Genomic DNA, 65,366 nt, shown 5'->3' with positions numbered 1-65,366 from the left:
ATGTATGAAATCTAGGTCTAAATCAGACCTACATGGAGGTTTTTGTTTCATGTCTCTACGACATTTCTACCGAAAGTTACAAGCAGTGTTGTCTGTGTTTTTTCCTAGGGGGCGCTAGAGCGCAATTTTGAGTTTTGGGGTTTGGTTTTTTGATTAGATGGCAATTTTCGCCTGTCCTGATGTGTGTGTCAAATATGGTGAGTTTTGAAGCATGTTAAGGGGGTCAAATAACAGCTCAAAGAGGTGGCGGAATAATAACAATACAACCTTACAAATACAATAGGGTCCTCTGTCCCAAAGGGACATTGCGGTCCCTAAAAACATTAAAACAAGATTTTACAGTATAAAGAAACAAACCGGCAGCTATTTTGCTTGAATTTTACCGCTAAAAACCGTGGTATTGTTTTTCCATTCTATATGCTGTAAAAAAAACAAAAAAAAACACTGCTTTTACAGTAAAATTAAAATATTTTTTTTGCAGCTTATGTAAAAAAATATATATATTGTTGATGTACCGTATTTTTCGGACTATATGTCGCAGTTTTTTTCATAGTTTGGCCGGGGGTGCGACTCTCCTCAGGAGCGACTTATGTGTGAAATGATTAACACATTACCGTAAAATATCAAATAATATTATTTATCTCATTGACGTAAGAGACTAGACGTATAAGATTTCATGGGATTTAGCGATTAGGAGTGACAGATTGTTTGGTAAACGTATAGCATGTTCTATATGTTATAGTTATTTGAATGACTCTTACCATAATATGTTACGTTAACATACCAGTTGGTTATTTATGCCTCATATAACGTACACTTATTCAGCCTGTTGTTCACTATTCTTTATTTATTTTAAATTGCCTTTCAAATGTCTATTCTTGGTGTTGGCTTTTATCAAATACATTACCCCAAAAAATGAGACTTATACTCCAGTGCGACTTATACTCCGAAAAATACGATATTATATATATACATGTATATTTATATATTACTCATTGTTAGGGCAACCATAAGTGCGATGTGGCCCTCAAAGAAAACGAGTTTGACACGCCTGGTCTAGTATGTTCACTATTTTATTAGGGACCGCAGTGTCCCTTTGGGACAGAGGACCCTATTGTATTTTGTGCGTTTTATTATTATTATTATTATTCCGCCGCCTTTTTGAGCTGTAATTTCACCCCCTTAACATGCTTCAAAACTCACCATATTTGACACACGCATCAGGATTGGCAAAAATTGCCATCTAATCAAAAACCAAACTCCAAAACTCAAAATTGCGCTCTAGCGCCCCCTAGGAAGAACACAGACAAAACTGCTTGTAACTTCCGGTAGGAATGTCGTAGAGACATGAAACAAAAACCTCTATGTAGTTTTGACTTAGACCTAGATTTCATACATTGACATCCTTCAGCAAAAATCAACAGGAAGTTGGCAAATCCCCCTTCAAAACAAAAGTTTACTAAAAACAGTCACTTTTGCCTCTTTGAGCTGTAATTTGACCCCTTTAACATGCTTCAAAACTCACTAAACTGGACACACACATCAGGACTGGCAAAAATTGCGATCTAATAAAAAAAAGCCAACCCCAAAACTCAAAATTGCGTTCTAGCGCCCCCTATGAAGAAAACACAGACACAACGGCTCCTAGGAAGAAAACTCAGACAAAACTGCCTGTAACTTCCAGTAGGAATGTCTTAGAGACATGAAACAAAAACCTCTATGTAGGTCTCACTTAGACCTACATTTCATGTATTGACAATCTCCAGCAAAAATCAATAGGAAGTTTGCAATTCCCCCTTCAAAACAAAAGTTTTGTAAAAACCGGTCACCTTTTTTCAAACATTAACTCCTCTGAGCGCGTTTGTCGTGTTGGCTTCAAACTAGCACAGGAGACAGATTGAACCCTTCTGATTAAAAGTTGACCAAAGAGTTTTAATTACTGTTTCGGTTTGGATTTTATGTGCCGTCAAAGTCGGTCCCGTCCATCGCTGCTTGCAGCTTTAATTTAAAATTGTTCTTCGATTGCGATAAGAAACATATGTTCAATGTACCGTAAGACTTTTTGTTAAAATAACGCCATTTTTGTATTCCCCCTAATTTAGAAAAGTATCAAAATGCATTTTGGTGGAATGGGGGTGACCCTAATCCAGTGGTTCTTAACCTGGGTTCGATCGAACCCTAAGGGTTCGGTGAGTCGGGTTTCAGGGGTTCGGCGGAGGTCGAGACACACCCGACTCATCGTGTAAATAAAACTTATTACGGATACGGCAACAACAGAAGTCAGACTGATTTGCAGGTGTGTAATTTGTTGTGAGTTTATGCACTGTGTTGGTTTTGTTCTTTGAACAAGGTGATGTTCATGCACGGTTCATTTTGTGCACCAGTAAAACAAACATGGTAACACTTTAGTATGGGGAACATATTCACCATTAATTAGTTGCTTATTAACATGCAAATTAGTAACATATTGGCTCTTAACTAGTCATTATTAAGTACTTACTAATGCCTTATTCGGCATGGCCTTATTATAACCCTAACCCTAACCAAATAACTCTAAATTAAGTCTTTTGTTACTTAGAATATGTTCCCCCTACTAAAGTGTTACCAAAAACATATAACTTTGTCTTGAATTTGAAAAAAAAACATTTTATTTTTCACTAAAAGAAGGGTTCGGTGAATGCGCATATGAAACTGGTGGGGTTCGGTACCTCCAACAAGGTTAAGAACCACTGCCCTAATCTATACACGTCATATCAATAAAATGGATATAAATTTCATAAAAAGTTTTGTAAACTGAAATATCAAGCAGCTAAAAAGTGTAAGGTGTTTTGCATATTTACCATCATGAATTGCAGGGGATTTAAATGGGTGTATTTTTTAATTATGTGTTGTGCTTGGACATTTTTTTTAATAATATCAACAAAGTTCAATGGTTGTGTTATGTGTGACTACTAAATTAATTGGATTGGGTCATATATATATATATATAAATGCTGTTCTATTTGGTGGCCTGTATACAGTGTATTGACATGGATGGTCATTGATCTAAATTACTCGTGTTGACCACAAGATGGCAGCAAAGATGAAGCAGTTATGCTATGTTGTCAGTTATTTAAAATGACGTCAGACCCCCATAAGGGCCATACTCCTTTATTCAACTAATGACACGCCACAGTTTGGACACCCTTGGTATAAAATCTTAATTTTTGAGTAAACAGCTGCAAATTTAAAGTACATTTGGATAAAGTTAATGTTAAGTAACCTGATAGCATACTTGCCAACCTTGAGACCTCCGATTTCGGGAGGGGGTGGGTGGAGGAAGGTGGGGGGGCGTAGTCGGGGGGCGTGGTTAAGAGGGGAGGAGTATATTGACAGCTAGAATTCACCAAGTCAAGCATTTCATACACACACACATATATATATATATATATATATATATATATATATATATATATATATATATATATATATATATATATATATATATATATATATATATATGTATGTATATATATATATATGTCTTAATAAGGTTATCCAAAAAATAGTGCTCGATACCGTAGTAGAGCGCAATATATGTATGTGTGGGGAAAAAAATCACAAGACTATTTCATCTCTACAGGCCTGTTTCATGAGGGGGTTCCCTCAATCATCAGGAGAAAATCTCCTAATGAGGGGGTTCCCTCAATCATCAGGAGAAAATCTCCTAATGATTGAGGGAACCCCCTCATGAAACAGGCCTGTAGAGATGAAATAGTCTTGTGATTTTTTTTCCCACACATACATATATATATATACATATACATATATATATACATATATATATATATACATATACATATATACATACATATACATATACATATATACATATATACATATATATATATATATATACATATATATAACCCTAACCCTAACCCTGAAAATATGCAAACAAAACTGTTTGGATAATTGATACTTCAAACTTGCATAAATAAATATTAAGGAATATAACATAACTTGGCTTCTGAGAGCTTCAAAATGTAATGAATAAAATGCTAAAGTTGTTGATGAACAAGCAATTATTTTAATAATTAAATATGGTCATTTTAAATGAATTATTACGATAATTTAAAATTATTTCAAATATGTTTATTTTAATTCTATGGCTGGATGTAATAAGGAGTCAGAAAAAATACAAATAAAAATACAATTAATTTTGATGTTTTTAGCAAAATATAGTACATTTTAATTTTTAATTAATAAATATATATATTTTTAGGAAAGATAAACATAATAATACAATTTGTCTCTAGTCTGGATGATTTAGTTCTTGTCACCCTGTTGTCCTCCCGTTGTGAAAAAAGGCTGTCCTCACTCAGGTCCGCATGGAGCTGGAGGGGGCGTGGCCTCCAGCTCCGGCTGAAAATCGGGAGATTTTCGGGAGAATATTTGTGCCGGGAGGTTTTCGGGAGAGGCGCTGAATTTCGGGAGTCTCCCAGAAAATTCGGGAGGGTTGGCAAGTATGCCTGATAGTCCCACACACACTAGGTGTGGTAAAATTACTATCTGCATTTGACCCATCCCCTGGGAGGTGAGGGGAGCAGTGAGCAGCGGTGGCCTCGCTCGGGAATCATTTGGTGATTCAACCCCCAATTCCAACCCTTGAAGCGGAGTGCCGAGCAAGGTCCCATTTTTATAGTCTTTGGTATGATGACGACAGACACTCTACCACAGTGGTTCTTAACCTTGTTGGAGGTACCGAACCCCACCAATTTCATATGCGCCAGAAATCGTAATCATAAAATGATATTATATATAAAGAAATACTAATAAAGATACATTTTACAAACGGAAAGTTACAGGAATGTACACATGATCCCATGTTTACATCTCATTGTGCAACATGTGAAGGTTTTAGTGGGAACTAAATGAGATATCTGAAAGGGGTACACATTATTTCCAGGGGCGGCGTGGAAGATGGAAGTGGACCTGGGTAGGCAGCTCCAGTTCCCACAGGAGATATGCAGCAGCACCTTAAGACCAGATGTGGTGCTGTGGTCTGCAGCTCTGAAGTCAGTAGTACTGATTGAGCTGACAGTGCCATGGGAGGAGGGACTGGAAGCTGCCTACGAGAGAAAGAAGGCAAAGTATGCAGACCTGGTCGCGGAGTGCAGAGAAAGTGGATGGAGGGTGAGACTGTATCCGGTGGAGGTGGGAGCCAGAGGCTTTGTGGGCAGATCAACACCACGTCTGGTCAAGGACCTGGGACTACGTGGAGCCACCCTGAGCAGATCCACCAAGGAGCTCTCAGACTGGCTCTGGCTCAAACGACGCGACAAGGCTTGGGGAGCAACATCCAAGTAGGTTTTGCTGCAGGGGGGTGTCAGGGAGACGTCCCTGTTCACTGCCCCGCCACCGGGAGATGTTCTGGGCTAAGGGGCGAAACATCAATGAGAGGTGGTCCCCAGCTGAAGACCCTGCAGCAAAACCTTTTCTGGTGTGCGGTCAGGTTTAGGCCTGCCTCAGGGAAGAGGACGTCCCTGCCATGCACAGTCCACCACAGGCACCGGCGGAGGTGCGACAGGCCTAAGGCCCAGCGGCAAGACCACTTTGCTGTAATTACAATCCATGAAAAACAATGTTATAGTCATTGTAAGTGGGCCAAAACACTTATATTAGAAAATAATCTCATGGAAATGACTGCTGTCATTTGATTACAATAATAAAACATTGAACTTATTTAGTCAGGTTTGGGACAGGTGTGACCACGGTGCATGTGCTCCACATGAATGCTCAAGGAGTTTTTGCGTTTGCTCACACATATGGGAAATTAGAGGGAACATTGTTTGATACATTGATATTTTTATCGTCACAAAATCGTTTTCCCTTTTAAAAAAATATATATTTTATTTATTAACTCAGGAAATACGTCCATGGACACGAGGACTTTAAATAAGACCAATGTATGATCCTGTAACTACTTGGTATCGGATTGATACCCAAATGTGGCATCATCCAAACAACAGAAAAAAATGTGTGTATTACATTGTAACAGTGTAGATGGAACATGTTAGAACAGAAAATAACCAGATATGAACAAGTAGATTAATAAACAATTTCCTACCGCTTGTCCCTCATAATTTGGACAAAATAATAGAATGAGAAATGACAATATGTTACTGCATACGTCAGCAGACAAATTATGAGCCTTTGTTTGCTTACTACTAAAAGACAAGTTGTCTTTTAGTACACAGGTGCCAAACTCTAGGGCCGGGGGCCCGCCACATTATTTTATGTGGCCCGCGAAAGCCTGGAAATGATATGCGTTAATAAAATGCTTAATCTTTTCTTACTAACCATATTTGTTCTTTCCCTTTTGACATTAAAAATCACGCACTGCATGCAATTGCGTATCTTTTAAAATTCAATATTATCAAAATCTAAATATTATATAATGTATTGCAAAAATACTTTTTGTTCAAATAAAGATAAATACTGGACTTAAATATCTGCTTGACTTATGATTTCAAATCAAATGATCAACCAAATTGTAGACTGTAAAATTGACAATAGATTCATGGTTAAATTTTTACCGTAAAATCAACTTTGGTACTGTTTTTTTTCCATATTCAGTAAAACACTAAACATTAAAAAACAAACAAAAAATTAAAGCTGCAAGCAGCGATGGACGGGACCGACTTTGACGGCACATAAAATCCAAACCGGAGCAGTAATTAAAACTCTTTGGTCAACTTTTAATCAGAGGGGTTCAATCTCTCTCCTGTGCTAGTTTGAAGCCGACATGACAAACGCGCTCAGAGGAGATAATGTTTGAAAATAGGTGACCGGTTTTTACAAAACTTTTGTTTTGAAGGGAGAATTGCAAACTTCCTGTTGATTTTTGCTGGGGGTTGTCAATATATGAAATGTAGGTCTAAGTGAGACCTACATAGAGATTTTCGTTTCATGTCTCTAAGACATTCCTACTGGAAGTTACAGGCAGTTTTGTCTGTGTTTTCTTCCTAGAAACAGTTGTGTCTGTGTTTTCTTCCCAGTAGGCGCTAGAGCGCAATTTTGAGTTTTGGGGTTGGGTTTTTTATTAGATCGCAATTTTTGCCAGTCCTGATGTGTGTGTCCAGTTTGGTGAGTTTTGAAGCATGTTAAGGGGGTCAAATTACAGCTCAAAGAGGCAAAAAAAGACTGTTTTTACTAACTTTTTGTTTTGAAGGGGGAATTGCCAACTTCCTGTTGATTTTTGCTGAAGGACGTCAATGTATGAAATCTAGGTCTAAGGCAGACCTACATAGAGATTTTTGTTTCATGTCTCCCATATGGAAAATTAAAAGGGAACATTGTTTGGGGTTATCCATAACACGCCGACAGGGAGAAGTTTTTATTTACACGATGAGTTGGGCGGAGGCTCTGCCGAACCCCTTGGGTTCGATCGAACCCAGGTTAAGAACCACTGCTCTACCACAAGGCCACTGAGCAGGTTTTATAAGAATGATTTCCTAAGCACAAAAGACACAAACACGTTATCTTTCTCTCTCTCTCTTTTAATTCTGTACATATTCCACAAAGTCTGGAGATGACTGATGCCAAAACATCCCTTAGGAAAGTGCCATTAGAAGTTATACCTTTCCGGGGCAGCAGGTAAAAATCCAACTCGTAGCAACACGTCAGATTTGATTTTATGGCACTGAATACACAATTCTCGGAAATTGATCACAAGACATCTTACACATGTTCTTATTCCAACAGCTTTTAGTGTACACAGCATTTTTTTTTTTAAACTTTTTTGTTACCTAGATTACTTCTAAATACCGTACGATGACAATTGGTGATTACATCTTTAATGACGAAAGCACAAGGCAAATAATAGCAAGGTGTTGGAAGCCAACAGCCTTTGTTTGCAGTCAATATGCATTCATGTAGTTTTTAGTAGTTAATGAAGACAAAAGTTAGCCAAAATGAAAATCTATTAGTGATGGAAAAAAAATTGTAGTATTGAAGTCTAAAAAGGAGACATTTTACAACTTTCTGAAGCTGTCCTAGTGTTCTACGGTCAACAGGCGATGCCAACAATCATAGAATGAGGGGAATCGACACCCTCGTACATCGACGACTGGTCCAAGCGGGGTGGAGTGTTGGGGCGAGGAGTGATCGACAACCAATTTTGACAAATCGCAGGAGCTGGGGCTGACAAAGATGAGATGCCACGGAGGTGGAATGCCAACTGTGGCTCCAGAATGTGTTGAAGTATCAAGACAACACTCAAAACGACAAATCAACACGACATCTTCAAGACCATATTCAGGTACAACAGCAAAGAGCTTGTGATGGTAAAAACAAGGCGAGTGGAAAATCGGTACACAAATGCAGGACCTTGTCAGCTTGTTTATTTTAGTTGGAGGCTGGGAGGACTACGATGAAGCAGAGATGCATGCAACTTTTCAACGCAGACATGCTGATAAATGGGGCCGAGCCTTTTAAAATGACATATTAGCAAAGCAGATTTTATACAAGGCAGATTCAAATCTTTATTTCACTTAGTGGTCTTTTTTTTCCCTCTTTCTTTTGGACGCTCCTTTGGTGGATGAACATTTAAACAATTTTATTGAACATGCCATTACTGTAGTGTCAAAATAAAGTCAAGTACAACATTGGTGTGGAGGAAGGAGGTCGTGGGCTGTGTATAAAACGGAGCGGGGTAGGAAGAAATGTTGTTTGTCCTTTAAATCCTGGAAGTAGTGTCAACACAATGTGAGTTGGAGTGAGCGGTTAAGTTGATGGATGGTGAGGTTGCTTAATACCCAGCCCTCCTCAGGAACTCCGCCATATTATGTGCTTTCTTGTTAAGATTTCCACCATGGACCGCCTCCTTTCCCATGACTATAACCAATGCTGCGGCACATAAGGAAAAAAAAAATAAGAGAGAAAATGAACAAAACTGAAGAGTCCCCGCCCCGATAAGATGGAGGGCGAGGACCAGTTGTCAGGATCTTACCACTCGTCAATGCTATTAAAAAAAGGTTTCCATGACATTTGACCGCTTGCAGGGGAAATCTTAACAGCAAATATTTCTTTTTCTCTTCTTTTTGTCCCTCAATTTTTACCTAAATGAGCCTGGAAACATTAAAAGCCCGAATCCCTCAAGTATTTTGCCATTGAGTAAGCCTTCTTATTCAAGCCGCCTCCGTGGACCCCTTCTTTGCCCATTACAAGAACCAAAACTGGAAGAGAAGAGATGGAAAAGAGGGCATAGTTAAGAAAAAAGGTGAGAAATTAAAGTAAGCATCCCAAGATTTTCACCAGCAGTGTGAGGAAGGACAAGCTAAACCAGGAGTGTCCAAACTTGTTGACTCGGGGCAAAAAAAAATGTTTGCCCAAAGCCTACTGCATGTAAAGTAACTTGCATATACAATAAAGGCCAAAGGTTTGGACACACCTTCTCCTCATTCAATGAGTTTTCATGACTATTTACATCGTAGATTGTCACTGAAGGCATCAAAACTATGAATGAACTCATGTGGAGTTATGTACCGTATTTTTCGGAGTATAAGTCGCACCGGAGTATAAGTCGCACCTGCCGAAAATGCATAATAAAGAAGGAAAAAAAAACATATGTCGCACTGGAGCCCGGCCAAACTATGAAAAAAACTGCAACTTATAGTCCGAAAAATACGGTACTAAACAAAAAAAAGGTAATAATCACTGAAAACATGCACACTCTCGGCATTCTCTTGATGAGCTTCAAGCACACCTGTGAAGTGAAAACCATTTCAGGTGACTACCTCTCGAAGCCCATGGAGAGAATGCCAAGCGTGTGCAGAGCAGTAATCAAGAGCAAAGGGTGGCTATTTCGAAGAAACTAGAATATAAAACATGTTTTCAGTTATTTCACCTTTTTTTTTGTTAAGTACATAACTCCACATGTGTTCATAATTTTGATGCCTGGCAATCTACAATGTAAATAGTCATGAAAATAAAGAAAACGCATTAAATGAGAAGGTGTGTCCAAACTTTTGGACTGTACTGTATATACAAACGTATTTGTGAGTGTATACATGTATACTAAGGGTGAAACGGTACGCAAAAATGTCGGTTCGGTACGTACCTCGGTTTAGAGGTCACGGTTCGGTTCATTTTCGGTACAGTAAGAAAACAACAAAATATACATTTTTGGGTTATTTATTTACCAAATTTGCAAAATCTTTCACCAAAAATATTTTTCTTAGTGGAATATTTGATGTGAAGTAATCGGTACCTTGGATAGGTCAATAATTCATAATAACATTGATTTTGATTCAATATTATGTTTAGAGCAATGACAGTTTGAAAGAAAAAAAAAAACAGCTTTGTTTTATTAGTCAACTTGCAACTTTTTCTAAATTACATTTAACCTTTAAGCTTTTGTATTTCACTTTTGTTATGTTTTTGTTTATTTTAATAGTATTTTTAGAATGTGCCGTGGGCCTTTAAAACATTAGCTGTGGGCCGCAAATGGCCTCCGGGGCACACTTTTGACACCCCTGCTATAGATAATAAAAAATTAAATCTGATAAATCTATGGATAAAAAGCAGAGCCTGGCGACGCATGCGCATTTATCATAACTCTCTCTCTCTCTCTGTCTCTGCCCCTCCCTCACCAATGCTGCTGCGGACACCTCCACAATGTTTTGTTTTTAACCCCTTCTTAACCCTGAACGTACATTGAAAATACCCGCAACCCTAACTCAAAATGCCGGACATTTGAGGCATTTAAGAAACTCCGCCCGGACAGCCCCGCAAAAGAGGACCTGTCCGGTGAAAAGAGGACGTATGGTCAGTCTATCGTAGCCCGTTAGCTGCTAGCATGCCGTGTGTTGTGCCTCGTTTACACAACGTGCGGTACGCTACTTAATATGTCCGTGTGGAAACTCGTTCGGTACACCTCCGACCCCGTACCGAAACGGTTCAATACAAATACACGTACCGTTACACCCTTAATGTATACACACATTATATATACGGATTAATATAACTGGATATTAAGAGTATGTGAAAGTTTGACCCCAACCTTGTTTGCTTCCGTGACAACATCCTTAAAATTTTGTAATCAATCAGAAATATCAAGCCGCTAAAATGCACCAACATGGATAAGTGTGGAGCAAGTATTCTGTATTTTCCCCCATCATACAGGATTTAAATGGGTATAAATTCAAATTGTGTGTCTATTTGACGTGTTTTATAATACCCACCAAGTTCAACGAACAGGTTGTGTTATGTGTGACCATGTGTCAACACTAGGGGTGTAACGGTACACAAAAATGTCGGTTCGGTACGTACCTCGGTTTAGAGGTCACGGTTCAGTTCATTTCAGTAAGAAAACAACAAAATATAAATTTTTTGGATATTTATTTACCAAATTTGTAAACAATGGCATAACATACATATACACACAGGGTCCATGGCCAGGGTTAATGTGGTCAACATATATAAAATAAAAACTAAATAAGATAAGGCTCAGAATGGTTTCTGAACAAAACCTTTTTCTACATAAAGTGCTTTTTTTGATTGATTGATTGATTGAGACTTTTATTAGTAGATTGCACAGTACAGTACATATTCCGTACAATTGACCACTAAATGGTAACACCCCATTAAGTTTTTCAACTTGTTTAAGTCGGGGTCCACGTTAATCAACATTAAACTGCCTCAAGTTGTTGCTCAGATTAAATAAAATGACAAAACTTTTCTTCTACATACAAAAAGTGCAACATTAAAGGGGAACATTATCACCAGACCTATGTAGGCGTCAATATATACCTTGATGTTGCAGAAAAAAAGACCACATATTTTTTTAACCGATTTCCGAACTCTAAATGGGTGAATTTTGGCGAATTAAACGTTGTGACGTCACATCGAGAAGCAATCCGCCATTTTCTCACTTTCGTCGGTGTGTTGTCGGAGGGTGTAACAACACGAACAGGGACGGATTCAAGTTGCACCAGTGGCCCAAAGATACGAAAGTGGAAAGAAATTGGACGAAATTTGTTCAAAATACGAGGGTGTGGGGAAAGCCGACGAAATGGTCGGTTGTTTGTTCCGCACACTTTACCGACCAAAGCTATGCTACGACAGAGATGGCAAGAATGTGTGGATATCCTGCGACACTCAAAGCAGATGCATTTCCAACGATAAAGTCAAAGAAATCTGCCGCCAGACCCCCATTGAATCTGCCGGAGTGTGTGAGCAATTCAGGGACAAAGGACCTCGGTAGCACGGCAAGCAATGGCGGCAGTTTGTTCCCGCAGACGAGCGAGCTAAACCCCCTGGATGTCTTGGCTCACACCGCTTCTACCGTCCCTTATGCCAACGAAGATGATGAAGAGAAGAATATAGACCCTAGCTTCCCTGGCCTGCTGACATCAACTCCAAAACTGGACAGATCAGCTTTCAGGAAAAGAGAGCGGATGAGGGTATGTCTACAGAATATATTAATTGATGAAAACTTTATTCATTACTCGCGGTTTTACGTAAATTATTATACATAAACTGTGTTTACCAATAATTTAGCTTAAAAACATTTATTTTTTTCAATCATTCGAGTACATTCGGGTAGTCTTGTGTAATGCAGTATTTTGTGTCTATTTAGTGCTGAAATCGTGGAAAAATATATGTTCTTAGCGCGCCTGAAATGGGCTGTCTGCACTCTCAAAGTGCATGTTGTTGCCAAATGTATTTCATATGCTGTAAACCTAGTTCATAGTTGTTAGTTTCCTTTAATGCCAAACAAACACATACCAATCGTTGGTTAGAAGGCGATCGCCGAATTCGTCCTCGCTTTCTCCCGTGTCGCTGGCTGTCGTGTCGTTTTCCTCGGTTTCGCTTGCATACGGTTCAAACCGATATGGCTCAATAGCTTCAGTTTCTTCTTCAATTTCGTTTTCGCTACCTGCCTCCACACTACAACCATCCGTTTCAATACATGCGTAATCTGCTGAATCACTTAAGCCGCTGAAATCCGAGTCTGAATCCGAGCTAATGTCGCTATAAACGTGCTGTTCTATCCACCATGTTTGTTTGTATCGGCATCACTATGTGACGTCACAGGAAAATGGACGGGTGTATATAACGATGGTTAAAATCAGGCACTTTGAAGCTTTTTTTTTTTTTAGGGATATTGCGTGATGGGTAAAATTTTGAAAAAAAACTTCGAAAAATAAAATAAGCCACTGGGAACTGATTTTTAATGGTTTTAACCCTTCTGAAATTGTGATAATGTTCCCCTTTAAAGCCTGATCACAGTTGAAATCTTGAAATGAAGGGCCTTTAATGGCCAAAACATTTAACCCTTCTGAAATTGTGATAATGTTCCCCTTTAAACAGTTTCAAGTCAACTCAGCCTCAGATTAACTTTTCTTCCGCCCCGCCCCAGCCTGGCTAACTTGGCAGTGAGAGGTGGGAGCTGTTTGCTCGTTTTTACCTTTGTTGAAGCGATGTTTACTTGGGGGTGGTGCCGCTTCAAATGGGTTAGCATGTTTGACGTGTTGGCAGAAGCAGCTGCTGAATAATGTCGGCAAACCTCCGTCCTCCATTGTTGTATCGCACCGCGCAGCCGAAGTGTTCCCAAACGGGAGATCTTAACGAGGCAGGAGGGTCTTCCAGCTCTGGCTTTTACATGTTGTCGTTGCTAGAAATGCCGTGTGTTGTGCCTCGGTGTGCATTGTTTACACAACATGCTGTACGCTACCTAATATGTCCGTGTGGAAACTCGTTTGGTACACCTCCGGACCGGACCAAAGCACCCGTACCGAAACGGTTCGATACAAATCACATACTGTTACACCCCTAGTCAACACACATGGTCTTTTTGTGTTGGCTGCAGTTCACAACATGAGCGGGAAAGGTTGTTTGGATTGGGTCATAAGTAATTGCTGTGCTGTGCACACTATGGGAAATCCATTGTAATTGACCTGATATACTCAAAATGTCCACATGAAGGGCGGCGAAATTGCAAATAATTAGACTATTAGTAGTTGCCCCCGCAGGCCAGATTCCTTATAAAATAGGAAAGTCTTGCGGGAATAAGTTTGGACACCCCTGTTTGTTTTTCAAAAAACTGCAACTGTATTACAAGATGACAAAAAAGTGATTTCCGGATAGAAAAATAGAGATGAAAAGGGCCTAAAAACTTTTGCTTTTTATGTTAGGCATAAACAATAGCTGCAAAGACAACGAACATACCTGATAAGTCTGCAGAGCTTAGTGCAGCTTTACTACTTAAAACAATACAATACACAAAAGCCTTCTTATGTACCGTATTTTTCGGAGTATAAGTCGCACTGGAGCATACTTGCCAACCTTGAGACCTCCAATTTCGGGAGGTGGGGGGTGGGGGGTGGGTGCGGGGGGCGTGGTTGGGGCGGGGGCGTGGTTAAGAGGGGAGGAGTATATTTACAGCTAGAATTCACCAAGTCAAGTATTTCATATATATATATATATATATATATATATATATCCCCACGACCCCGAAGGGAATACGCGGTAGAAAATGTATATATATATATATATATATACATATATAAGAAATAATTGACTTTCAGTGAATTCTAGCTATATATATATATATATATATATATATATATATATATATATATATATACATACATACATGAAATAATTGACTTTCAGTGAATTCTAGTTATAATATATATATATATATATATATATATATATATATATATATATATATATATACACATATATATATATATATACACACACACACGCACACACACACATATATATATATAAATAAATAAAAGAAATACTTGAATTTCAGTGTTTATTTATTTACACATATACACACATAACACTCATCTACTCATTGTTGAGTTAAGGGTTGAATTGTCCATCCTTGTTCTATTCTCTGTCACTATTTTTCTAACCATGCTGAACACCCTCTCTGATTATGCATTGCTGTGTGGCACGCACAAAAGTGCTTTCATCAAATGCACTAGATGGCAGTATTGTCCTGTTTAAGAGTGTCACAACATTGGTGTTTACGGCAGACGGACTGCTTTACTGTAGACGTTCTTTATATTGTGGGAAAGCGGACTCAGGTCCGCATGGAGCTGGAGGGGGCGTGGCCTCCAGCTCCGCCTGAATTTCGGGAGGTTTTCGGGAGAAAATTTGTCCCGGGAGGTTTTCGGGAGAGGCGCTGAATTTCGGGAGTCTCCCGGAAAATCCGGGAGGGTTGGCAAGTATGCACTGGAGTATACGTCGCACCTGCCGAAAATGCATAATAAAGGAAAACTATGAAAAAAACTGCGACTTATAGTCCGAAAAATACGGTACTAAGACTTTTCTACACTTGGCCTTCAACGAAAACAAAAATTTGCCAACTGAGTGACTGGCTTTACCCATGAAAGATTTGGAAGGTAATGGAAAATAGATTAGAGGGAAAAGGTTGAAACGCATCAGATCATGGGAGACCAAAAAGAGAAAGGGGAGAAAAAAAAAAAGATTGATGTGAGGCGAATCGTGGCTTACAGGAGGCAAAATAATAATTAAGCCCAATTTGCAACAGTTTATCAGTCAAAGGGAATTACCAAGAGTAGAATGCTGTTGCTTTTTGCAAACCCGGAGTACAACATTAGAATACATAAACATGTTAGAAGGTACTCTTAGTCTTTATATTGCTCCAAACCTAAGCTAAAGCGCAGATGTACCCATATCTTACAATAAAATTTGCTGATATACCTTTCCCGGCTCGTCCCACAGAGATATTGTATGTAGGCTCTCCTCCTTGGCTCTTCGTCCTGATGTCCATTGTCCAGTCACCGTCATCCTGGAGGCTGTCTCTGAGGACTGAACACTTCTTTGAGCCCAAAGTGAGACCATAGGTGTAAAAGGTCTCTCTATCTTTCCCGATGAGCATATCAATTTCCTGGGACTGAAACACACAAGTAAATAAAACTCAGCATTTTTTTTTTAGACATGGACAGGATATGTATGTAGGGCTGCCACAACTAATTGATCATAAAAATAGTTGGCGATTCATTTAGTCGTCAATTCGTTGGATCTATGCTATACGCATGAGCTGCGGCTACGTCTGATGAGGTGGCAGTAAGCCAGCCAATGATGTGTCATGTGCAGCTCACGCGACGACGCCGTCTCCTTTGCCTGGAAACATTCAAAAAGGCGGAGGAAAACAGTACCGATAGTTCAACGGAGAAACATCTGGAGGTTAATGCTTCAATGGAGAAGAGTACGACCTAAGTCGTCAAAAGTGTCGGAATACTTTACTTTAAAGACTTCAAAGAAGACAGTTTCCTGAAAAATGTGCAGCATGGACCTCGCATGGCACGGAAGGACATTACTTCGGGAGCCCCTGAAGAAGAAACATGTGCGAGCCATGGATGAAGGGAAGAACTCACGGTACGTAACTTTTTAAAGGCCTACTGAAATGCGATTTTCTTATTTAAACGGGGATAGCAGGTGTGTCATACTTGATCATTTCGCGATATTGCCATATTTTTGCTGAAAGGATTTAGTAGAGAACATCGACGATAAAGTTCGCAACTTTTGGTCGCTGATAAAAAAGCCTTGCCTGTACCGAAAGTAGCAGACGATATATGCGCGTGACGTCACCGGTTGTGGAGCTCCTCACATCTGCACATTGTTTACAATCATGGCCACCAGCAGCGAGAGCGATTCGGACCGAGAAAGCGACGATTTCCCCATTAATTTGAGCGAGGATGAAAGATTCGTGGATGAGGAAAGTGAGAGTGAAGGACTAGAGGGCAGTGGGAGCGATTCAGATAGGGAAGATGCTGTGAGAGGCGGGTGGGACCTGATATTCAGCTGGGAATGACTAAAACAGTAAATAAACACAAGACATACCGTATTTTCCGCACTATTAGCCGCACCTAAAAACCACAAATTTACTCAAAAGCTGACAGTGCGCCTTATAACCCGGTGCGCTTTATATATGGATTAATATTAAGATTCATTTTCATAAAGTTTCGGTCTCGCAACTACGGTAAACAGCCGCCATATTTTTTCCCCGTAGAAGAGGAAGTGCTTCTTCTTCTACGCAAACAACCGCCAAGGTAAGCACCCGCCCCCATAGAAGAGGAAGCGCTTCTTCTTCTACTGTAAGCAACCACCCGCCCGCGTAGAAGAAGAAGAAGCGCGCGGATATTACGTTTCATTTCCTTTGTGTGTTTACATCTGTAAAGACCACAAAATGGCTCCTACTAAGCGACAGGTTTCCGGTTCATGAAAAGACGCAATCTCTCCATCCGCACACGGACTACTATTTCACAGCAACTGCCTAAAGACTTTCAAGAAAAGCTGGCTACTTTCCGTGCATATTGTAAAAACAAGATAGCTGAAAAAAAGATCCGGCCAGAGAACATTATCAACATGGACGAGGTTCCACTGACTTTTGATATTCCTGTGAACCGCACTGTGGATACAACGGGAGCACGTACGGTGAATATTCGCACCACAGGGAATGAGAAGTCATCCTTCACTGTGGTTCTAGCTTGCCATGCTAATGGCCAGAAACTTCCACCCATGGTGATATTCAAAAGGAAGACCTTGCCAAAAGAGACCTTTCCAGCCGGCGTCATCATAAAAGCTAACTCGAAGGGATGGATGGATGAAGAAAAGATGAGCGAGTGGTTAAGGTAAGTTTACGCGAAGAGGCCGGGTGGCTTTTTTCACGCAGCTCCGTCCATGTTGATATATGACTCCATGCGCGCCCACATCACGCTGGTTTTTAATATATTATTAAAGTTTGACTGACCTATCTGACTGTTTTTTTGACATTCCTTTAGCGCAGTTAGATGCGGCTTATAACACGGGGCGGCTTATAGGTGGACAAAGTTTTGAAATATGCCGTTCATTGAAGGCGCGGCTTATAACCCAGGGCGGCTTATGGTGCGGAAAATACGGTATATATATATATATACTCTATTAGCCACAACACAACCAGGCTTATATTTAATATGCCACAAATTAATCCCGCATAACAAACACCTCCCCCCTCCCGTCCATATAACCCGCCAATACAACTCAAACACCTGCACAACACAGTCAATCCCACAGCCCAAAGTACCGTTCACCTCCCCAAAGTTCATACAGCACATATCTTTCCCCAAAGTGCCCAAAGTTACGTACGTGACATGCACATAGCGGCACGCACGTACGGGCGAGCGATCAAATGTTTGGAAGCCGCAGCTGCATGCGTACTCACGGTACCGCGTCTGCGTATCCAACTCAAAGTCCTCCTGGTAAGAGTCTCTGTTGTCCCAGTTCTCCACCGGCCAATGGTAAAGATTGACTGTCATCTTTCGGGAATGTAAACAATGAAACACCGGCCGTGTTTGTGTTGCTGAAGTCGGCCGCAATACACCGCTTCCCACCTACAGCTTTCTTCTTTGCTGTCTCCATTGTTCATTGAACAAATTGCAAAAGATTCACTAACACAGATGTCCAGAATACTGTGGAATTTTGCGATGAAACAGACGACTTAATAGCTGGCCACCATGCTGTCCCAAAATGTCCTCTACAATCCGGGACGTCACGCGCAGGCGTCATCATACCGAGACGTTTTCAGCAGGATATTTAAAATTGCACTTTAGTGGCATGTGTTGCAATGTTAAGATTTCATCATTGATACATAAACTATCAGACTGCGTGGTCGGTATTAGTGGGTTTCAGTAGGCCTTTAAGTTACATGTAAATGATGCTACTATGTACGTTCATTATATGGTTTCTCTCATTTCAGAAAGAAACAACCCAGCATTAGCGACTTGGTACAAAGGATGGGTTGCACACCACAGCAAGCGGCTGCATTGACTGATGCTATTCTGAATTGGTAACCGACATAAGGCCACTATCAATGTTGGAGGATGAATGTTTTAGACAAATGATTCACATCCTCAACTAGGGATGATGCTCGAAACTGGTTTCCCCGGTTGTTCGATAAGAAAAGAACCGAGTCCTCGGACTCGAATCCCTTTTTGAGAACCGGTACCCGTTATCGAGACCACTATAGTAAAGAAAAAGAGTTGGTTCTGGGAACGACTCCTGTCCCGACAAGAAATGCCCCGTGTGACATCACAAGAAATGACGTCACGTAGCTCAGTCATTTGTCACGGTGGGGTGCTGCGGTTAGTTCCCGGGACGCAAAACTGACGGCTCCGGACGAAAGCGTGCAGGTAGGAGATGATTTATTTCTCATAAATCATAAACATTACAACAGACAAGAACGAAACAAAAGGAAAGCGTGCCGTTCGCACAAGAAGCTAAAGCAAAAACTTACTTAGCACAGGAATAGGGCTGCAATTAACAATTATTTTGATAATCGATTAATCTGTCGACTATTACTTCGATTAATCGATTAATAATCGGATAAAAGAGACAAACTACATTTCTATCCGTTCCAGTATTCTATTGGGAAAAAACCAGCATACTGGCGCCACATATGTTCTTTCAACTTGCCAAATAAAACAAGGAAAATGTTACAAAAATGCACACTTTTGACACCCCTGCTATAGCTAATAAAAAATTATATCTGATAAATGTATCGATAAAAAGTATGCGCTTTTATCACAACTTTCTCGCTCTCTCTCTGTCTCTGCCCCTCCCTCACCAATGCTGCTGCACGCACAATTTGTTGTGTTTTTAACCTTCTTAACCCTGAATGTACATTGAAAATACACACAACCCTAACTCAAAATGCCGGACATTTGAGGCATTTAAGAAACACCGCCCGACAGCGCCGCAAAAGAGGACATGTCCGGTGAAAAGAGGACGCATGGTCAGGACCTAGGTGAGCAGCAATCGGTTTCACGTCCGGTGAAACCGATCGCTGCTAGTCCTCTTTTGCTAGCATGCTAGCAGCTAATGGGCTAGGATAGACTGACCATACGTCCTCTTTTCACCGGACATGTCCTCTTTTGCAGAGCTGTCAGTGCGGAGTTTCTTAAATGCCTCAAATGTCCGGCATTTTGAGTATTGTTTACACAACATGCAGTACGCTATTTAATATGTCCGTGTGGAAACTCGTTCGGTACACTTCCGCACCGAAACGAAACCCCCGTACCGAAACGGTTCGATACAAATACACATACCGTTACACCCCTATTATTTTGATTATTGTTTCTCAGCTGTTTGTAAATGTTGCAGTTTATAAAGTTAAAAAAAAAAAATTAATTAAAAAAAAAAGTAGCCTCTGCGCATGCGCATAGCATAGATCAAACGAATCGATGACTAAATTAATCGCCAACTATTTTTATAATTGATTTTAATCGATTAGTTGCTGCAGCCTTACACAGGAATACTAGAAGCTAAGGTAACTTTAGCACAGGAATCATGAGCTTGAAAACCAGAATGCCAACGTAACTGTTGGACTCTCACAATATTGTCAGACCCACTCGACATCCATTGCATTCGGTCTCCCCTAGAGGGGGGGGGGGGGGGGGGGGGGGGGGTTACCCACATATGCGGTCCTCTCCAAGGTTTCTCATAGTCAATAACATCGACGTCCCACTGGGGTGAGTTTTTCCTTGCCCTTATGTGGGCTTTGTACCGAGGATGTCGTTGTGGCTTGTGCAGCCCTTTGAGACACTTGTGATTTAGGGCTATATAAATAAACATTGATTGATTGATTGATTGAACTGTTGCAAATGCAAACAATAAAGCCTCGACGAGTGACCGGAAAAGGCAGGCTTAAATAGAGTCTCTGATGAGCAACAGGTGCGCGTACAAGGCAAGTGAAAATCATAAGTAACTAGGGATGTCCGATAATGGCTTTTTGCCGATATCCGATATTCCGATATTGTCCAACTCTTTAATTACCGATACCAATATCAACCGATATATACAGTCGTGGAATTAACACATTATTATGCCTAATTTGGACAACCAGGTATGGTGAAGATAAGGTACTTTTTAAAAAAAATTAGTAAAATAAAATAAGATAAATAAATTAAAAACATTTTCTTGAATTAAAAAAAAAAGTAAAACAATGTAAAAACAGTTTCATAGAAACTAGTAATTAATGAAAAATTTTCAAATTAACTGTTAAAGGTTAGTACTATTAGTGGACCAGCAGCAGGCACAATCATGTGTGCTTACGGACTGTATCCCTGCAGACTGTATTGATATATATTGATATATAATGTAGGAACCAGAATATTAATAACAGAAAGAAACAACCTTTTTGTGTGAATGAGTGTGAATGGGGGAGGGAGGTTTTTTGGGTTGGTGCACTAATTGTAAGTGTATCTTGTGTTTTTTATGTTGATTTAATAAAAAAAAATTTTTTAAAAACGATACCGATAATTTCCGATATTACATTTTAACGCATTTCTCGGCCGATATTATCGGACATCTCTATAAGTAACCATGGTAACTAAAACAAACCCCCGAAGTGCACAAAACAACTAAGGAAGTCCAAAACTAACAGAACATAACTAAACAAAACATGATCCGACCACATCATAATACATCAGTTTCATATCCTTTCACTTTACAGAAGTAGAAAGAAGTAAAGCTTATTTAATCCTACCCATTTCCCACTTCATACAAATATATACATCATTTACTGACCTTTTTATAATAAAATATCTGTGAATTAGTATACACAACAGTTTTGTAATATGTAATTAATTAATTCAGTCATTATTAATATAAATGAAGAATATCTTATTTTCAATAAGGTTGAAAGTATTTCTCATAATTTCTTCTTTGTACTTTGTAAGGATCATATCAGTACAATGTCTAACTTCTTTACTTAATCCATTCCATCATTTAATCTGTTTGCAATTTTACCAAATCATCGAACTTTAATATTTTTGACTCAATAAATAAAGTGTTTGTATGTTCTCTATATCCAACATTATGTATCAGTCTAATTGATATTTTTTGTAACACGGTTAACGAATGTAGCGCACATTTGTAGTCATTTCCCTACATTTCTGCACAATAACTCAGATATGGTAATACTATAGTAGCGAGCAGTAGAGAATGTGAAGTGATTTGTTAAACCAAATATTGTGTGTTTTTTTCCATATACAACAATCTATCTGGACTCGATAAGAGACTCGATAAGGAATCGGTCCGATAAGAGGATTCGATAATAGGCTCGAACTCGATAATTTCTTATCAAACATCATCCCTATCCTCAACCCTGGTTACACTCATCCATTTTACCAAACTGATGCAGAAGAAGTACGAGCAGACATTCCAAGCAGTGTAGACTGACATAAAAGCCACCCGTATATGCGCATTCACCGAACCCTTCTTTAATGAAAAATTAAATGGTTTTTTTCTTAATTTAATCTTAATTTATAAATATTAATCATGGAATGTTATTATATTAAATAAATACTAATACAGATATATGTTACAAACAGAACGTTACAGGAATGTACACATGATCCCATGTTTACATCTCATTGTGCAACATGTGAATGTTTTAGTGGGAACTAAATGCGATATCGGAAAGGGGTACAAATTATTTTCAAAGCAGGACCGCCACCCAGACATACAATACTAGTACACAGCTCATGAAAAACTATATTTTTTGTCATTGTAAGTGGGCCAAAACACTTATTTTAGAAAATAATCCCATGGAAATGACTGCTTTCATTTGATTATATCAATCAATCAATCAATGTTTATTTATATAGCCCTAAATCACAAGTATCTCAAAGGGCTGTAATAATATAATAATACAACATCCATCCATCCATCCATTTTCTATTGATTGTCCCTTTTGGGGTCATTAACTTGGTATTTACCGTATTTTTCGGACTACAAGTCGCAGTTTGGCCGGGCTCCAGTGCGACTTATATGTTTTTTTCCTTCTTTATTATGCATTTTCGGCAGGTGCGACTTATACTCCGGTGCGACTTATACTCCGAAAAATACGGTAGTCAGGTTTGGGACAGGTGTGCTGCTGGTGTGGCCACAGTGTGCACATCTAAGTTAAAGTACCAATGATTGTCCCACACTAGGTGTGGTGAAATTTGTCCTATGCATTTGACCCATCACCCTTGTTCACCCTCTGTGAAGTGAGGGGAGCAGTGGGCAGCAGCGGTGCCACGCCCGGGAATCATTTTAGGGGAGTGCCAAGCAGGGAGGTAATGGGTCCCATTTTTATAGTCTTTGGTATGACTCGGCCGGGGTTTGAACGCACAACCTACCGATCTCAGGGCGGACACTCTAACCACTAGGCCAGTGATTTTCAACCACTGTGCCGTGAGATATTGTCTGGTGTGCCGTGGGAAATTATGCAACTTGACCTAATTGGTCCAAAAAATATTTTTTGCAAATCAATATTCATAATAATGTGCCGTTGTCTAGTGCCTGTGCTGTGTAGAGCTTGGCAGGGTAATCTTGTAATACTCCATACCAGTAGGTGGCAGCGGGTAGTTCATTGCTTTGTAGAAGTCGGAACGCGTCGAGCGCGGTTTGTCGTGATCCCAATATGCAGAGCACAGCGGGAGACAGCGTGCAGGTAAAAAGGTATGTAACGCTTCAACCAAAAAATAACAAGGCAAGTCCCGCTAGGAAAAGGCACTGAAGCATAGGGATGGCTATGTAAAACAAAAGTCAAACTGAACTGGCTACAAAGTCAACAAACACAGTATGCTGGACGACAGCAAAAACTTACAGCGTGTGGAGCAAAGAGGACGCCCACAAAGCACATCCCGTACATGACATGACAATCAACAATGTCCCCACAAAGAAGGATATAGCGTACGCACAACTTAAAGAGTCTCGATTGCGAAAACAAAGCAGGTGCGGGCAATATAGCACTCAAAGGAAGGCGTGAAGCTGCTACAGGAGAACACCAACAAAACAGGAAGGGTCACCAAAATAACAGCGCAAGACAAGAACTAAAGCACAACACACGGGAAACAACAACAAACTCAAAATAAGGCACGACAACCTGGTGGAGTTTCATTGTTTGACTATTAGGGCTGGGCCTATAAAACAATATCAATATAAAATCACAATAGACACGTAATAGATATCAATAAAAAATGCGTTCGATATATGTATGTATATTTTTTGGTCCGAGGAAACCTGTAACCTAGCAAAACAGGAAGCGATCACAGAGCAAAGGGAGGGACATGCTAAACAGTATCAACTATCAAGTTTGGTTGCGCCATCTTGCTGTCGCACTGCTGATTCTCTGCATGGAGTGAGAAGAGCAAGTGAAAATGAGTGCTGAAGAAAGCGAATAAATTGTCGATAAAACAGGAAAAGTCACCCCGACAGTACGGCAGATTTTGGATATTACAAACGGACCGTAGTTCTTCGCTACGCTCATATTTCAAACCCTGGTCTGTTCCCGATTCAAATGTACGGAAACAGTATAACAATATTAAAATTACTGCAAAACACAAATTAATGTTTATATTTGAATACGAATAACATATCAAAATAAATGTTAGAGACACAGTACTTCCTGGCAGTAAACCTGCAAAAACATTTTCTCAGGTTTCTCAAACAGTGGTAAACGTAACACTATTGGTATGCGGGCTCCATCTAGGGGTACGCCACAGAATCACTTGGATTAAAGTACAGTGTTTTATTTTCCTATATTCAGACAGTGTTACTGTTCAAACTGTGTGTAATGTTACAGTAGCCAAAAAAAAAATTGAAATATTTGTTAAATAAAACCTCTCTCTTGTTATAAATGAATACTTAAACCTACTATGCTCCTGTATTTTAATGTTGGATCATTATGGTGGTACTTGGAGAACCAAGTGTTTTCTGAGGTGGTACTTGGTAAAAAATATATAAAAATAAAATAGTTTGAAAACCACTGCTCTACGTTTACATTTTCACACTATTATGTTACACTTTATTAGGAATTCTTTACATAGTCCTTATTTCTGCGTTTTAAAAGAGATTATTAAGTGTTTACCGTATTTTTCGGACTATAAGTTGCAGTTTTTTTCATAGTTTGGCCGGGGGTGCGACTTATACTCAGGAGCGACTTATGTGTGAAATTATTAACACATTACTGTAAAATATCAAATAATATTATTTAGCTCATTCACGTAAGAGACTAGACGTATAAGATTTCATCGGATTTAGCGATTAGGAGTGACAGATTGTTTGGTAAACGTATATGTTAGTTATTTGAATGACTCTTACCATAATATGTTACGTTAACATACCAGTTGGTTATTTATGCCTCATATAACGTACACTTATTCAGCCTGTTGTTCACTATTCTTTCTTTATTTTAAATTGCCTTTCAAATGTCTAGTCTTGGTGTTGGCTTTTATCAAATACATTTCCCCAAAAAATGCGTCTTATACTCCAGTGCGACTTATATATGTTTTTTCCCTTCTTTAGTATGCATTTTCGGCCGGTGCGACTTATAGTCTGACTCCTCTTCCTCCTATCCAGGAGATCGCAAAAAGCCGCTGCCTGACCAGGGCTCGGAAAATCTGCAAAGACTCCTCCCACCCCCACCAAGGACTGTTTTCACTGCTGGACTCTAGAACGAGGTTTCGCAGCCTCCGAAGCAGAACCTCCAGGTTCTGTAACAGCTTCTTCCCTCAGGCCGTAAGACTCTTGAACGCATCATAATTAAATTATCCCCTCAACTCCCCCCAAAATGGATTAACTCGCTGGAATAAAAAAGACAATATAACATACATCCATAAATGTGGACGCATGTGAAAAAGTGCAATATATTTATCTGTCCAGTAATCTATTTATTTATATATATTTATTTATTTTATATATATATTATTTATATATATTTTATTTCTATATGCACCTTATTGCTTTTTTATCCTGCACTACCATGAGCTTATGTAACGAAATTCCGTTCTTATCTGTGCTGTAAAGTTCAAATTTGAATGACAATAAAAAGGAAGTCTAAGTCCAAGTCTAGTGGTTAGAGTGTCCGCCCTGAGATCGGTAGGTCGTGAGTTCAAACCCCGGCCGAGTCATGCCAAAGACTATGAAAATGGGACCCATTTCCTCCTCACTCAGCATCACGGGTTGGAATTGAGGGTTAAATCACCAAAATGATTCCCGGGCGTGGCCCCCGCATGCTGCTCACTGCTCTCCTCACCTCCCAGGGGGCGAACAAGGGGATGGGTCAAATGCAGAGGTTAATTTCACCACACCGAGTGTGTGTGTGAGACAATCGTTGGTACTTTATAATGTTACAGTGGCCCAAAAATGTAAATACACTTTATAAATAAAATTAAATACTTAGGGCTACTATGCTACTGTATTTTAAATGTTGGTCACTATGGTGGTACTTGGGGAACCAATTGTTGTCTGAGGTGGAACTTGGTGATGAAAAAATATCAATTTTGAGTTAACTAAGAACAAAGTGAGATTAATCGCAATTAAATATAATCGTTTGACAGCCCTAAGAAAACACATTTTAATATTAATAAAAGGAGCACATACTTATTATATACTATTACTGATGGTGACAAAAGCAAAACATGGATGTAGGGCTGGGCGATATAGCGATATACTCGATATATCGCGGGTTTGTCTCTGTGCGATATAGAAAATGACTATAATAATAATAATAATAATAACTGGGATTTATATAGCGCTTTTCTAAGTACCCAAAGTCGTTTTACATGTAGAACCCATCATTCGTTCACACCTAGTGGTGGTAAGCTACTTTCATAGCCACAGCTATATCGTGATATTTGAGTATACGTTCTCACGCAGTTGCTTTTAGCTGTGGGCATTACACTACAGGCTCTTCTCACTCTTTCTAGTCTCTCCTTCTCACAGAGACATAAAACAAGCACACCTTCTTACATACGTCACATACGTATATGCCCTCGCGGAGCAGAGAGGTAGCAGCATGGCTAAAGTTAGCTGTGGTGCGAGTGGTAATACGAGAGAAAGAAGGTGCGAATCTGGTAACAAAGGAAGGAAGAATTAATTCCCAAGAAAAACAGCAGGGGGTCCATCGTCTGGCGGTGGTTTGGCTTCAAGTGGGAATATGTCGAACAGACAGCCGTAATTTGTCAAGTGTGGGGCGAAAACTTTGCTACAAAAAGTAGCATTACTGCTAATTTGTAGCATCGTTTGAAAAGTCACCCGCTAGAGAATGAAGAGTGCTTGAAACTCCGCATGTCAACATCTCCGTTCTGTGCCACACCAACAAAATGCAGAGGCAACCATTTCTACATCAACACATCAACACCGTATGAAAGAAATAGTCCACGACATAAGGAGATAGCGTCCGCCGGAATCTACCACATAGCGAAGGACAAACACTATTTGATTTCCTATTATGTAGCTCATTTTTATTTGACACTTATTGAAATATCTTGTGTGACATCATCTTTATTTGTTTTAAACTATTGTAGTGGCGTTCTGTACAAAAAGTACACTTTAATTTAGTGTTTGGACATCATGCACAAAAGTGCACTCATAGCTTGTTTTAAAATGTCTGACAATCTTGCACTTTCTGTTTTGAAATGACATGAATGTTTGTGCCACTGCTTAATAACTGTTTAATAAATACACTTTTGGTCAATTGACTTAGTTGTGATTTCCCTCTCTGCATGAAAGTTTAAAAGTAGCATATATTAATGAAGTATGAACAAGAATGTTTTAATGTAGACACATAGAATCATCATAATGCATACCTGCCAACTTTTGAAATCAGAAAAACCTAGTAGCCAGGGTCCAGGGGCCGCAGGCCCCGGTAGGTCCAGGACAAAGTCCTGGTGGGGGGTTCAGGCTTCGCCCCCCCGACGCAAAATGATTATTAGCATTCAGACAGGTTAAAATGTTGCTAAAACCATCACTTTTCTATCAGTCACAGTGACTTTTCAAAACAAAAATATTACAGCAAAAATCATATGGGTTGATTGACATGTTTATTCTGTAAGCTAACTTCAATAGTTTGAAATTATTTTGACAGTTAATGCCAGTTATCCTGTCAACCTTTCACAAGACTTCAATTTGTTAATTGAAAGTATAAACAGTATAAACACTTTTTACAGTAAACAAATGGTAAAACGGTACTAAACAATTCCATAAAAAAAAAAATTGGTGTCATTATTAACTTTCTGTCCAAGCTTGTAAAATCTACTGCCTTGTTCAATTGTATAAAATATTCTGTGCCTAAAATTCACATTTCTATCACAATTATCATACTGTAAACATGGTAAGCTAACTTCATTAAAATTAATAGTCCTGTCAATAGCATGGAATTACAATTCAAATGTAGTTTTTTTGGAAGCCTTTCAAAAGAATTCTAAATATGAAAAATTAATGAAAATTAATTTAAGCCATCAGACACTTGAAAAGTGGCACATCACATCTCTAATGTAATCATTTTAACTTTTCAACAGAAATAGCACTGCAAAAATATTAAGGACATACTTCTGTATTTTAGTAGTTATGCTGTCAACATTTAACAAGATTTCTTCAACTTGGACTTGAAAGCATAAATAGTATAAACACTTTTAACGGTATAACAGTACTAAACAATTCCAATAGATAACATTGGTGTCATTACCTTTTTGTGGCTAAAATCCGAAAAACGTTGAACGTTTTCCACTTGTATCGCTAGCAACGGCATTAGACTTGTGTTTTTTTGTCCCAACGTGGTCTTTTACATCGCTAATTCCTCCGTGTCCGATCGAAAAATCTTGTCTGCACAAGGTGCAATTCGCGTAGTTTTCACCCTTTTTGGAACGGATGATTATTCCCGGATAGGCTTTTGAATATTCTTCACGGAATGACTGCAGTTTTCTTTTCGGTTTAAGACTCGTTTGCGATTTTTCTCCGGCTGATTCCATGATCGTTCGCTCGTTTGGAAACAATGGCAACAGGTGCCTCGTGCTTGGCAGCGGTGCTATAAATAGCCTCGCGCATTTTAAAAAAATATTTTTTTTAAATTAATGAAAAACCGTATTTTTTTTATCACTGCAACCGTAACCCGGAATAGGTTGATGAAAACCGTACTAATTACGGGAAAACCGGAGTAGTTGGCAGGTATGATAATGCTGTGATTATATGTATCAATTGTTCATTCAAGGCTAAGGCAAAATATTGAGATATATATCTGGATATATTTCACTCTATCCTGGTCAAAACATATCAGTGATATAGTCACAAAGATGGGAAGGGCTGTTGGTATTTCCAGGAAATGTGCTGCTTTTGTTGATCCACCTCTTCTTTGTCAGATTGTTAAGAGTTTAGTCTTGTGTCATCTTGACTATTGTTCTACAGTCTGGGCGTCTGCTGCAAGTGGTGAGATCAGTAAGCTCCAGATTGTCCAGAATAGGGCAGCAAGGCTGGTTCTTGGTTGTTCACCAAGAACCAATGTGAACCAAATGCATGCTTCACTTTCCTGGCTAACAGTGCAGAACAGGTTGTCAGCTAATACTCTTATATTGTTCAAATCAGTAACCGGTAGTAAAACTCCTGTTTTTGTCATGGCCCAAATAGTTCACAGTAGCACTAACCAGGGGTCTACAACCTGCAGCTCTGGAGCCGCATGCGACTCGTCCATGCCTCTGCCGTGGCTCCCTTTGGCTTTGAAACCGAATGTCAACAAATAATGATTACTTGATTTATTATTTTTCATTTTCCATCCATCCATTTTCTACCGTTTATTCCCTTAGGGGTCACGGGGGGGCGCTGGAGCCTATCCCAGCTACAATCAGGCGGAAGGCGGTGTACACCCTGGACAAGTCGCCACATCATCACAGGGCCAACACAGATAGACAGACAACATTCACACACTACGGCCAATTTAGTGTTGCCAATCAACCTATCCCCAGGTGCATGTCTTTGGAGGTGGGAGGAAGCCGGAGTACTCGGAAGGAACCCACGCAGTCACGGGGAGAACATGCAAACTCCACACAGAAAGATCCCGAAGCCGGGATTGAACTCACGACTACTCAGGACCTTCGTATTGTGAGGCAGACGCACTAACCCCTCTTCCACCGTTTCGTTTTATTTAGTTTATTTTAATTTCCATCCATCCATCCATCCATCTTCTTCCGCTTATCCGAGGTCGGGTCGCGGGGGCAGCAGCCTAAGCAGGGAAGCCCAGACTTCCCTCTCCCCAGCCACTTCGTCCAGCTCCTCCCGGGGGATCCCGAGGCGTTCCCAGGCCAGCCGGGAGACATAGTCTTCCCAACGCGTCCTCCTGCCGGTCGGACGTGCCCGAAACACCTCCCGAGGGAGGCGTTCGGGTGGCATCCTGACCAGATGCCCGAACCACCTCATCTGGCTCCTCTCGATGTGGAGGAGCAGCGGCTTTACTTTGAGCTCCCCCCGGATGACAGAGCTTCTCACCCTATCTCTAAGGGAGAGCCCCGCCACCCGGCGGAGGAAACTCATTTCGGCCGCTTGTACCCGTGATCTTGTCCTTTTGGTCATGACCCAAAGCTCATGACCATAGGTGAGGATGGGAACGTAGATCGACCGGTAAATCGAGAGCTTTGCCTTCTGGCTCAGCTCCTTCACCACAACGGATCGATACAGCGTCCGCATTACTGAAGACGCCGCACCGATCCGCCTGTCGATCTCACAATCCACTCTTCCCTCACTCGTGAACAAGACTCCGAGGTACTTGAACTCCTCCACTTGGGGCAAGATCTCCTCCCCAACCCGGAGATGGCACTCCACTCTTTTCCGGGCGAGAACCATGGACTCGGATTTGGAGGTGCTGATTCCCATCCCAGTCGCTTCACACTCGGCTGCGAACCGATCCAGTGAGAGCTGAAGATCTTGGCCAGATGAAGCCATCAGGACCACATCATCTGCAAAAAGCAGAGACCTAATCCTGCAGCCACCAAACCAGATACCCTCAACGCCCTGACTGCGCCTAGAAATTCTGTCCATAAAGGTTATGAACAGAATCGGTGACAAAGGGCAGCCTTGGCGGAGTCCAACCCTCACTGGAAACGGGTCCGACTTACTGCCGGCAATGCGGACCAAGCTCTGGCACTGAGCATACAGGGAGCGGACTGCCACAATAAGACAGTCCGTTACCCCATACTCTCTGAGCACTCCCCACAGGACTTCCCGGGGTACACGGTCGAATGCCTTCTCCAAGTCCACAAAGCACATGTGGACTGGTTGAGCAAACTCCCGTGCACCCTCAAGGACCCTGCCGAGAGTATAGAGCTGGTCCACAGTTCCACGACCAGGTCGAAAACCACACTGTTCCTCCTGAATCCGAGGTTCGACTATCCGGCATAGCCTCCTCTCCAGTACACCTGAATAGACCTTACCGGGAAGGCTGAGGAGTTTTAATTTAACAGTTGTTATTTTGGAGAGTTCTGGGATCTTGTCATATGAAAATAAAACACATTTTAATATATTGTCGATGGAAATGTATTACACGGCCCTTATGAGACATCTCTTGCCGCCATGCAATTGTATTGTTTTAGCGGTCAACCCCTAGCAATGGACAGATCAATTTATTATTTACATTTTTATTCATTTGCTGTTTGTATTGATGACTAGGTAGTTGTTTTAAATTTTTAGTCAAATTAATATGCCGCAGTCGTATGCCTTCAGAACATTGGAATGAGTTGATTTTTATTTTTTTTATTCATTAATAATGGAAGGAACAGTGTATTTTTATCTAATGTTCAAAATAATTTGATGGTTTGCTTCGTTATACCCAGAAATACATCAAATAAGTGTTTATTTTCATAAGTCCTATAGCACAAATGTAAGGAAACTATAAGTGGTGTTATCGTCATTTTAGGAATCTAACAGAGTTCGTGGCTCTAGGTGGGTTTTATTTGGGGGGAAATGGGCTCTTTGTATGCTGAAGGTTGCCGACCCCTGCACTATACATAATCATAATACCAGGTCGTCCAGTAAGGGGCATTTTGTACTCCCTCGTCCTAGGAAGAATGCTTTGCGGAAATCTTTTATTTATAGATCTTTATCGCTCTGGAATAACCTGCCTCGAATTCTCACCGGCATTGAAAGTAAACAGGTTTTTGAAAAGAAAGTAATATTTTATCGGAGTCTTTAAATGCGTTCGCTCGTTGATGATTTGTTTGGTTTTATATTGTGTAGTTATATTTATATGGTAATTATTATTCTGTGACCGTAAATTGTTTGCTTGTTTTCTTATTGATGCTTTGATTAGGGACCGAGTCACTTTAGGACAGAGGACCCTATTGTATTTCTAACGTTTTATTATTCTTTATTATTATACCGCCGCCTCTTTGAGCTGTAATTTGACCCCCTTAACATGCTTCAAAACTCACCAAATTGGACACACACATCAGGACTGGCGAAAATTGCGATCTAATCAAAAATCCAAACCCCAAAACTCAAAATTGCGCTCTAGCGCCTTCTAGGAAGAAAACAGACAAAACTGCCTGTAACTCCCAGTAGGAATGTCATAGAGACATGAAACAAAAACCTCTATGTAGGTCTCACTTAGACCTAGATTTCATACACTGACAACCCCCAGCAAAAATCAACAGGAAGTTTGCAATTCCTCCTTCAAAACAAAAGTTGAGTAAAAACAGTCACCTTTTTTCAAACATTATCTCCTCTGAGCGCGTTTGTCGTGTCGGCTTCAAATTAGCACAGGAGAGAGATTGAACCCTTCTGATTAAAAGTTAATGAGTATGGTTTGGCTGCAGGATTGGGTCTCTGCTTTTTGCGGATGGTGTGGTCCTGGTGGCTTCATCTGGCCGGGATCTTCAGCTCTCGCTGGATCGGTTCGCGGCTGAGTGTGGGGCGACTGGGATGGGAATCGGCACCTCCAAGTCCGAGTCCATGGTTCTCGCCCGGAAAAGGGTGGAGTGCCATCTCCGGGTTGGGGAAGAGATCTTGCCCCAAGTGGAGGAGTTCAAGTACCTCGGAGTCTTGTTCACGAGTGAGGGAAGAGTGAATCGTGAGATCGACAGGCGGATCGGTGCGGCGTCTTCAGTAATGCGGACGCTGTATCGGTCCGTTGTGGTGAAGAAGGAGCTGAGCCGGAAGGCAAAGCTCTCAATTTACCGGTCGATCTACGTTCCCATCCTCACCTATGGTCATGAGCTTTGGGTTATGACCGAAAGGACAAGATCACGGGTACAAGCGGCCGAAATGAGTTTCCTCTGCCGGGTGGCGGGGCTCTCCCTTAGAGATAGGGTGAGAAGCTCTGCCATCCGGGAGGAGCTCAAAGTAAAGCCGCTGCTCCTCCACATCGAGAGGAGCCAGATGAGGTGGTTCGGGCATCTGGTCAGGATGCCACCCGAACGCCTCCCTAGGGAGGTGTTTAGGGCACGTCCGACTGGTAGGAGGCCGCGAGGAAGACCCAGGACACGTTGGGAAGACTATGTCTCCCGGCTGGCCTGGGAACGCCTCGGGGTCCCACAGGAAGAGCTGGACGAAGTGGCTGGGGAGAGGGAAGTCTGGGCTTCCCTGCTTAGGCTGCTGCCCCCGCGACCCGACCTCGGATAAGCGGAAGAAGATGGATGGATGGATGGAGTATGGTTTGGATTTTATGAGCCCTCAAAGTCGGTCCTGTCCATCGCTGCTTGCAGCTTTAATTATTATTATTATTATTTGAAACTCGATTTTGCATGTCACTATAAAGTTATATAAGCCTTGCTTGATCAAAATTCAATGCAAAACTTGTTTGGGTCCCTATTAAAAGGTTAATTTGTTCAAGGCTTTGTTCACTTTTAAATTTTGGCCAACTCTGTGTTTGAGTTTGACACCCCTGCTCTAACCCTAACCTAATAACTCTAAATTAAGTCTTTGTTACTTAGAACATGTTCCCTTAGTGTCCAAAAAACTCTAAATTAAGTCTGTGTTACTTATAATATGTTCCCCATACTAAAGTGTTACCAAAAACATAACTGTCTTGAATTTGAAAAAAAAAAAAAAACATTTTATTTTTAACTATAGAAGGGTTTGGTGAATGCGCATATGAAACTGGTGGGGTTTGGTACCTCCAACAAGGTTAAGAACCACTGTTGTAGACACATAGAATCATCATACTGCTGTGATTGTATGCATCAAGTGTTCATTCAAGGCTAAGGCAAAAATATCAAGATATACAGGTAAAAGCCAGTAAATTAGAATATTTTGAAAAACTTGATTTATTTCAGTAATTGCATTCAAAAGGTGTAACTTGTACATTATATTTATTCATTGCACACAGACTGATGCATTCAAATGTTTATTTCATTTAATTTTGATGATTTGAAGTGGCAACAAATGAAAATCCAAAATTCCGTGTGTCACAAAATTAGAATATTACTTAAGGCTAATACAAAAAAGGGATTTTTAGAAATGTTGGCCAACTGAAAAGTATGAAAATGAAAAATATGAGCATGTACAATACTCAATACTTGGTTGGAGCTCCTTTTGCCTCAATTACTGCGTTAATGCGGCGTGGCATGGAGTCGAAGAGTTTCTGGCACTGCTCAGGTGTTATGAGAGCCCAGGTTGCTCTGATAGTGGCCTTCAACTCTTCTGCGTTTTTGGGTCTGGCATTCTGCATCTTCCTTTTCCCAATACCCCACAGATTTTCTATGGGGCTAAGGTCAGGGGAGTTGGCGGGCCAATTTAGAACAGAAATACCATGGTCCGTAAACCAGGCACGGGTAGATTTTGCGCTGTGTGCAGGCGCCAAGTCCTGTTGGAACTTGAAATCTCCATCTCCATAGAGCAGGTCAGCAGCAGGAAGCATGAAGTGCTCTAAAACTTGCTGGTAGACGGCTGCGTTGACCCTGGATCTCAGGAAACAGAGTGGACCGACACCAGCAGATGACATGGCACCCCAAACCATCACTGATGGTGGAAACTTTACACTAGACTTCAGGCAACGTGGATCCTGTGCCTCTCCTGTCTTCCTCCAGACTCTGGGACCTCGATTTCCAAAGGAAATGCAAAATTTGCATGGTTGGGTGATGGTTTGGGGTGCCATGTCATCTGCTGGTGTCGGTCCACTCTGTTTCCTGAGATCCAGGGTCAACGCAGCCGTCTACCAGCAAGTTTTAGAGCACTTCATGCTTCCTGCTGCTGACCTGCTCTATGGAGATGGAGATTTCAAGTTCCAACAGGACTTGGCGCCTGCACACAGCGCAAAATCTACCCGTGCCTGGTTTACGGACCATGGTATTTCTGTTCTAAATTGGCCCGCCAACTCCCCTGACCTTAGCCCCATAGAAAATCTGTGGGGTATTGTGAAAAGGAAGATGCAGAATGCCAGACCCAAAAACGCAGAAGAGTTGAAGGCCACTATCAGAGCAACCTGGGCTCTCATAACACCTGAGCAGTGCCAGAAACTCATCGACTCCATGCCACGCCGCATTAACGCAGTAATTGAGGCAAAAGGAGCTCCAACCAAGTATTGAGTATTGTACATGCTCATATTTTTCATTTTCATACTTTTCAGTTGGCCAACATTTCTAAAAATCCCTTTTTTGTATTAGCCTTAAGTAATATTCTAATTTTGTGACACACGGAATTTTGGATTTTCATTTGTTGCCACTTCAAATCATCAAAATTAAATGAAATAAACATTTGAATGCATCAGTCTGTGTGCAATGAATAAATATAATGTACAAGTTACACCTTTTGAATGCAATTACTGAAATAAATCAAGTTTTTCAAAATATTCTAATTTACTGGCTTTTACCTGTATATATTATTATATGCATGATTATATCATTCAAGGCTAAGGCAAAAATATCGAGATATATATCGTGTATCGCGATACGGCCTAAAAAATATCGAGATATTTAAAAAAAAAAAAAAGGCCATATCGCCCAGCCCTACATGGATGTATGTTTGTCACAGGGCAGATTTATCCCAGGCTGCTTAAAAAGCCACTAAGCTTTTTTTAAGCACAGGTAACGAGCAGGGAGGGCGGCTTAATGTTAGCTAATCAAAGCAGCCCCGCACACACAAAGCATGGACGACCAATTCATCAAAGTCGAGCACGCTTGTGTTCAAAAACGAAAACCATGTTGATAAATGAGATTATTAACAGGAGACGTCTAATCTATAAAGCGAGCGTTCGCACGCAAGGCAGCTTAATCCTGCGGCGTTTCGTCGGCTAACAGGCCTAGCATGGTTAGCACGGCGCGGCTAGCTGGCTAGTCATTTACATACATAACGGCTTTTTCCCGTCTCCCTGTGGCGCGGCTCGACACAAACACACACCCCCGGGGGGGAATTATTATCCTCCTCCTCGCCGTGAAAAGTTCGCCCCGGCGGTGCGCTTACCGTGATATTGTTGAAAGTACCACCGGCATGTGCTGCCCAAACGTATTTGGCGTCCGCATAGCCAACAATGGCGCTGTCCTGACAGCTGCCATCGGCCATCAGGTTGTCCACGTAGCTTTGCCAAGACATGTTGAGGGGAAAAGCGAACAAAACAACAACAAAAATGGCGAGGATATTGTCGGATATTTGTTTGAATACGCCCCGCGGACGAATGGAGAGCCGCGGATGTCACCCACACTTGGACGATGGGCACGTCGAGGCTGGGGTGGCAAAGAAAGCCGGGGCTCTAGTGCGGCTGCGGCTGGGTGTAACCCGTCTGTCAGATCACTCCGCGCGGTCGCACACCGGCGCTTTTATGGCGGCAGGCGGGGAATAAAGAGGGACTTATCGGCTCAACTGTCTGTGGGGACGCTGGGGGGACACGAAAAGGGTAATGGGGTTTATTGTGTGAACGCATATCTACACCAAAATGCATCGATTTATTCGTCCGCTTCTTCTTCTTCTCCACATTTTGCCACGCTCTACCTTCCGCGTGTTTCCATCCGATTCAAACCGTTCCAACTTCAAACTGGTCAGCCTATTCGGGAATCGCTGGCTTTCCGTTGACAAATTCCCCCCAAAAATTCCAGGTTTTCCGGGACATTTATCCCATTCAAAGTTGTTCCAACTTCCACCATTTCCACATTTTTCAACCGATTCAAACCATTCCACCTTCAACATATTTTACTCATCCTGGAAATTCAAACTATCATTTTTCCAAGTTCAAAAAAATTCCAGGAATTTTCCTTTTTTTCAAACCCTTTTTTCTGGCGAATACTCCTTCCACATTTTTCAACCGTTCCACCGTCAAAACATTCCTCTTAATCGGGACCAGAAACTAAAAATTCCCGGTTTTTACCGAAATTCCTGGAATTCCCCAATATCATTTCTTAATGAAAAATGTCACTACTTCAACATTTCTCGACCGATTTAAACAATTCCAAAAGCAACCATTTCAACTTATTCAGAACATTCAAGTATTTGAACATTTTCCAAAAAATTCCTGCTTTTCCTAAAATTCCAAAATTTCCATTAATTTCCCATTGAAATGAATGGGACATTTGTCATCCGATTCAAACCGTTCCAACTTCAAACTGGTCAGCCTATTCGGGAATCGCTGGCTTTCCATTGAAAAAATCCCCCAAAAAATTCCAGAATTCCAGGTTTTCCAGGACATTTATCCCATTCAAAAATGTTCCAACTTCCACCATTTCCACATTTTTCAACTGATTCAAACCATTCCACACCTTCAACATATTTTACTCATCCTGGAAATTCAAACTATCATTTTTCCAAGTTCCAAAAAAATTCCAGGAATTTTCCTTTTTTTCAAACCCTTTTTTCTGGCGAATACTCCTTCCACATTTTTCAACCGTTCCACCGTCAAAACATTCCTCTTAATCGGGACCAGAAACTAAAAATTCCCGGTTTTTACCGAAATTCCTGGAATTCCCCAAAATCATTTCTTAATTAAAAATGTCACTACTTCAACATTACTCGACCGATTTAAACAATTCCAACAGCAACCATTTCAACTTATTCAGAACATTCAAGTCTTTTAACATTTGCCCAAAAATTCCCGCTTTTCCTGAAATTTCCATTAATTTCTCCTTCCACATTTTTCATCCGATTCAAACCGTTCCAACTTCAAACTGGCCAGCCTATTCGAGAATCATTGGCTTTCCGTTGACAAATTCCCCCCAAAAATTCCAGATTTCCCAGAATTCCAGGTTTTTCAGGACATTTATCCCATTCAAAATAAATCCAACTTTCACCATTTCCACATTTTTCAACTGATTCAAACCATTCCACACCTTCAACATATTTTACTCATCCTGGAAATTCAAACTATAATTTTTCCAAGTTCAAAAAAATTCCAGGAATTTCCTTTTTTTCAAATCCTTTTTTCTGGCGACTACTCCTTCCACATTTTTCAACCGTTCCACCGTCAAAACATTCCTCTTAATCGGGACAAAAAAACTAAGTATTCCCGGTTTTCTCGAAATTCCTGGAATTCCCTAATATCATTTCTCAATTAAAAATGTCACTACTTGACCAATTATAAAAAATTCCAACAGCAACCATTTCAACTTATTCAGAACATTCAAGTCTTTTAACATTTTCCAAAAAAATTCCCGCTTTTCCTGAAATTCCCAAATTTCCATTAATTTCCCATTGAAATGAATGGGACATTTTTCATCCGATTCAAACCGTTCCAACTTCAAACTGGTCAGCCTATTCGGGATTCGCTGGCTTTCCGTTGACAAATTTCCCCCAAAAATTCCAGATTTACCAGAATTCCAGGTTTTCCGGGACATTTATCCCATTCAAAATTGTTCCAACTTCCACCATTTTCTATAATTTTTCCAAGTTCAAAAAAATTCCAGGAATTTCCTTTTTTTCAAATCCTTTTTTCTGGCGACTACTCCTTCCACATTTTTCAACCGTTCCACCATCAAAAGATTCCTCTTAATCAGGACAAAAAACTAGGAATTCCCGATTTTCCTGAAATTCCTGAAATTCCCTAATATAATGTCTCAATTAAAAATGTCACTACTTCAACATTTCTCGACCGATTTGAAAAATTCCAACAGCAACCATTTCAACTTATTCAGAACATTCAAGTCTTTTAACATTTTCCCCAAAATTCCCGCTTTTCCTGAAATTGCCAAATTTCCATTAATTTCTCCTTCCACATTTTTCATCCGATTCAAACCGTTCCAACTTCAAACTGGTCAGCCTATTCGGGATTCGCTGGCTTTCCGTTGACAAATTTCCCCCAAAATTCCAGATTTACCAGAATTCCAGGTTTTCCAGGACATTTATCCCATTCAAAATAATTCCAACTTCCACCATTTCCACATTTTTCAACCGATTCAAACCATTCCACACCTTCAACATATTTTACTCATCCTGGAAATTCAAACTATCATTTTTCCAAGTTCAAAAAAATTTTGAATTTTGAAAAAAAGGGAATTCCTGGAATTTTTTGGAACTTGGAAAAATGATAGTTTGCATTTCCAGGATGACTAAAATATGTGGACGGTGGAATGGTTTGAATCGGTTGAAAAATGTGGAAATGGTGGAAGTTGGATACATTTTGAATGGCATAAATGTCTCGGAAAACCTGGAATTCTTTCAAACCCTTTTTTCTGGCGACTACTCCTTCCACATTTTTCAACCCTTCCACCGTCAAAACATTCCTCTTAATCGGGACAAAAAAACTAAGTTTTCCCGGTTTTCTCGAAATTCCTGGAATTCCCTAATATCATTTCTCAATTAAAAATGTCACTACTTGACCAATTATAAAAAATTCCAACAGCAACCATTTCAACTTATTCAGAACATTCAAGTATTTTAACATTTTCCCAAAAAATTCCCGCTTTTCCTGAAATTCACAAATTTCCATTAATTTCCCATTGAAATGAATGGGACATTTTTCATCCGATTCAAACCGTTCCAACTTCAAATTGGTCAGCCTATTTAGGAATCGCTGGCTTTCCGTTGACAAATTCCCCAAAAAATTCCGGATTTTCCAGAATTCCAGGTTTTCCGGGACATTTATCCTATTCAAAATTGTTCCAACTTCCACCATTTCCTCATTTCAACATATTTTACTCGTTTGAATTATAATTTTTCCAAGTTCCAAAAAATTCCAGGAATTTTCCTTTTTTTCAAACCCTTTTTTCTGGCGAATACTCCTTTCACATTTTTCAACCGTTCCACCGTCAAAACATTCCTCTTAATCGGGACCAGAAACTAAAAATTCCCGGTTTTTACCGAAATTCCTGGAATTCCCTAATACCATTTCTCAATGAAAAATGTCACTACTTCAACATTTCTCGACCGATTTGAAAATTTCCTACAGCAACCATTTTCAACTTTCCGGGACATTTATACCATTCCAAATTATTCCAACTTCCACCATTCCCACATTTTTCAACCTATTCAAACCATTCCACCGTCAACAGATTTTACTCATTTGAATTATCATTTTTACAAGTTCAAAAAAATTCCAGGAATTCCCTTTTTTTCAAACCCTTTTTTTTGGCGACTACTCCTTCCACATTTTTCAACCCTTCCACCGTCAAAACATTCCTCTTAATCGGGACCATATACTAAGAATTCCCGGTTTTCCCCGACATTCCTGGAATTCCCTAATACCATTTCTCAAATAAAAATGTCATCGGTTGAAAAATGTGGAAATGGTGGAAGTTGGACAAATTTTGAATGGGATAAATGTCCTTGAAAACCTGGAATTTTGGGAAATCTGGAATTTTGGGGAATTTGTCAACGGAAAGCCAGCGATTCCCGAATAGGCTGACCAGTTTGAAGTTGGAACGGTTTGAATCGGATGAAAAATGTCCCATTCATTTCAATAGGAATTTAATGGAAATTTGGGAATTTCAGGAAAAGCGGGAATTTTGGGGGAAAATGTTAAAAGACTTGAATGTTCCGAAGAAGTTGAAATGCTTGCTGTTGGATTTTTTCAAATTGGTCGAGAAATGTTGAAGTAGTGACATTTTAATTTGAGAAATGGTATTAGGGAATTCCAGGAATTTCGGGAAAACCGAGAATTTTTAGTTTATGGTCCCGATGAAGAGGAATGTTTTTGACGGTGGAACGGTTGAAAAATGTGGAAGGAGTAGTCGTCAGAAAAAAGGGTTTGAAAAAAAGGGAATTCCTGGAATTTTTTTGAACTTGGAAAAATGGTAGTTTGAATTTCCAGGATGAGTAAAATATGTTGAAGGTGGAATGGTTTGAATCGGTTGAAAAATGTGGAAATGGTGGAAGTTGGAACAATTTTGAATGGGATAAATGTCCCGGAAAACCTGGAATTCTGGAATTTTTGGGGAAAATTTGTCAACGGAAAGCCAGCGATTCCCGAATAGGCTGACCAGTTTGAAGTTGGAACGGTTTGAATCGGATGAAAAATGTCCCATTCATTTCAATGGGAAATTAATGGAAATTTGGGAATTTTAGGAAAAGCGGGAATTTTTTGGAAAATGTTAAAATACTTGAATGTTCTGAATAAGTTGAAATGGTTGCTGTTGGAAATTTTCAAATCGGTCGAGAAATGTTGAAGTAGTGACATTTTTCATTGACAAATGGTATTAGGGAATTCCAGGAATTTTGGGAAAACCGGGAATTCTTAGTTTATGGTCCCGATTAAGAGGAATGTTTTGACGGTGGAAGGGTTGAAAAATGTGGAAGGAGTAGTCGCCAGAAAAAAGGGTTTGAAAAAAAGGGAATTCCTGGAATTTTTTGGAACTTGGAAAAATGATAGTTTGCATTTCCAGGATGACTAAAATATGTGGACGGTGGAATGGTTTGAATCGGTTGAAAAATGTGGAAATGGTGGAAGTTGGATACATTTTGAATGGCATAAATGTCTCGGAAAACCTGGAATTCTTTCAAACCCTTTTTTCTGGCGACTACTCCTTCCACATTTTTCAACCGTTCCACCGTCAAAACATTCCTCTTAATCGGGACCAGAAACTAAAAATTCCCGGTTTTTACCGAAATTCCTGGAATTCCCTAATACCATTTCTCAATGAAAAATGTCACTACTTCAACATTTCTCGACCGATTTAAACAATTCCAACAGCAACCATTTCAACTTATTCAGAACATTCAAGTATTTGAACATTTTCCAAAAAATTCCTGCTTTTCCTAAAATTCCAAAATTTCCATTAATTTCCCATTGAAATGAATGGGACATTTGTCATCCGATTCAAACCGTTCCAACTTCAAACTGGTCAGCCTATTCGGGAATCGCTGGCTTTCCGTTGACAAATTCCCCCCAAAAATTCCAGAATTCCAGGTTTTCCGGGACATTTATCCCATTCAAAGTTGTTCCAACTTCCACCATTTCCACATTTTTCAACCGATTCAAACCATTCCACACCTTCAACATATTTTACTCATCCTGGAAATTCAAACTATCATTTTTCCAAGTTCAAAAAAATTCCAGGAATTTCCTTTTTTTCAAATCCTTTTTTCTGGCGACTACTCCTTCCACATTTTTCAACCGTTCCTCCGTCAAAACATTCCTCTTAATCGGGACAAAAAAACTAAGTTTTCCCGGTTTTCTCGAAATTCCTGGAATTCCCTAATATCATTTCTCAATTAAAAATGTCACTACTTGACCAATTATAAAAAATTCCAACAGCAACCATTTCAACTTATTCAGAACATTCAAGTCTTTTAACATTTTCCAAAAAAATTCCCGCTTTTCCTGAAATTCCCAAATTTCCATTAATTTCCCATTGAAATGAATGGGACATTTTTCATCCGATTCAAACCGTTCCAACTTCAAATTGGTCAGCCTATTTGGGAATCGCTGGCTTTCCGTTGACAAATTCCAAAAAAAATTCCAGATTTTCCAGAATTCCAGGTTTTCCGGGACATTAATCCCATTCAAAATTGTTCCAACTTCCACCATTTTCTATAATTTTTCCAAGTTCAAAAAAATTCCAGGAATTTCCTTTTTTTCAAACCCTTTTTTCTGGCGACTACTCCTTCCACATTTTTCAACCGTTCCACCGTCAAAATATTCCTCTTAATCAGGACAAAAAACTAGGAATTCCCGATTTTCCTGAAATTCCTGAAATTCCCTAATATAATGTCTCAATTAAAAATGTCACTACTTCAACATTTCTCGACCGATTTGAAAAATTCCAACAGCAACCATTTCAACTTATTCAGAACATTCAAGTCTTTTAACATTTGCCCAAAAATTCCCGCTTTTCCTGAAATTTCCATTAATTTCTCCTTCCACATTTTTCATCCGATTCAAACCGTTCCAACTTCAAACTGGTCAGCCTATTCGAGAATCATTGGCTTTCCGTTGACAAATTCCCCCCAAAAATTCCAGATTTCCCAGAATTCCAGGTTTTTCAGGACATTTATCCCATTCAAAATAAATCCAACTTTCACCATTTCCACATTTTTCAACCGATTCAAACCATTCCACACCTTCAACATATTTTACTCATCCTGGAAATTCAGACTATAATTTTTCCAAGTTCAAAAAAATTCCAGGAATTTCCTTTTTTTCAAATCCTTTTTTCTGGCGACTACTCCTTCCACATTTTTCAACCGTTCCACCGTCAAAACATTCCTCTCAATCGGGACAAAAAAACTAAGTATTCCCGGTTTTCTCGAAATTCCTGGAATTCCCTAATATCATTTCTCAATTAAAAATGTCACTACTTGACCAATTATAAAAAACTCCAACAGCAACCATTTCAACTTATTCAGAACATTCAAGTCTTTTAACATTTTCCAAAAAAATTCCCGCTTTTCCTGAAATCCCCAAATTTCCATTAATTTCCCATTGAAATGAATGGGACATTTTTCATCCGATTCAAACCGTTCCAACTTCAAATTGGTCAGCCTATTTAGGAATCGCTGGCTTTCCGTTGACAAATTCCCAAAAAAATTCCGGATTTTCCAGAATTCCAGGTTTTCCGGGACATTTATCCTATTCAAAATTGTTCCAACTTCCACCATTTCCTCATTTCAACATATTTTACTCGTTTGAATTATAATTTTTCCAAGTTCCAAAAAATTCCAGGAATTTTCCTTTTTTTCAAACCCTTTTTTCTGGCGAATACTCCTTTCACATTTTTCAACCGTTCCACCGTCAAAACATTCCTCTTAATCGGGACCAGAAACTAAAAATTCCCGGTTTTTACCGAAATTCCTGGAATTCCCTAATACCATTTCTCAATGAAAAATGTCACTACTTCAACATTTCTCGACCGATTTGAAAATTTCCTACAGCAACCATTTTCAACTTTCCGGGACATTTATACCATTCCAAATTATTCCAACTTCCACCATTCCCACATTTTTCAACCTATTCAAACCATTCCACCGTCAACAGATTTTACTCATTTGAATTATCATTTTTCCAAGTTCAAAAAAATTCCAGGAATTCCCTTTTTTTCAAACCCTTTTTTTTGGCGACTACTCCTTCCACATTTTTCAACCCTTCCACCGTCAAAACATTCCTCTTAATCGGGACCATATACTAAGAATTCCCGGTTTTCCCCGACATTCCTGGAATTCCCTAATACCATTTCTCAAATAAAAATGTCATCGGTTGAAAAATGTGGAAATAGTGGAAGTTGGACAAATTTTGAATGGGATAAATGTCCTTGAAAACCTGGAATTTTGGGAAATCTGGAATTTTTGGGAATTTGTCAACGGAAAGCCAGCGATTCCCGAATAGGCTGACCAGTTTGAAGTTGAAACTATTTGAATCGGATGAAAAATGTCCCATTCATTTCAATAGGAATTTAATGGAAATTTGGGAATTTCAGGAAAAGCTGGAATTTTTGGGAAAATGTTAAAAGACTTGAATGTTCTTAATGATTTGAAATGGTTGCTGTTGGAAATTTTCAAATTGGTCGAGAAATGTTGAAGTAGTGACATTTTTAATTGAGAAATGGTATTAGGGAATTCCAAGAATTTCAGGAAAACCGGGAATTCTTAGTTTTTTGTCCCGATTCTGGGAAATCTGGAATTTTTTGGGAATTTGTCAACGGAAAGCCAGCGATTCCCGAATAGGCTGACCAGCTTGAAGTTGGAACTATTTGAATCGGATGAAAAATGTCCCATTCATTTCAATAGGAATTTATTGGAAATTTGGGAATTCCCTTTTTTTCCAAACCCTTTTTTGACCCTTTTTTCTGGCGAATACTCCTTCCACATTTTTTAACCCTTCCACCGTCAAAACATTCCTCTTAATCGGGACCATAAACTAAAAATTCCCGTTTTTTACCGAAATTCCTGGAATTCCCCAATATCATTTCTTAATTAAAAATGTCACTACTTCAACATTTCTCGACCGATTTAAACAATTCCAACAGCAACCATTTCAACTTATTCAGAACATTCAAGTCTTTTAACATTTGCCCAAAAATTCCCGCTTTTCCTGAAATTTCCATTAATTTCTCCTTCCACATTTTTCATCCGATTCAAACCGTTCCAACTTCAAACTGGTCAGCCTATTCGAGAATCATTGACAAATTCCCCCCAAAACTTCCAGATTTCCCAGGATTCCAGGTTTTTCAGGACATTTATCCCATTCAAAATAAATCCAACTTCCACCATTTCCACATTTTTCAACCGATTCAAACCATTCCACCTTCAACATATTTTACTCATCCTGGAAATTCAAACTATAATTTTTCCAAGTTCCAAAAAATTCCAGGAATTTCCTTTTTTTCAAATCCTTTTTTCTGGTGACTACTCCTTCCACATTTTTTCAACCGTTCCACCGTCAAAACATTCCTCTTAATCGGGACAAAAAACTAAGAATTCCTGGTTTTCCCGAAATTCCTGGAATTCCCCAATATCATTTCTCAATTAAAAATGTCACTACTTGACCAATTATAAAAAATTCCAACAGCAACCATTTCAACTTATTCAGAACATTCAAGTCTTTTAACATTTTCCAAAAAATTCCCGCTTTTCCTGAAATTCCCAAATTTCCATTAAATTCCCATTGAAATGAATGGGACATTTTTCATCCGATTCAAACCGTTCCAACTTCAAACTGGTCAGCCTATTCGGGATTCGCTGGCTTTCCGTTGACAAATTTCCCCCAAAAATTCCAGATTTACCAGAATTCCAGGTTTTCCGGGACATTTATCCCATTCAAAATTGTTCCAACTTCCACCATTTTCTATAATTTTTCCAAGTTCAAAAAAATTCCAGGAATTTCCTTTTTTTTTTAATCCTTTTTTCTGGCGACTACTCCTTCCACATTTTTCAACCGTTCCACCATCAAAAGATTCCTCTTAATCAGGACAAAAAACTAGGAATTCCCGATTTTCCTGAAATTCCTGAAATTCCCTAATATAATGTCTCAATTAAAAATGTCACTACTTCAACATTTCTCGACCGATTTGAAAAATTCCAACAGCAACCATTTCAACTTATTCAGAACATTCAAGTCTTTTAACATTTTCCCAAAAATTCCCGCTTTTCCTGAAATTGCCAAATTTCCATTAATTTCTCCTTCCACATTTTTCATCCGATTCAAACCGTTCCAACTTCAAACTGGTCAGCCTATTCGGGATTCGCTGGCTTTCCGTTGACAAATTTCCCCCAAAATTCCAGATTTACCAGAATTCCAGGTTTTCCAGGACATTTATCCCATTCAAAATAATTCCAACTTCCACCATTTCCACATTTTTCAACCGATTCAAACCATTCCACACCTTCAACATATTTTACTCATCCTGGAAATTCAAACTATCATTTTTCCAAGTTCAAAAAAATTTTGAATTTTGAAAAAAAGGGAATTCCTGGAATTTTTTGGAACTTGGAAAAATGATAGTTTGCATTTCCAGGATGACTAAAATATGTGGACGGTGGAATGGTTTGAATCGGTTGAAAAATGTGGAAATGGTGGAAGTTGGATACATTTTGAATGGCATAAATGTCTCGGAAAACCTGGAATTCTTTCAAACCCTTTTTTCTGGCGACTACTCCTTCCACATTTTTCAACCCTTCCACCGTCAAAACATTCCTCTCAATCGGGACAAAAAAACTAAGTATTCCCGGTTTTCTCGAAATTCCTGGAATTCCCTAATATCATTTCTCAATTAAAAATGTCACTACTTGACCAATTATAAAAAACTCCAACAGCAACCATTTCAACTTATTCAGAACATTCAAGTCTTTTAACATTTTCCAAAAAAATTCCCGCTTTTCCTGAAATCCCCAAATTTCCATTAATTTCCCATTGAAATGAATGGGACATTTTTCATCCGATTCAAACCGTTCCAACTTCAAATTGGTCAGCCTATTTAGGAATCGCTGGCTTTCCGTTGACAAATTCCCCAAAAAATTCCGGATTTTCCAGAATTCCAGGTTTTCCGGGACATTTATCCTATTCAAAATTGTTCCAACTTCCACCATTTCCTCATTTCAACATATTTTACTCGTTTGAATTATAATTTTTCCAAGTTCCAAAAAATTCCAGGAATTTTCCTTTTTTTCAAACTCTTTTTTCTGGCGAATACTCCTTTCACATTTTTCAACCGTTCCACCGTCAAATCATTCCTCTTAATCGGGACCAGAAACTAAAAATTCCCGGTTTTTACCGAAATTCCTGGAATTCCCTAATACCATTTCTCAATGAAAAATGTCACTACTTCAACATTTCTCGACCGATTTGAAAATTTCCTACAGCAACCATTTTCAACTTTCCGGGACATTTATACCATTCCAAATTATTCCAATTTCCACCATTCCCACATTTTTCAACCTATTCAAACCATTCCACCGTCAACAGATTTTACTCATTTGAATTATAATTTTTCCAAGTTCAAAAAAATTCCAGGAATTCCCTTTTTTTCAAACCCTTTTTTTTGGCGACTACTCCTTCCACATTTTTCAACCCTTCCACCGTCAAAACATTCCTCTTAATCGGGACCATATACTAAGAATTCCCGGTTTTCCCCGACATTCCTGGAATTCCCTAATACCATTTCTCAAATAAAAATGTCATCGGTTGAAAAATGTGGAAATGGTGGAAGTTGGACAAATTTTGAATGGGATAAATGTCCTTGAAAACCTGGAATTTTGGGAAATCTGGAATTTTGGGGAATTTGTCAACGGAAAGCCAGCGATTCCCGAATAGGCTGACCAGCTTGAAGTTGAAACTATTTGAATCGGATGAAAAATGTCCCATTCATTTCAATAGGAATTTAATGGAAATTTGGGAATTTCAGGAAAAGCTGGAATTTTTGGGAAAATGTTAAAATACTTGAATGTTCTTAATGATTTGAAATGGTTGCTGTTGGAAATTTTCAAATTGGTCGAGAAATGTTGAAGTAGTGACATTTTTAATTGAGAAATGGTATTAGGGAATTCCAAGAATTTCAGGAAAACCGGGAATTCTTAGTTTTTTGTCCCGATTCTGGGAAATCTGGAATTTTTTGGGAATTTGTCAACGGAAAGCCAGCGATTCCCGAATAGGCTGACCAGCTTGAAGTTGGAACTATTTGAATCGGATGAAAAATGTCCCATTCATTTCAATAGGAATTTAATGGAAATTTGGGAATTCCCTTTTTTTCCAAACCCTTTTTTGACCCTTTTTTCTGGCGACTACTCCTTCCACATTTTTCAACCGTTCCACCGTCAAAACATTCCTCTTAATCAGGACCATAAACCAAGAATTCCCGGTTTTCCCGAAATTCCTGGAATTCCCTAATACCATTTCTCAATTAAAAATGTCACTACTCCAGCATTTCTCGACCGATTTGAAAACTTCCAACAGCAACCATTTCAACTTATTCAGAACATTCAAGTCTTTTAACATTTTCCCAAAAACTCCAGCTTTTCCTGAAATTCCCAAATTTCCATTAAATTCCCATTGAAATGAATGGGACATTTTTCATCCGATTCAAACCATTCCAACTTCAAACTGGTCAGCCTATTCGGGAATCGCGGATTTTCCGTTGACAAATTCCAAAAAATCCCATTCAAAATGTTTCCAACTTCCACCATTTCCACATTTTTCAACTGATTCAAACCACTCCACACCTTCAACATATTTTACTCATCCTGGAAATTCAAACTATCATTTTTCCAAGTTCAAAAAAATTCCAGGAATTTCCTTTTTTTCAAATCCTTTTTTCTGGCGACTACTCCTTCCACATTTTTCAACCGTTCCACCGTCAAAACATTCCTCTTAATCGGGACAAAAAAACTAAGTATTCCCGGTTTTCTCGAAATTCCTGGAATTCCCTAATATCATTTCTCAATTAAAAATGTCACTACTTGACCAATTATAAAAAATTCCAACAGCAACCATTTCAACTTATTCAGAACATTCAAGTATTTTAACATTTTCCAAAAAAATTCCCGCTTTTCCTGAAATCCCCAAATTTCCATTAATTTCCCATTGAAATGAATGGGACATTTTTCATCCGATTCAAACCATTCCAACTTCAAATTGGTCAGCCTATTTGGGAATCGCTGGCTTTCCGTTGACAAATTCCAAAAAAAAATCCAGATTTTCCAGAATTCCAGGTTTTCCGGGACATTTATCCTATTCAAAATTGTTCCAACTTCCACCATTTCCTCATTTCAACATATTTTACTCGTTTGAATTATAATTTTTCCAAGTTCAAAAAAATTCCAGGAATTTTCCTTTTTTTCAAACCCTTTTTTCTGGCGAATACTCCTTCCACATTTTTCAACCGTTCCACCGTCAAAACATTCCTCTTAATCGGGACCAGAAACTGAAAATTCCCGGTTTTTACCGAAATTCCTGGAATTCCCCAATATCATTTCTTAATTAAAAATGTCACTACTTCAACATTTCTCGACCAATTTGAAAAAATCCAACAGCAACCATTTCAACTTATTCAGAACATTCAAGTCTTTTAACATTTTCCAAAAAAATTCCCGCTTTTCCTGAAATTCCCAAATTTCCATTAAATTCCCATTGAAATGAATGGGACATTTTTCATCCGATTCAAACCGTTCCAACTTCAAACTGGTCAGCCTATTCGGGATTCACTGGCTTTCCGTTGACAAATTCCAAAAAAAAATCCAGATTTTCCAGAATTCCAGGTTTTCCGGGACATTAATCCCATTCAAAATTGTTCCAACTTCCACCATTTTCTATAATTTTTCCAAGTTCAAAAAAATTCCAGGAATTTCCTTTTTTTCAAACCCTTTTTTCTGGCGACTACTCCTTCCACATTTTTCAACTGTTCCACCGTCAAAATATTCCTCTTAATCAGGACAAAAAACTAGGAATTCCCGATTTTCCTGAAATTCCTGAAATTCCCTAATATAATGTCTCAATTAAAAATGTCACTACTTCAACATTTCTCGACCGATTTGAAAAATTCCAACAGCAACCATTTCAACTTATTCAGAACATTCAAGTCTTTTAACATTTTCCCAAAAATTCCCGATTTTCCTGAAATTGCCAAATTTCCATTAATTTCTCCTTCCACATTTTTCATCCGATTCAAACCGTTCCAACTTCAAACTGGTCAGCCTATTTGGGATTCGCTGGCTTTCCGTTGACAAATTTCCCCCAAAAATTCCAGATTTACCAGAATTCCAGGTTTTCCAGGACATTTATCCCATTCAAAATAATTCCAACTTCCACCATTTCCACATTTTTCAACCGATTCAAACCATTCCACCGTCAACATTCTGGAAATTCAAACTATATTTTCTCCAAGTTCAAAAAATTCCAGGAATTCCCTTCCACGCCCTTTTTTGACCCATTTTTCTGGCGACTACTCCTTTCACATTTTTCAACCGTTCCACCTCTTAATCAGGACAAAAAAACTAAGTATTCCCGGTTTTCCCGAAATTCCTGGAATTCCCCAATACCATTTCTCGATTAAAAATGTCACTACTTCAACATTTCTCGACCGATTTGAAAAAATTCCAACAGCAACCATTTCAACAGAACATTCAGGAATTCCCTTTTTTTCCAAACCCTTTTTTGGCCCTTTTTTCTGGCAACTACTCCTTCCACTTTTTTCAACCGTTCCACCGTGGAAATTCGGGAATTTCAGGAAAAGCGGAAATTCTTTGGAAAATGTTAAAAGACTGATTTGAATCGGTTGAAAAATGTGGAAATGGTGGAAGTTGGACAAATGTTGAATGGGATAAATGTCCCTGAAAACCTGGAATTCTGGGAAATCTGGAATTTTTTTGGAATTTGTCAATTGAAAGCCAGCGATTCCCAAATAGGCTGACCAGTTTTAAGTTGGAACGGTTTGAATCGAATGAAAAATGTCCCATTCATTTCAATGGGAATTTAATGGAAATTTGGGAATTTCAGGAAAAGCGGGAATTTTTTGGAAAATGTTAAAAGACTTGAATGTTCTTATTAAGTTGAAATGGTTGCTGTTGGAAATTTTCAAATTGGTCGAGAAATGTTGAAGTAGTGACATTTTTAATTGAGAAATGGTATTAGGGAATTCCAGGAATTTCAGGAAAACCGGGAATTCTTAGTTTTTTGTCCCGATTAAGAGGAATGTTTTGACGGTGGAACGGTTGAAAAATGTTGAAGGAGTAGTCGGCAGAAAAAAGGGTCAAAAAAGGGTTTGAAAAAAAGGGAATTCCTGGAATTTTTTGGAACTTGGAAAAATGATAGTTTGCATTTCCAGGATGACTAAAATATGTGGACGGTGGAATTGTTTGAATTGGTTGAAAAATGTGTAAAATGGTGGAAGTTGGATTTATTTTGAATGGGATAAATGTCCCGGAAAACCTGGAATTCTGGGAAATCTGGAATTTTTTGGGAATTGTTCAATGGAAAGCCAGCGATTCCCGAATAGGCTGACCAGTTTGAAGTTGGAACGGTTTGAATCGGATGAAAAATGTCCCATTCATTTAAACTTCCACCATTTCCACATTTTTCAACCGATTCAAACTATTCCACCTTCAACATATTTTACTCATCCTGGAAATTCAAACTATCATTTCTCCAAGTTCAAAAAAATTCCAGGAATTCCCTTATTTTCCAAACCCTTTTTTGACCCTTTTTTCTGGCGACTACTCTTTCCACATTTTTCAACCGTTCCACCGTCAAAATATTCCTGTTAATCGGGACCATAAACTAAGAATTCCCTGTTTTCCCGAAATTTCTGAAATTCCCTAATACCATTTCTCAATTAAAAATGTCACTACTTCAACATTTCTCGACCGATTTGAAAATTTCCAACAGCAACCATTTCAACTTATTCAGAACATTCAAGTATTTTAACATTTTCCAAGAAATTGCCGCTTTTCCTAAAATTCCAAAATTTCCATTAATTTCCCATTGAAATGAATGGGACATTTTTCATCCGATTCAAACCGTTCCAACTTCAAACTGGTCAGCCTATTCGGGAATCGCTGGCTTTCCGTTGACAAATTCCCCCCAAAAATTCCAGAATTCCAGGTTTTCCGGGACATTTATACCATTCTAAATTATTCCAACTTCCACCATTCCCACATTTTTCAACCTATTCAAACCATTCCACCGTCAACATAATTTACTCATTTGAATTATCATTTTTCCAAGTTCAAAAAAATTCCAGGAATTCCCTTTTTTTCAAACCCTTTTTTCTGGCGACTACTCCTTCCACATTTTTCAACCGTTCCACCATCAAAACATTCCTCTTAATTAGGACAAAAAACTAAGAATTCCCGGTTTTCCCGAAATTCCTGGAATTCCCTGATACCATTTCTCAATTAAAAATGTCACTACTTCAACATTTCGCGACCGATTTGAAAAAATTCCAACAGCAACCATTTCAACTTATTCAGAACATTCAAGTCTTTTAACATATCCCCCCAAAATTCCCGCTTTTCCTGAAATTCCCAAATTTCCAGTAAATTCCCATTGAAATGAATGGGACATTTTTCATCCGATTCAAACTGTTCCAACTTCAAATTGGTCAGCCTATTCGGGAATCGCTGGCTTTCTGTTGACCAATTCCCCCCAAAATTCCAGATTTCCCAGAATTCCAGGTTTTCCGGGACATTTATCCCATTCCAAATTATTCCAACTTCCACCATTCCCACATTTTTTATCCGAATCAACCCATTCCACCTTCTACATATTTTACTCATCCTGGAAATTCAAACTATCATTTTTCCAAGTTCAAAGAAATTCCAGGAAATCCCTTTTCTTCAAACCCTTTTTTCTGGCGACTACTCCTTCCACATTTTTCAACCGTTCCACCATCAAAACATTCCTCTTAATAAACTAAGAATTCCCGGTTTTCCCGAAATTCCTGGAATTCCCTAATACCATTTCTCAATTAAAAATGTCACTACTTCAACATTTCTCGACCAATTTGAAAAATTCCAACAGCAACCATTTCAACGTATTCAGAACATTCAAGTCTTTTAACATTTCCCCCAAAATTCCTGCTTTTCCTAAAATCCCGAAATTTCCATTAATTTCCCATTGAAATGAATGGGACATTTTTCATCCGATTCAAACCGTTCCAACTTCAAACTGGTCAGCCTATTCGCGAATCGCTGGCTTTCTGTTGACAAATTCCCCCCAAAAATTCCAGATTTCCCAGAATTCCAGGTTTTCCGGGACATTAATCCCATTCAAAATTGTTCCAACTTCCACCATTTTCTATAATTTTTCCAAGTTCAAAAAAATTCCAGGAATCCCCTTTTTTTCAAACCCTTTTTTCTGGCAACTACTCCTTCCACATTTTTAAACCGTTCCACCGTCAAAACATTCCTCTTAATCAGGACCATAAACCCAGAATTCCCGGTTTTCCCGAAATTCCTGGAATTCCCTAATACCATTTCTCAATTAAAAATGTCACTACTCCAGCATTTCTCGACCAAATAGAAAAATTCCAACAGCAACCATTTCAACTTACTCAGAACATTCAAGTCTTTTAACATTTTCCCAAAAATTCCCGCTTTTCCTAAAATTCCCAAATTTCCATTCATTTCCCATTGAAATTAATGGGACATTTTTCATTCAGTTCAAACCGTTCCAACTTAAAACTGGTCAGCCTATTCAGGAATTACTGACTTTCCGTTGACAAATTCCCCAAAAAATTCCAGATTTCCCAGAATTCCAGGTTTTCCGGGACATTTATCCCATTCAAAATTGTTCCAACTTCCACCATTTCCACATTTTTCAACCGATTCAAACCATTCCATCTTCAACATATTTTACTCATTTTGGAAATTCAGACTATCATTTTTCCAAGTTCAAAAAAATTCCAGGAATTCCCTTTTTTTCAAACCCTTTTTTCTGGCGACTACTCCTTCCACATTTTTCAACCGTTCCACCGTCAAAACATTCCTCTTAATCGGGACCATAAACTAAAAATTCCCGGTTTTCCCGTAATTCCTGGAATTCCCTAATACCATTTCTCAATTAAAAATGTCACTACTTCAACATTTCTCGACTGATTTGAAAAATTCAAAAAGCAACCATTTCAACTTATTCAGAACATTCAAGTCTTTTAACATTTTCCAAAAAATTCCCGCTTTTCCTAAAATTTCAAAATTTCCATTAATTTCCCATTGAAATGAATGGGACATTTTTCATCCGATTCAAACCGTTCCAACTTCAAACTGGTCAGCTTATTCGGGAATCGCTGGCTTTCCGTTGACAAATTCCCCCAAAAATTCCAGAATTCCAGGTTTTCCGGGACATTTATCCCATTCAAAATGTTTCCAACTTCCACCATTTCCACATTTTTCAACCGATTCAAACCATTCCATCTTTAACATATTTTACTCATCCTGAATATTTAAACTATCATTTTTCCAAGTTAAAAGAAATTCCAGGAATTCCCCTTTTTTCAAACCCTTTTTTCTGGTGACTACTCCTTCCACATTTTTCAACCGTTCCACTGTCAAAACATTTCTCTTAATCGGGACCATAAACTAAGAATTCCCGGTTTTCCCGAAATTCCTGGAATTCCCCAATACCATTTCTCAATTAAAAATGTCACTACTTCAACATTTCTCGACCGATTTAAACAATTCAAACAGCAACCATTTCAACTTATTCATAACATTCAAGTCTTTTATTATTTTCCCAAAAATTCCTGCTTTTCCTGAAATTCCCAAATTTCCATTAATTTCTCCTTCCACATTTTTCATCCGATTCAAACCGTTCCAACTTCAAACTGGTGAGCCTATTCGGGAATCATTGGCTTTTTGTTGACAAATTCCCCCCAAAAATTCCAGATTTCCCAGAATTCCAGGTTTTCCAGGACATTTATCCCATTCAAAATAATTCCAACTTCCACCATTTCCACATTTTTCAACCGATTCAAACCATTCCACCTTCAACATATTTTATTTTACTCATCCTGGAAATTCAAACTATAATTTTTCCAAGTTCAAAAAAATTCCAGGAATTCCCCTTTTTTCAAACCCTTTTTTCTGGCGACTACTCCTTCCACATTTTTCAACCGTTCCACAATCAAAACATTCCTCTTAATCAGGACCATAAACTAAGAATACCCGGTTTTCCCGACATTCCTGGAATTCCCTAATATAATTTTTCAATTAAAAATGTCACTACTTCAACATTTCTCGACCGATTTGAAAAAATTCCAACAGCAACCATTTCAACTTATTCAGAACATTCAAGTATTTTAACATTTTCCCAAAAATTCTCGCTTTTCCTAAAATTCCCAAATTTCCATTAATTTCCCATTGAAATGAATGGGACATTTTTCATCCGATTCAAACCGTTCCAACTTCAAACTGGTCAGCCTATTCGGGAATCATTGGCTCTCCGTTGAAAAATTCCCAAAACAATTCCAGATATCCCAGAATTCCAGATTTTCCGGGACATTTATCCCATTCCAAATTGTTCCAACTTCCACCATTTCCACATTTTTCAACTGATTCAAACCATTCCACCTTCAACATATTTTACTCATCCTGGAAATTCAAACTATCGTTTTTCCAAGTTCAAAAAAATTCCAGGAATTCCCTTTTTTCCAAACCCTTTTTTGACCCTTTTTTCTGGCGACTACTCCTTCCACATTTTTCAACCGTTCCACCATCAAAACATTCCTCTAAATCGGGACAAAAAAACTAAGTATTCCCGGCTTTCTCGAAATTCCTGGAATTCCCTAATATCATTTCTCAATTAAAAATGTCACTACCTGACCAATTATAAAAAATTCCAACAGCAACCATTTCAACTTATTCAGAACATTCAAGTCTTTTAACATTTTCCAAAAAAATTCCCGCTTTTCCTGAAATTCCCAAATTTCCATTAATTTCCCATTGAAATGAATGGGACATTTTTCATCCGATTCAAACCGTTCCAACTTCAAATTGGTCAGCCTATTTGGGAATCGCTGGCTTTCCGTTGACAAATTCCAAAAAAAATTCCAGATTTTCCAGAATTCCAGGTTTTCCGGGACATTAATCCCATTCAAAATTGTTCCAACTTCCACCATTTTCTATAATTTTTCCAAGTTCAAAAAAATTCCAGGAATTCCCTTTTTTTTTCAAACCCTTTTTTCTGGCGACTACTCCTTCCACATTTTTCAACCGTTCCACCGTCAAAACATTCCTCTTAATCGGGACCGTATACTAAGAATTCCCGGTTTTACCGAAATTCCTGGAATTCCCTAATACCATTTCTCAATTACAAATGTCACTACTTCAATATTTCTCGACCAATTTGAAAAATTCCAACAGCAACCATTTCAACTTATTCAGAACATTCAAGTCTTTCAACATTTTCCCAAAAATTCCCGCTTTTCCTAAAATTCCCAAATTTCCATTAAATTCCCGTTGAAATGAATGGGACATTTTTCATCCGATTCAAACCGTTCCAACTTCAAACTGGTCAGCCTATTCGGGGATCGCCTGTTTTCTGTTGACAAATTCCCAAAAAATTCCAGATTTTCAGGGACATTTATCCCATTAAAAAATGTTCCAACTTCCACCATTTCCACATTTTTCAACCGATTCAAATCATTCCACTTCAACATTTCTCGGCCGATTTGAAAAATTCCAACAGCAACCATTTCAACTTATTCAGAACATTCAAGTCCTTTAACATTTTCCCCCAAAATTCCAGCTTTTCCTGAAATTCCCAAATTTCCATTAAATTCCCATTGAAATGAATGGGACATTTTTCATCCGATTCAAACAGTTCCAACTTCAAAATATTCGACCTGGTGAGGAATTGTGTGCTCTCCTTCAACAATTCTAAAAAAAATTCCCGGATTTCAAAATATTCCCAGTTTTCAGGGACATTTTCCCCATTCAAAACGAATTGTCAATTTTTGTAACTTCCACAATTCACTCATTTTTCAATCTATTCAAACCATGTGGTTTTCGTCCTGGTCGTGGAACTGTGGACCAGCTCTATACTTTCGGCAGGGTCCTTGAGGGTGCATGGGAGTTTGCCCAACCAGTCTACATGTGTTTTGTGGACTTGGAGAAGGCATTCGACCGTGTCCCTCGGGAAGTCCTGTGGGGAGTGCTCAGAGAATATGGGGTTTCGGACTGTCTGATTGTGGCGGTCCGCTCCCTGTATGATCAGTGTCAGAGCTTGGTCCGCATTGCCGGCAGTAAGTCGGACCCGTTTCCAGTGAGGGTTGGACTCCGCCAAGGCTGCCCTTTGTCACCCATTCTGTTCATAACTTTTATGGACAGAATTTCTAGGCGCAGTCAAGGCGTTGAGGGGATCCGGTTTGGTGGATGCAGGACTAGGTCTCTGCTATTTGCAAATGATGTGGTCCTGATGGCGTCTTCTGGCCAGGCTCTTCAGCTCTCACTGGATCGGTTCGTAGCTGAGTGTGTAGCGACTGGGATGAGAATCAGCACCTCCAAGTCCGAGTCCATGGTTCTCGCCCGGAAAAGGGTGGAGGAGACCCTGCCCCAAGTGGAGGAGTTCAAGTACCTCGGAGTCTTGTTCACGAGTGAGGGAAGAGTGGATCGTGAGATCGACAGGCGGATTGGTGCGGCGTATTCAGTAATGCGGACGCTGTATCGATCCGTTGTGGTGAAGAAGGAGCTGAGCCGGAAGGCAAAGCTCTCAATTTACTGGTTGATCTATGTTCCTATCCTCACCTATGGTCATGAGCTTTGGGTCATGACTGAAAGGACAAGATCACGGGTACAAGCGGCCGTAATGAGTTTCCTCCGCCGGGTGGCGGGGCTCTCCCTTAGAGATAGGGTGAGAAGCTCTGTCATCCGGGAGGAGCTCAAAATAAAGCTGCTGCTCCTCCACATGGAGAGGAGCCAGATGAGGTGGTTCGGGCATCTGGTCCGGATTCCACCCGAACGCCTCCCGAGGGAGGTGTTTAGGGCATGTCCGACCGGTAGGAAGACCCAGGACACGTTGGGAAGACTATGTCTCCCGGCTGGCCTGGCAACGCCTCGGGATCCCCCGGGAAGAGCTGGACGAAGTGGCTGGGGAGAGGAAAGTCTGGGCTTCCCTGCTTAGGCTGCTTCCCCCGTGACCTGACCTCGGCTAAGTGGAAGAAGATGGATGGATGGACAATTGTTCAAATGCAACAATACATATATGTAATGATAACTTGAAATACAAAAGAAAGCAGATAAATGGAGGGGAAGAAAGAGAAGCCACCTATATTAACCTTGTAGATTGTTATAGTAACAATAGGTAACATGGTACTTTAATCAAGTGATTTTCACAGAGTGGGTGTCATTTTGAATTATGTATAGTTATTGGACATTTTTTATGATATCTACAAAGTTCAGTGAGTGAGTTTGTGTTGTGTGACCATGTACAGGTATGTTGACTTTTTGTGTTGGTTCATTTGCGCAATGTTGTTTGGATGTGGCTCATATAACTTAACGCTGTGTTGTGGGGTTCATGGTGATTGACTTGATTACTTACATTGTCCACTAGATGGCGGTCTATTAGCACTTTAAGTTGATTGATTGATCGATTGAAAGTTTTATTAGTAGATTGCACAGTACAGTACATATTCCGTACAATTGACCACTAAATGGTAACACCCCAATACGTTTTTCTACTTGTTTAAGTCGGGGTCCACGTAAAACAATTCATGGTACAAATATATACTATCATCATAATACAGTCATCACACAAGTTAATCATCAGAGTATATACATTGAATTATTTACATTATTTACAATCCGGGGAGGTGGGATGTGGAGAAGTCGAGAGCTAAAGTCATGGAGAAGTTTCTTTAGTGCAAAAAATATGACTAAACTGGTGAAGCAGAAACAGAATACACTACTTTGTGAATGTTACTAGACACGTCAGATATATGTGCACAAGATTTGACCCGGTATTGGATCAGAAAGAAAATCAATGCTATCACACATCACTAATGGGTGAAATGCAAATTCCACAGTGCGTCAAGTGTGATGAATTAATTCAATAAAATATATAAATAGGTTAATTCTTCTTCTTTCTGTTGACACTACTCTTAAAGAGGTGTTTTCTTAAAGGGGAACATTATCACCAGACGTATGTAAGCGTCAATATATACCTTGATGTTGCAGAAAAAAGACCATATATTTTTTTAACCGATTTCCGAACTCTAAATGGGTGAATTTTGGCGAATTAAACGCCTTTCTAATATTCGCTCTCGGAGACGTCACATCGGGAAGCAATCCGCCATTTTCTCAAAAACAGCTCTGTTATTTTCCGTTTTTTCGACTGTTTTCCGTACCTTGGAGACATCATGCCTCGTCGGTGTGTTGTCGGAGGGTGTAACAACACGAACAGGGACGGATTCAAGTTGCACCAGTGGCCCAAAGATGCCAAAGTGGCAAGAAATTGGACGTTTGTTCCGCACACTTTACCGACGAAAGCTATGCTACGACAGAGATGGCAAGAATGTGTGGATATCCTGCGACAACTCAAAGCAGATGCATTTCCAACGATAAAGTCAAAGAAATCTGCCGCCAGACCCCCATTGAATCTGCCGGAGCGTGTGAGCAATTCAGGGACAAAGGACCTCGGTAGCACGGCAAGCAATGGCGGCAGTTTGTTCCCGCAGACGAGCGAGCTAAACCCCCTGGATGTCTTGGCTCACACCGTCCCGAAGATGATCAAGAGAAGAATATCGACCCTAGCTTCCCTGGCCTGCTGACATGAGGGTATGTCTACAGAATATATTAATTGATGAAAATTGGGCTGTCTGCACTCTCAAAGTGCATGTTGTTGCCAAATGTATTTCATATGCTGTAAACCTAGTTCATAGTTGTTAGTTTCCTTTAATGCCAAACAAACACATACCAGTCGTTGGTTAGAAGGCGATCGCCAAATTCGTCCTCGCTTTCTCCCGTGTCGCTGGCTGTCGTGTCGTTTTCGTCGGTTTCGCTTGCATACGGTTCAAACCGATATGGCTCAATAGCTTCAGTTTCTTCTTCAATTTAGTTTTCGCTACCTGCCTCCACACTACAACCATCCGTTTCAATACATGCGTAATCTGTTGAATCGCTTAAGCCGCTGAAATCCGAGTCTGAATCCGAGCTAATGTCGCTATAGCTTGCTGTTCTATCCGCCATGTTTGTTTGTGTTGGCATCACTATGTGACGTCACAGGAAAATGGACGGGTGGTTGAAATCAGGCACTTTGAAGCTTTTTTTTAGGGATATTGCATGATGGGTAAAATTTTGAAAAAAACTTTGAAAAATATAATAAGCCACTGGGAACTGATTTTTAATGGTTTTAACCATTCAGAAATTGTGATAATGTTCCTGTCATGTCTGTGTGATCATGTTTTTGTTTTGGTCATGTTCGGTTTTGTTTTTGGACTTTTGTGCACTTTTGTTTTGTCACCATAGCAACCATTAGTTTTCACCTGTCACGTCACGCACCTGTTTCACGTTTTTGAGTCACGCACCTGTTTTCGTTAATCATGTCTATAGTATTTAAGTTCATTGTTTTCAGTTTGTCGTTCTGACGACATCTCCACATTTATACTCTCCACACACCCTTATGACCCTTGCTGCGCTTTTTCATGCCGTTTTTTCATCCAAGTAAGTTTTCTTTATTCATGCCATAGTTTGCAAGTTTTGTTTAATTGTTCATAGTTTCTGCCAATGTGCAAGTTCTGTGTTTATAGTCTAGTAGTGATGGGTTGATGAGGCGTCATGAAGCGTTTCGACACATTGCAAAACTGTATTGATACTGTGTCGATACTGTGTCACTAAATACTGACATCTGCTGGACATTAAAAATCCCTACAGGCAACCTATGGACCGACTCAACTGACACTGATTTGATGCCCTAGTACAGGGGTCACCAACCTTTTTGAAACCAAAAACTACTTCTTGGGTACTGATTAATGCGAAGGGCTACCAGTTTGATACACACTTAAATAAATAAATATATTGTCATTTGTAAGTTACACGTAAGTGTGATTTAAACAAGAATAGCTAAATAAATAAATTTATATATATATACAAAAATGGGTATTTCTGTCTGTCATTCCGTCGTACATTTTTTTTTCCTTTGACGGAAGGTTTTTTGTAGAGAATAAGTTATGAAAAAAACACTTAATTGAACGGTTTAAAAGAGGAGAAAAAACGAAAAAAATAAAAATAAAATTTTGAAACATAGTTTATCTTCAATTTCGACTCTTTAAAATTCAAAATTCAACCGACAAAAAGAAGAAAAAAACTAGCTAATTTGAATCTTTTTGAAAAAATTAAAAAAATAATTTATGGAACATCATTAGTAATTTTTCCTGATTAAGATACATTTTAGAATTTTGATGACATGTTTTAAATTGGTTAAAATCCAATCTGCACTTTAACAAATTGGACCAAGCTATATTTCTAACAAAGACAAATCAGTATTTCTTCCAGATTTTTCAGAAGAAAAACTTTAAAAGAAATTCAAAATACTTTGAAATAAGATTTAAATTTGAATCTACAGATTTTCTAGATTTGCCAGAATAATTGTTTTGAATTTTAATCATAGTAAGTTTGAAGAAATATTTCACAAATATTCTTCGTCCAAAAAAACAGAAGCTAAAATATTTATTATTCTTTACAATAAAATAATTTTTTTTTACTTGAACATTGATTTAAATTGTCAGGAAAGAAGAGGAAGACATTTAAAAGGTAAAAAGGTATATTTGTTTCAAAATCCTAAAATCATTTTTAAGGTTGTATTTTTTTCTCTAAAATTGTATTTCTAAAAGTAATAAGAAGCAAAGTAAAAAAATAAATGAATTTATTTAAACAAGTGAAGACCCATCCATCCATTTTCTACCGCTTATTCCAAGTGAAGACCAAGTCTTTAATATATTTTCTTGGATTTTCAAATTCTATTTGAGTTTTGTCTCTTTTAGAATTAAAAATGTCAAGCAAAGCTAGACCAGCTTGCTAGTAAATAAATAAAATTTAAAAAAATAGAGGCAGCTCACTGGTAAGTGCTTCTCTTTGAGCTATTTTTAGAACAGGCCGTCCTTACGGGCTACCTGGTGACCACGGGCACCGCGTTGGTGACCCCTGCTCTAGTATATACAATAATATAAACCAAGTCATTGTATTTCATTTAGGATTATTTCATATCTTCATTTAAATAAAAATATATTTTTATCTTTTTTAGATACAGTCAATAAATAATGTGAACATGTATCATAACATGGAAATCTAAGAGAACGTGTTGTGGATGATTGTGGACTGGGAATTTTTTTAATTTTATTTTTTTACACATTTTTATAAAAATAAAAATAAAAAGTTTTTCCGACGTATTACATTTTAGACAATTTCTCTTCTTAGATATTATTTCTCCGGCTGTAGAAAAGACCCGCTCACAGGGCACAGAAGAGGCGTCAGTGCGACACAGTTTGCGTATCGGTCACGTGACCAAAACAGCTCATAATCGGTCACGTGACTTTCTAAAAGCGGTACGCGCACCGACACAGGGTTTTGCTCTATGAGCTCGACGCATGCGCCGATGCATCGGTGTTGCCGGACCCATCACTATAGTCTAGTTTTGTACCTCCGCCCCTGTGCGCGCCTTTTGTTTGATCCGTTTTTTTTGTAGTTATAGTGTTTAAATAAATCATGTATTTACCTTCACGCCACATCTGGTCCAATTCACTTGCACCTCGGGAGAACAAACCAAGCCATAGTCCAAGTCTTGATAGTTCCCCTTTAAGTATATATTTAACACTGTGGTTGTAGCTTGTGTATTGCATAATACACATAACTAGGCTTTTGAGTACCGTATTTTTCGGAGTATAAGTCGCACCGGAGTATAAGTCGCACCTGCCGAAAATGCATAATAAAGAAAGAAAAAAACATAAATAAATCGGCCAAACTATGAAAAAAACTGCGACTTATAGTCTGAAAAATACGGTACTTTATTTAGCTACATAGGAAAGCGGGGCTATTAGAAATGCCTTTCAGTATGAGGCATTTTCACCAATGACCTCCCTGACAGCGTCAATCCAAACAAAACAATAGTGACAGGGTATATATTTTCTTTGTCATTTTGTTTGTATACGCTCATAAAATGATTTGGAATTGTGAAAACGCCCATTGAATAGTTTAGTTTCACTCATACTCAACGATCACTTTAGGCACAATAGTCGTTTTAATCATCGTTGTAATGCCCGTGCAACTGCAAACATTTTAGTAGATGGCGACTTGGTTTTATGTCCTGCAGCAGATGCAGTCTTAACCATACTTGCCAACCCTCCCGGATTTTCCGGGAGACTCCCGAAATTCAGCGCCTCTCCCGAAAACCTCCCGGGACAAATTTTCTCCCGAAAATCTCCCGAAATTCAGGCGGAGCTGGAGGCCACGCCCCCTCCAGCTCCAATGCGGACCTGAGTGACGTGTTGACAGCCTGTTCACACGTCCGCTTTCCCACAATATGAACAGCTAATGATCGCGGGCGAGTTCTTGGTTTCTTATGTGGGTTTATTGTTAGGCAGTTTCATTAACGTCCTCCCAGCGCGGTAACAACACACAACAACAGCAGTCAAGTTTCCGTCTACCGTAAAGCAGTTCGTCTGCCGTAAACAGCAATGTTGTGACACTTTTAAACAGGACAATACTGCCATCTACTGTACATGCATATGTGACCCACCCATAATGTGTCACATTTTTGTGTTGATTTATTTATTTTATTTTGTGGTTTGAATTCGTTTTTGGAGCTGTCATTACACATTTATCAGTATTCACATTGGTCAGTAGGGAGCAGTAGGGCGTTTCTTCCCAATTGAATGGTATCACCTGCAGACCGGAAGTGTCTTGTCATTCTGATGAGCGCGACCAGTCTGTGAACAATTGGAACGTCCTGTGTGCTTTTTCCTCCTGTATAACAGGTTAGTTTTGGTGAATCAACTCACTGAATAATATCCATGTGATCTTTATATGTTTAAGTACACATTCTGATGGTGGAGCTTAACTCTAAAGTGTTTGTGAGTTGTAGTTTGTATTTGTGAATGATTCCAGTGCACAGCTGCAGTAATCAATACAAAAAGGCGACGTGAGTATGCAATGTTTCTATAGGAACTTCTGATACTAATTCAGACTCCCAAATTAGAGCTCCTGTTTTCTTATTGATTTTATAATGTATATTTGTATAATGTGTGTGTTCTGAAATAGTGACATAGAATAGAATAAGGATGGACAATTCAACCCTTAACTCAACAATGAGTAGATGAGTGTTATGTGTGTGTATATGTGTAAATAAATGAACACTGAAATTCAAGTATTTCTTATATTTATACATATGTATATATATATATATATATATATATATATATATATATATATATATATATATATATATATATGTGTGTGTAATAAAAAAAAATATATATAGCTAGAATTCACTGAAAGTCAAGTATTTCTTATATATATATATCTTAACCACGCCCCCAACCACGCCCCCCGCCCCACTCCCGAATACGCCCCCACCCCCCGAAATCGGAGGTCTCAAGGTTGGCAAGTATGGTCTTAACATACCGGCTGCGTTCTACAAGCGATATTAGGAGATAGATATGTGATCGCTCATACTTCTCTAATGTTCTGTGAAATCAGAGGCTGACAGCTTCCAAAATCCCAAAAGGCCAAAACAACTCACGGTGTTGGTTTCAGTAATCAGTAGGGATGATACTCGAAACCGGTTTTCCCGGTCGTTCGATAAGAAAAGAACCAAGTCCTCGGACTCTAATCCCTTTTTGAGAACCGGTACCCGTTATCGAGGCCACTGTAGTAAAGAAAAAGAGTTGGTTCTTTATTCGAATCCCGTCCCGACCAGAAATGCCCCGTGGGACATCACAAGAAATGACGTCACGTAGCTCAGTCATTAGGCGCAGATAGCGAAAGCAGGAAAAACAATGGACCGGAAAAAGCGCTCCAAGGTGTAATAAAGTTCAAAACAAAAAGGTATAATCCAATGAATAACTTTACTGAGAGATTTGAGCAGGGTACAAACACATGACCAACACTTTTACGACCAACCGGAGACATAGCAACCAGGCAAGCAACGCAACGTTCTTAAAGCAACCGCAGCACATACATATATATACAACATATATCTCCCTTTTTTAACTTTTCTTTTTCTTTCCTTGTAAACAAAACAAAATCAGACTGTATATGTGTTGTCTGTCTAATTATAA

At 39.1% G+C, this 65,366-nt stretch overlaps 1 protein-coding gene across 2 annotated transcripts; it reads right to left on the bottom strand.

The window, feature by feature from the left end:
- Positions 1-8,356: 8,356 nt before the first annotated feature.
- On the bottom strand, positions 8,357-36,544 carry pfn2a (profilin 2a). Of its 2 annotated transcripts, none has more exons than XM_061928603.1 (3): positions 36,223-36,544; positions 15,733-15,925; positions 8,357-9,218 (listed from the first exon to the last, which is right to left on the bottom strand). In XM_061928603.1, the coding sequence occupies exons 1-3, from the start codon at positions 36,349-36,351 to the stop codon at positions 9,121-9,123; spliced, it is 420 nt and encodes a 139-aa protein (XP_061784587.1). In that variant the 5' UTR covers positions 36,352-36,544; the 3' UTR covers positions 8,357-9,120. The 2 variants fall into 2 exon arrangements, with proteins under 2 accessions (XP_061784587.1, XP_061784588.1); XM_061928604.1 differs by having other exon boundaries at positions 8,357-8,889; positions 36,223-36,541.
- Between the last annotated feature and the right edge of the window lie 28,822 nt (positions 36,545-65,366).

This window comes from Nerophis lumbriciformis, linkage group LG33 (genome assembly GCF_033978685.3).
Source record: "Nerophis lumbriciformis linkage group LG33, RoL_Nlum_v2.1, whole genome shotgun sequence".
NCBI classification, from domain to species: domain Eukaryota; kingdom Metazoa; phylum Chordata; class Actinopteri; order Syngnathiformes; family Syngnathidae; genus Nerophis; species Nerophis lumbriciformis.
Note: the sequence above shows the minus strand (reverse complement) of the source record. Positions and strands in the feature narration are given on the sequence as shown.

Excerpts from the sequence above, each read along its gene's own strand:
- pfn2a (XM_061928603.1), bottom strand. The coding sequence starts at position 36,351 with ATGTCTTGGCAAAGCTACGTGGACAACCTGATGGCCGATGGCAGCTGT. Across the intron at positions 15,926-36,222 it reads GTACTTTCAACAATATCACG|TCCCAGGAAATTGATATGCT; the intron begins GTAAGCGCACCG and ends TGTGTGTTTCAG. Across the intron at positions 9,219-15,732 it reads TGTGGGACGAGCCGGGAAAG|TTTTGGTTCTTGTAATGGGC; the intron begins GTATATCAGCAA and ends CTTCTCTTCCAG.